Source organism: Littorina saxatilis, linkage group LG9 (genome assembly GCF_037325665.1).
Source record: "Littorina saxatilis isolate snail1 linkage group LG9, US_GU_Lsax_2.0, whole genome shotgun sequence".
Taxonomy (NCBI): domain Eukaryota; kingdom Metazoa; phylum Mollusca; class Gastropoda; order Littorinimorpha; family Littorinidae; genus Littorina; species Littorina saxatilis.
The window spans coordinates 42,148,764-42,218,690 of NC_090253.1; the positions used below are offsets into that span (position 1 = coordinate 42,148,764).

Here is a 69,927-nt window from a genome sequence, read left to right on the forward strand (position 1 = left end):
GTTCAAAACAACCTTACTTTACTGTATTTTTTTTGTATGGATTTATGCAGTATTTTTCTGATTTTGTCGCATGTTTCATTTTAGTAAAAGTTTAGTCCAGAAGCCTATTTTGCGTTAATATTTAGGGTCTGTCGGAATCGGTGAGCCAGAACGTACATTCCCCCTTTCTCTGGGGGCCTGTAATGAACGGCCACCTGATATTTGCGGTCACCTTTGCAATGACTAATGGGTGACCGGATATGGCAGGTACTACTGTATGTGTTCGTGTTGGCTGGGACACCAATTACATTATCAATAAATCAGGCTTTGATGGCAAATGCTCTTTCACAATTTCAAACAACTGTCTTCTAAATTGTACAAAGAACAGGTGTTTGTAAAACAGGAACATGCATGCAGGAAATGTGAAACATAATTTGATACATGTAGCACCATTTTCTGAAAGCTCCCTGTCTACGAAAGCTTCCTTAAGGAAAAACATCTCTTGATTTAAAATTACAATTTACATTTTACCTTACCTGAACTTACAAGTTACATGTGTAAAATACTATTATTTTTACATAACAATAAAGATATGTGCTTTTTGTTTTCAATTTCAGGAAGGCAAGACCTATCTGCCTGTGAAAAGGGTTCCTCGTCTCTGTCAGCAGTCTCTTCATCAGTGTCAATGTGATGCAGTGCAGACTTCAAATATAGTGCTGTTTGATTGCGAAGGTAGGACAGTATTCTGCAGTAATGATTTTATGACTGAAACTGAAAGACAAGAGGTTTGTAACTTTGTACATGTATATTAATATTATACATTAAACTGATTCAAGATCAAACGATAAATTGTTCCATTAAACAGGGGAACCTAGTTATCAGTTTGATTGGCATGGGTCGATTCCAGCAGTACAGATGAAGTGAGCAGAGGTGTATCATTCTACACATTCTTGACCTCAATATTAGAAACAATTTGCATCATGACTAATCCTGAGACAAGTAGGACCCGATATGTTTGTTGTTGTATCTTTGGTAATGATGGTGTTCTTGCTGTCAACGCTCGACACAGTGTCTCCTGAAAAAAAAAAAGGTTGCACAATGGCCTATTGGTATGATGCCTCCAAAGCGGAAGGTCGCGTGTTCGAATCCCGGCCGCGTCTGGTGGGTTAAGGGTAGAGATTTTTCCGATCTCCCAGGTCAACTTATGTGCAGACCTGCTAGTGGCTTATCCCCATCCGTGTGTACACACAAGCACCAGACCAAGTACGCACAAAAAAGATCCTGTAATCTATTTCAGTTCAGTAGGTTATTGAAACACAAAAATACCCTGCATGCTTCCTCCAAAAGTGGCATATGGCTGCCTAATTGGCAGGGTAAAAATGGTCATACACATGTATAATAATCCACTCAGGCAAAAACACAAGTGTGCATGGGAGTTTTAGCCCATGAACGCAAAAGAAGAAGAATGGATTGTACAAGACCGACATCAATGTGCCTCCAGACACACCAACCCCCTAGACGGCCGAGGCTGTGGCTTCTGATGTTCTTGTGTCAAACCGCCTCCTGACTCTGCATCAGATGGCTTGCGCTGGCATCTGCCCGGTCCTTAGCCCATTTCAGGTCTCCTCTAGCCGCCGGCAGCCAGCTGTATGCAAACACCCCTCCCCCCCCCCCCCCCCCCCCCCACCCACCCACCCCCGCTGCATTTTTGTTTTCCTTTTTTTTTATATATAGCCTGGTTTTTCCATCTCACATGCCCCTAATGGCTTTGCCGTGAGGGCGTAAAGCTTACATTTTCCCAAGACCCATATCATCAAGACTGTGTAATTCAAAGCATCATTTGGTGAACTTTAAATATGTTCAATGATTTTACTCTCAGGGATGTCGAGCGATGCTGTGATTGAGCACTGCCTGTGCCATCGTGAACAACTGGCTGTGACTCTTCTGCGTCATGGTTTTTGGCCTGCAAGCCCTGCCAGCCCCAAGGTGGCCTTCAGCCTACAACTGATGGAGCTCTGCGCGTGTTTGCAACTTCATGGCAGTATCTCAGTCCAAGCCATTGCCATGTCCTTGAAGGAAATGGATCCTCTCCTTGGACTGAGACCACAAGCTTCCTCAGTGCCAGATCTATACAGGAATCTGTTGGGAGCGATTAATGAATATCGTTTTCACCGCTCACAGATAAGCAGGACAGGAGCTCTGAGCAAAGCCAGCATTCATTCCTGCCCTGTATGTTCAATGGTAAGTTTTTATATGCATATTAAGAATAAGGATAAGATTTTATATAGTTCTGTGAAGTTACCTTCATGGAAATTTGGGCTGCTTTCTCACTGCGGAAAGCGAGCTGCTATACAGTATATGGCGCCATACACATTTTATTTTTCTCCCTACATGCGTGTATTCATGTTTCCAAGCCCTGAGACTTTCGCTGTGAATTTGGGTTGGTTATCATGCGCATGCGTGCACACGTGGGTGATTGGTCACCGAGGAGAGTCTGCACTAAGTTGACTCTGGGACGTCGTACGAAGAAGACTCTGGGACCTACTGTTTTACTGTAATTTAAACGCACTGGTGACAAACTATTAAAAATCACTTGATAACTGTCATAAATGTGTAGAATGAAGCATTGCATGGGGTATTTACCATCTATAAAGACTACCCTACCACAGCATTTAAGAATTAGATAATGAATATTTAAATGCTAGTTCACATAATTCTTGCCATTATTTTGTCAGGTTCCATCAAAAATGATTTACTATGAGATCACTTTATGTTTGAAGTTTCTCAAATTGACCTATTTTCATTTGCCTTTTTGTGTTACATTGATATTTTTTATTGTCTTCTTATACAGAATCCAAGCGGAGCTGTGACGTCACTAGATGGCAACTTCGGTCTTGTGCACAAAAGAAGGACAGGGGGACTGGAAAAAGCCAGACACCAAAATGAGAGGGTCTTGTTACTTGATTGACAAGCATGTGGAGATCAGACGGCAGATCAGACGGCAGTGCTGCAGAGTCGGGCTCCTCTGTGATCAAAGCATCCATCACTTCTTCTGAAAAGTAGCAAGATAACTCATGTTACCAGCCTTACCGTACATACATCCACACAATGATCACATTTGTCTCCAGCTACGATGTGTACCTAGCTATTTTCTGTTGGATATTAGACATGTCAATTTAAAGCAAGAAGTAAACCTTTTCATTCAAACATTGCTTGTTATTGTTAAACAAAACACTTTTAATACCTTTTTCTGCTCCAAAAACTTGAGAGAACTCATTCATAAAGCCATCGGTGTCATCTGCAGCAAGCGATTCGGATTCCATCCTGTAACAGAAAGATATTACATTCTTTTCAACTGATCTCAAATTTAAAAAAACAAAAACATCACACTTTTCACACACATTAATATTGAAGAAAAGAAATATTTCTTCAATATCTGACAAATTCTTGAAATCTGAGTAGCGTATTACCCTGTGGTGTTGTCAAGAGCAGCGGGTGGAGCTTGCTCATCCACAGTTGTTGGTCTGCAACAAACAAAAAAACAATGTACATTCAAAGGCAATTTGTACCACAAAAATATATAATCATATAAGTACTTGCACAAAAAACAGACACTGTCCGGATCACACTTGACTTAAAAATAATACTCACCCATGCCTATTACACACAGAAATGTAGGATGAGTAGGGTGGGAGGCACAAATGCATTTCCCAAATCGAATACTGTAAGCTACTTACACACAAAAGTGAACCTTGAAAACGCCTACCCCCCGTACAAACGTTTAAAGCACATGCTTTAAATCAACCTGGCATTTGGGTGGTGTCAATCTTGAAATCCTGGCTGTTTCAATACCTTTACCTGACCAACCAAACATTTGGGAAACAGTGGTTAAAAAACCAAACTTTTTTTGAAGCACTTAAAACAAACCAAATATATATTAGATACTTAGACTGAAGTGAGATTTCACCACCATGGGTTGTCCATAGGTGTTGGAATTAAAAATATTAATGACATCCTTCAACTCAACACCGAACAGATGAAATAACAAAAATTAAAAAGTTCTTGAAATCTGGGTAGCTTTTTACCCTGTGGTGGAGGCAGGAACAGTGAGTGGAGCTTGTTCAACCTCAGTTGTCGCTCTGCAACAAAATCAAAACAATGTACTCTGAAAAATTGTGCGTCACTACATTGGGGTGTGCACGTTAAAGATCCCACGATTGACAAAAGGGTCTTTCCTGGCAAAATTGTATTGGCATAGATAAAAATGTCCACCAAAATACCCGTGTGACTTGAAATAATAGGCCGTGAAAAGTAGGATATGCGCCAAAATGGCTGCGATCTGCTGGCCGATGTGAATGTATTGTGTTGAAAAAAATTCCATCTCACACGGCATAAATAAATCCCTGTGCCTTGAATATGTGCGCGATATAATGCATAAAAATAAAAAAATAAAAATAAATCCCTGCGCTTAGAACTGTACCCACGGAATACGTGCGATATAAATCTCATATTGATTGATTGATTGATTGAAAAATTGTTATGGAGACCAAAAAAACGTCTGATTGATAAAAAAAAAGTAGAAAATATGAGTTTTTGAATTTACAGGAACACTTCTTGTGTAATTCTACATAATACAGATGTCAATATTGTTATGGCCTAATAGGGCTTGCTAAACTAGAAAACTACAGAACTCTATTTTTCTGTATCACAAAACAAATTCAAAAGAAAGAAGAAAAAAAGAGGTGAATGGGGAAGTTTATTCAATACTCACAGTCCATGGATAACGATCTCTGCATCAAGGAGTCTCTTCAAATCACTCCGGGACATTGAGCTGACAACATACTTTTTCAGCCCTGCAGGCCAGCCGCTTATTCTGATTTTCCCAGCTTGCACTGCTTTCCAAGGAAATCCCTTGAACTTCAAGGTACACCTGCCTGAATAAAAATAAATAATAAGAAAGAAAAAAGAGAAACACATTATTTAATGTTGTCATTAATATGTAAAGCATTATGCTATACAAGAGAAGACACTTGGCATTGTTGCAGGGATGTCCTTTTCCACACCAGCATGCCCATGTCACGTATCAAGACAGGGCATGTTGAACTGCCTCATTCAGACGACTGACTGGTGTCCTCATTTGCACCACAAATCCAACCATCAATGATCAAGTATTGAGCGCTACAATTTTATTTTGTCATTTAAAAACAGTTTGCAGTAAATTTTAATTTGAAACATATGCATGAAACATGTAACTTACTTGCTACTCCGTTCATCTTAGAGCGAACATGCTCTTGCAGCTCTGCAACCGTCGCAGTTCCGTCGCGGGAGGATCCATCTGCAATGATAATATCAGCACAATGCTTGAGAATGAACACAAAGGAATAAGACAACCAGTTGTATTTTTACATCCCTATAAAATAACAACACGCATAAAAAGCAAAAATAGTTCTCACTTAAGCTCAAGTGTTATAGTTAGACTGGTGGAATAATGTATTAAAGCAACACTAAGTGGGGTCATTAATAGCCACATAGACCTTTACCTGATCCTTAACAAAAACCAGACATGTTATAGAGATGACTCTGAATGTGCTCCTTCGTAGGGGTAATATCATTTGTTTAAACCAAATCTATCCTTCTGCATAATCTTTTTCTTTGTTATATACATACATTGGTTCTTGATGCGGTCGATCACATCATCACTGTTCAAAAATATGGTTTTGACAACTCCATATCCAAGGACTTCACAGCATCTTGTTTTCTTTTCCACTAGCATCACTCCACTGTCAATGCCCAGATGACCCAGCTTCTGCAGCTAAGAAAGGCAACATAAAAATAAATATATGAGAGAAAAAAATCAAGCAAACAAAACAACCATTGCAATATAAATGGGACTTTGAAAAAAATAAAGTATGTAAACAACCCGACACTAAGTAACATACTGAACTTACTGGATAGTTACACTTCCAGCTCATGGATCCACATTTTATTTGACTGGAAAAGCCTGAATTTGATAACAGCTGAGCCGGTGTGAGATGCTCTTTGTTGTACAAACTGTGCTGGACTAAACCATGCTGTGAAACCACAATAAAACTATTATTTAAAAGGAATGTAGGGGATCAAGGCACAAAAACTATTCTCTGAATTACAGACCATACATTCAGTTACATGTAATACACAAAAAAAAAAGGTCTGCATGTACCAAGGCTGTCTGGTAAGCATTAAAACCCACCGTCTCAGGACTGAGTAAATGGAATTCATGAATCAAAAAACAAGAAAGGTAATTTATTGGAACATTTGTTATTGACAAAACAATACGTTACAATCACATTTAGTAACGTATTTTGTTAAAATACGTTTTGGATTTGTTTATGGCATACATGGTTGTTTGCCCGCTACTTTATCGTAAATAAACCTCTTGGTCAATGTTTCCACCTACAGTTGATATATATATCATAATATATACACATACCAAGTGTATCAGTGTCTTTTTTAAAGAAGCCGGGTCTGTTTCGGCTTGGAGGCGTACCTCCGCAGCCTTCGCTGCACATCTGTCCTTCTCTTCCTTTGATAAGGCATGCCAGGATGGAGCGCCTGCTGCACACTGCAACCCTTGCCCTATTTGAACAGGTGGAACATGACATAAACATTGTCAATGACACATGCAAAGCTAAAAGCAACAAACAATAGCTGCATTAGAAAAATACTGACATTACTTGTAACATGATGTTAGTCAAACCTTACTACCATGGGTGATTTCTCACAGTTGAGTGCAAATAGTACCAAAACAGAAGCGAGACTGGAAAGACTATTCATCACGGACCACTGCCCAGCTAGCCGTTGATCGTATCACTGCTGTTTGTATGTAAAAATAAACAGTCAATCATACTATCCCTGTGTCATAATTTGTGTGTTTGGTAACTGGTATGTAACAGGCAAGTGAAACTGCTTACAGGCAGTGACTTACATGTGGTTACCCGCCCAGCTGACGAAGTAAAATTCTGATATTTGGCCATCCCCAGTAAAGCATGTGATAACTGATATTTTCTGAGAACTGCTAAGACTCTGAACTAATAGTTCAACTCATGCCTCTGAAGTCTTAATCAATAAATGGTGCTTCGTGTCCCACAGGTACTTTGCCTATTAGGGGCTAGAGAATATTGTTCGATACCGTGCGTGTTTAAAAAACAACAAAAAACACACACATATACAACACAGTTCGTTTTGCGAGATATGGTGCATGTATGACATATACCTTAAAAAGTTCAATTAAATATGAAGAGTAAGACATTCATCTATGACTGGTGTTTGTGTGTGCGTTGGCACGCAACCACAAATAATTTAATTAAAAGGAAAAAATGTTTGTGCATTCAATCGCAGAAACTGCGGTAGGCCTAAGCCAAAGACAATGTATGTGTGTGTGTGCGGTGCACAGCAGCCCGCCTGCCTGGTGAGGCAAAGCCCTTCGCTCCCAGCTGTCAGTCTTGCACACACAACACGCGCAGACGGAAACGCTGACCAGCAGACGTGCATCACGCATAAAGTCTGGTGTACCGCTACCCGCCTGCAGTGTTGGACAGAAGCTGTCCTTCGCTCCCTGCTCGGCGGGCGCTGAGGTACACAGTGAGGTGGGCGTGGTACCAGTATGGTGGCGAATGATGTGTTATGGTGGTAACAAGGGAGAGGTCTCAACACAATCCCCTGGGGTGGGGTCGGCAGCAGGGTAGGTGCCACATGTACCACATGTACATAATAAGGGGAATAGGCCTCGTGGGTATGGGTATCTGAAGTCTCCTGACCTTTCTCAGCTTTTGGCTTTCAGATCTAATAATATTTTACTATTTTTAGTTGATCAATGCAAACATGCCAATACAGCCACTAGCTGAATGTTACACATTCAACTAAAATTCGGCTTACCTTTGCTTATTTCACTCATGTGAACGTGGTAACCGTTCATCTTTGGACCGGTCATTCTCCTTCCTTAGCAGCTGAGCAAAATTCTGCACACAGATAACAAAATACTAATTTAAATAGTCAAGCATTCAGAATGGCACACACACATTTGCTGGACAATCTTAACTATATGTTTATCTAACATGCACATTTTTACCAAGACAGTGGATGCAAATTCAAGCCCTTGGAGCGACTTTAGACGTGAACGAATCAGGTCTGGACGCTGCCCCGCGCGCTTTGTTCCGACCGGCTACATTATACTGATATTACTGATTTACTCATTCAACTTTTCACGCCAAAAGATCAGTCTCTTTTGCTGCAACCAAAAGACGACAGCTGTCAACAATATTTACATCACTTAATCAAATATCTAGCAGTTATTTTAACTTACCTGAGTTTGAGTTTTAGAGCTGGACTGTCGAAAGGTGCAATGTCAAAGAAGCCTCGTGCGCGAATAAAGACTCCCGCGATACTTGCTGCGTTTTCAGTTACGGTAGTTAACTCCCTTGTTCCGTCTTTTCACTGGGAAACCATTACAAAATATTGCATATTAAAATGTTTTGCCCCAGCAGAAGAAATGTATCGGTATATCCCTTTTAACAAGTATACGTATATATGTTCATGCTAAACATGTCTCACTGTTGTTTTTCAGTTTTTCTTGATTTGCCTGTAAACAAAACGAACTGGGCGGCACATTTATTTCGGCAACTTGCTGCTAGCGCACGCGCGGAGTTTGCGATCCTGTCTAATATGCAGGGGCGGACGAGGGGGGGGGGGTTCTGGGGTTTCCGGAACACCCCCCCCCCCCCCCCAGCTAAAAAAAAAAAATATTTTTGTGTTTTTTGGGGGGGTATTAATCAGTGACAAAACCTGCTGCCTGAAACTGGTAATGATCATCCTCAGAATGCACCAGATTGCACCATTTTGCATCCTTTTTTTCAAAATTGTCCGGGGGGGCATGCCCCCGGACCCCCCTAGCAAGCTAGGCGCTTCGCGCCGTCGGCTCGGCGCTTCGCACCCATACAGTATTCACAATAACCTTTTGGACCCCCCCCCCCCCCCCCATAAAATGAACTGATTCGCCCCTGATATGTATCTATGATCTGACAAAGAGTAACTTTGTTTTGCTTTTATTTTGTAGCCGGACGGACGGTGGAAAGGAGAGGGGGTGGATGAGGAGGGGGGGGATTGTCGTCAAGGGGGCGTGTCAGTTGCTCTGCAGACGCTCTCCAGTCAGTTTTGATTGGCTGCGAGTGTCGAAGGCTGTCAGCTGGACCAGAGTCCACTTTCAAAGTGCATTGTAGAGACGAGATGTGCAAGCCGGTAGGCGGATGCTCCGCAGACAGCCCGGCCAAGGTACACTTTCGAAGTATCGAAGTATACTTCCCACGGCTATTCAGCCGTGTATTTGACATACTTTCAATCCGCTATGACCGAGGTGCAATACCTCCATATACACACACACCACACACACACATATACACACACACCACACACACATACACCACACACACACACACACAACACACACCACACACACACACACACCACACACACACACACACACCACACACACACACTGACACACACACACACACACACCACACACACACACACCACACACACACACACCACACACACACACACACACACACACACCACACACACACACACACACACACACACACACGCACACACACACGCACGCACGCTCGGATGTCCGCAATAGCCCAACTGCAGACATCATGTTTATCTGCAGAAAAAGCTAATTTCACGTTGTTCAGAGACACATGACACAAAGCACAAATACTTTAGAAGTCTCTCTTTTTTTCAATCCTCAAACTGGTGCTATTAAACACACAGAATTAAAGAATTAAACAAAATCATATACAATACAAGATGCTCCCCCGTAAAACATAACTCCCCGCCACATTCCTGTGGAATTTCCTGTCAGTAAACATAGCCAGAGGAACTCCAAAGGTCAACTCATTTTATTCTTGCTATAATTGCGCTTGCGAAAAGTTTTCTGTTTTAATTGGATAAACACAGTACATGGGTAAAACGCCAGGTCCAGTCAGTCTGACCCCAGCATGTCCTGTATGTGTTATGTTTGGTGTGCTTTGTTTTGACAATCAAATCGTCTATCCCCGAGATGTTCAGACTGTGTTGACAAAAAAGTGAGACATACCCCTCCCTGCCCTTACCTATGACGGCTTACTAGCGCCAAAACCACACAATTAAAAAATTCACGTGAAAATTACAATTTTAACGAGAATATTACACATATCAGTGACAATTACTCATTTTCTTCCCCGGATAACGTTTAACTTTCAGTTTTGGCTCTAGTAACCCGTCTGGAAGTGAGCCAGAACTGAAAATTAGTATTTTTCACGTGGAAATTGTAATTATCAAGTATTCGTGTGTAGTTAAAGGGTGTTCATATTTAATTGTGGTTTTTACACAAATAAACCGAAGACAAAACTGAGAATTAGTAATTAACACTGTCAGTTAACATTTTCACTGTGAAATACACGTGTTAATTATAAATGTTCATGTGATATTTGTAAGCCCCGCTTTTGGCCCTAGTACGCCGCCATACTAACCTCCATCTCCTTTTCTCCCTCCACCCCACCCGGCCTCGCCACTGAGGTAAGTCTACTGGGAATTCCCCTGGAAGGGAGAAGTCATTATGCAGTTTGGGTATCTGCAGGTTGAAATGATGCCTGCAGGTTGTCTGTTCACGCACGGCACGCACAAACGCACGCACGCATGGACACACACCCACATACGCACACCACACACTGACACCCACACACCGGCACCCAATCCTGCATACACATACACACTCACTCCCTCTAAATCAGAATCACAATTCGAAGAGGAGTCTCTCGCAGACGCACACTGACGACACGATGTCATAGTCATGCAAAGCCCGTTCCCCTATAACATCTGGGTTTCTGTCTGTCTGTCTGTCTGTCTGTCTGTCTATCTGTCTGTCTGCCTATCTGTCTGTATTTCTGCCTGTCTGTCTGTCTCTCTCTCTCCGACCCCTCCCTCCCCCCTCTCTCTCTCTCCCTCTCCCTCCCATCTATCTCCCCCTCTCTCTGTCTCTCTCCCTCTCTCTCTCTCTCTCTCTTCCCCCTTCCCCTCTCTCTCCCTCCCCGTCTCTCTCTGCCCTCATGGATGTTACTCTGCGGACGCTTGACCTGTGGCATTATCATACAGTCCGTCAAGGTCACCCACAGACTCTTGACCTGTGGCATTATCATACACTCGGTCAGGGTCACCCACAGACTCTTCATCTCCCAGTTGACGTTCCTGCTCCTCGCGTTGTTGCTCGTCGTATGCTCGTGCGCTCACCCTGTCAGCCAATCAGAATGAAGAGAAATGTGGTTAATTTACCTTTAAAACACCTTAACAAAAATCTGGCTTCGCAACAAAAATATACACGTTTGGTTTTCTGTACGTCAGTTTTGTGCTTGTGTAATCGTTTTTTTGTTGGTCCGTTTTTTTTATTTGTTTGTTTGTTTGTTAAACATTAAAAAAAAATCAGTGCTTGTTTATGAAAAAACCCGCAATAAAAAGATATAATTAGAGTGATTTAAAATGAAAGGAACAACTCAATCCCTGAACTTTCAGACGTCTGATCCTAGCTTCATCAAGGCAGTGGCAGTGTTGAATCCAAAATTACGATCGACAGAGATGAAGACCTGGGTTTCGCCACAATTACTCCCTATCTCTTTTCACCTTTTATGACTGTTCGTTAACGCATGTGGGAACATGTAACCCCGACTTTAGATGGTTAACAAACACAAACCAAAAACACAAACAAATAAACCTCACGGTTCCCGTTACTTACCATTCTCGGTGTTTTTTTAATTCTGAAATTTTGAAACGTTAGAAGTCTATCTGTGTTTTGGATCATTGCACACTCATTTTGGCGTCATGGAAGGCACGAAATCGGCGTATGCTGCCGATCATACACGTAAAAATCCACGAGTGCAAAAACATCAGTGAACGTGGGAGTTTCAGTCCATGAACAAAGAAGAAGAAGAAGAAGAAGAAGAAGAAGAAGAAGAAGAAGAAGAAGAAGAAGAAGAAGAAGAAGAAGAAGAAGAAGAAGAAGAAGGAGATCATTGCACGCTCACTTTGGTGTTATGGAAGGCACGAAACCGGCGTATTCTGCCTGATTGGCCGGGTAAAAACGGTCATAAACGTGCGAAAACATGAGTGAACGTGGGAGTTTCAGCCCATGAACAAAGAAGAAGAAGAAGAAGAAGAAGAAGATGATGATTGCACACTCACTTTGGCGTCATGGAAGGCACGACGTTGTTGAACCTGGTGAAGTCACAGCACCAAGTCTCGTGAATCTCGTCATACTCCTCCAGCCTGACGAATCGGTGGCCCCAGATGATGTCACGTGACGCGTAGCCCGTGCGCGCCTGGCACAGCTCTCCCGTGGACTCGATGGTGCCTTCCAGGAAGATGAGGATGTCGAACTTCTCCTTCAGCACGTCTTTGGGCGACAGGTTGTAGAGGGGAGAGTCTGGGGTGATGCGGTGAGACAGAACCAAGGGGCAGATCAGGTACACCTGTGGAGAGAAAACAGACGGACTTTGTATGTGAGGTGGCGTGTTCGTTCGTTTGTTTGTTTGTTTGTTCGTTCATGGGCTGAAACTCCCACGGCTTTTACGTGTATGACCGTTTTTACCCCGCCATTTAGGCAGCCATACGCCGCTTTCGGAGGAAGCATGCTGGGTATTTTCGTGTTTCTATAACCCACCGAACTCTGACATGGATTACAGGATCTTTTTCGTGCGCACTTGGTCTTGTGCTTGCGTGTACACACGGGGGTGTTCGGACACCGAGGACAGTCTGCACAAAAAGTTGACTCTGAGAAATAAATCTCTCGCCGAACGGCGTGGGGACGAACTCACGCTGACAGCGGCCAACTGGATACAAATCCAGCGCGCTACCGACTGAGCTACATCCCCGCCCGTCGGCGTGTTCGTTAAGGCTCGCATTAATTTCAAAACTAGTTACCAAAAGTGTGTTCAAAACTGCTAACAAAAAGTGTGTTCAAAACTGCTTTCAAAAAATGCGTTCAAAACAGCTCACAAAAAGTGTGTTCAAAAGTTGAACACTTCAGTTTATAGTGTTACGTTCACCTTGTTGCCCATGCCATGAGCCTCAAAGTTGATCCTGTGTTGGAAAAGCGGGTAGACGTGTTTCTCGGCCATCACCCGTCTCTTGACCAGCACCCCGTGTACCGTGCAGTCCACCAGGTGGGTACGCCGCATGTCGCCCACCCGGATCTGGAAGTTGAGGTGACCGTTCTCCAGGCACAGGCACGCGTTGCGAGAAAATACCAATGTGTGGCGTCTGTGTTTTGGTCTTGCGATCTGAATGGGAAAATGAGAATGGAGTGAAAACTCACAATGTGTGTCTTTCTTTCTTTATTTGGTGTTTAACGTCGTTTTCAACCACGAAGGTTATATCGCGACGAGACAATGTGTGTGGTTTTTATCAAACATAAATCATTCAGAAATGATTGAACACAAATTAAAATGTCAAACAAATTCTAATGACAAACGCCTTCTTCTCCTTCACATACACAGCACACTCAGAAACATAAGCACACAGGAAGTGATCAGAAGTCACAAGTCACGTGACTGCTGAGAACTAAAGGGAACAACTTAAATCCTTTCTTTCTTTTTTTAAATTCTATTTTTTAAATTTAGTCGATTTTAAAGAAGGTTACTTCTCTAAGTCACGGTATGGTTCGCAAAATGTGCCAAATGTTTTTTTGGTTTTTTTAGAAATGAAAAAAAAGTGTTAGGGTCGGCGGGAAAAAATAGGGTCGGTCTAAACCAACTTTTTTTTTGTTGCCTTACTATTCGTACTTTTCAGACAGACAGACAGATAAACAGACAGAAAGGCAGCTAAATATTAAATGACAGAAAAAAACCAGACTCACGCACGCTTGCATCGCAAACATCATTATTTAAGAAAATGTCCACGTTAGTGTGATGAGGACATTCAACGCAAAGTTTTTCACCATCGCAAAAAAATTACGTTGCATATAATATTACGTAGACAGTTTAGTGGTTTCATGCCTTCATCCTTCGCCATCGGTCGCAACTCTTTACAAGGAAACAATGCACAAGTGGGCAGAAAAGGGCGATAAAGGTGAAGGTAGTCCCATAACCATCTTTGGTCGTAGGAGCGCGAGATGTCAGAGATTTTAACTTCCCTTCCGGCCAGCTTGATGAGGGCGGTGCCCTCTCCTCTCCCTCGCTGCCTTTGTCTTCCCCGGCCCTGAATAGGGTCAGGTACCCATTTTCAGCTGGGTGGACTGGAAAGCGCTCGAAAAATTCGGGTATGTGTATTCCCGGGGTGAGGATTGAACCCACGACCTCCAGCGACGGTGAGAGGCAAGCGCGCTAACCACTGTGCCACTCCGGCACACACAGAAAAAGGCTATACAGGTCCACAAACATACCTTAACGTAGAGAAATCCTAGGACGAAGGTTTCAAGCATGAAGCCGATGGTGATCTGGAAGTACACGAGTGGCGTCACACCGGGACATTCGGCGTTGGGATGGAGGGCTCCAAACCCGATTGTACCTGTAGGAGAACAAGGAATCGTCATCACCGCATTACGTGCAGTAAACTGTCTTGATATTTACTCGGACAAACATTGGAAGGGCCGATCACTAGCGAGGGATGTGTCGGACACACGCTGTAGGGGCCGATCACTAGCGAGGGGTGTGTCGGACACACGCTGTAGGGGCCAATCACTAGCGAGGGGTGTGTCGGACACACGCTGTAGGGGCCAATCACTAGCGAGGGGTGTGTCGGACACACGCTGTCGGGGCCAATCACTAGCGAGGGGTGTGTCGGAAACACGTGAGGGGCCAATCACTAGCGAGGGGTGTGTCGGAAACACGTGGACAGGAGCACGTGTGACGTTATTTCTCAGGGAGAAGCAAGGGCATTCACTCTTTCACAACCCATAGGAGTTATTAGCAAAAATAGTCTATTGTTGAGGTGTTTTTTATCTATTGTTTTTTTTGGGGGGGGGGGTGGGGGGGGGGGAGTGGGTGCGAGAACGAAATTTCCCTATTAAATACAATAATCCGCACACCAATCCAGTTACCTCAGTAACTATTAATGCAAAACGATTCTTACTCTGAGTCTCCATGGAGAAGAGGAAAGCCTCAGAGAAGGTGTCGAGGTTTTCAATGCAGGGTTTGAACCCCGGCTCGTTGAGGTGGCTGAACTGCCCAGACATGTAGCAGACGAGCCAGTAGAGGACGGCGAAGACCAGGTAGCACATGAAGATCGCACCGAACAGAACCAGCATCACCCACCGCCATTGCATGTCCACCAGTGTTGTGTACATGTCCTGAAATATCACAGGTAAAATAAAACTGATAACTGTTCATTGATCATACACGCATCATCTCACAAGGAACATCGTTTTCATTTAAACCAAAATCTAAATGACAATTACCGGCCACCATGTTGTGTACTTGTCCTGAAATATCACAGGTAAAATACAAATGATAATCCTTCATTGACCACACTCGCACCATCTCACACAAAAAAATCGTTTGATTTTTTTGTTCAAATATTCAAAGTAAGCCGAAAAGATGCTGTTCTTTAGCATTTTGCAAAGTAAGAAGCCGCTCTTGTCCACAGATAAAATGAGCTCATCGACCATACCAGCATAACCTCACAATAAATTTTGCTTGAACTTGTTACCTTTCATTGCAAGCAGCAGACACTGCGTGAAAGCGAAAACTTAATATGAAAGACACAAATACCGTTTAAGGAGCATGTACACCAACAGAGATTTGTTAAGGATTTAATGTGGAGTGAGAGTATCTATTCACTTGGACACATAAACCGAAAATCTACAGACTTCTTTCTGTGCACAGTGCTATTTTCTTGGGTAAACTTAAAAAAAAAAAGATACTGCATGAGAAACCCACTTTGAGGTATTTGCTCGACATTGCTGTTGCCCTCCTTCTGTGGTAGCGTTCACAGTGCACATTGGTATTTTTACGGGTAAACGTTAAAGAAAATCAACTGCATGAGAAACCTACCTTGAGGTATTTGAGAGGTTTCCTCTCGATACGCCTGTAACAGACATTGCTGTTGCCCTCCGTTTGTAGCAGCGTTCACAGTGCACAGTAGTATTTTCTTGGGTAAACTTTAAAGAAAAAACAACTACACGAGAAATCTACCTTGAGGTATTTGAGAGGTTTCCTCTCGATACCCCTGTAGCAGACATTGCTGTTGCCCTCCGTTTGTAGCAGCGTTCACAGTGCACAGTGGTATTTCTACGGGTAAGCTTCAAAGAAAAACAATAGTGCATGAGAAACCCACCTTGAGGTATTTGAGAGGTTTCCTCTCGATACCCCTGTAGCTGACATTGCTGTTGCCTTCCTTTTGTAGCAGCGTTCTTCGGGGTGCGCCTCTGGGGGTGTTCGGGGTCCAAGCTGTCTGTGGGGTCAGTTCCTCCACTTTATATCCCTTGTCCGCACTCGCCATCTGAAGAGTATACAGAGTACCTGATTCAGACAAATTGTACAGACAGACTATCTTCTTGTTCGTTCATGGACCGAAACTGCCACGGTTTTTACGTGCATGACCGTTTTTAACCCGCCATTTAGGCAGCCATACGCCGCTTTCGGGGCAGAGACAGAATGTTACTTGCAAGGACTTGAGAATCGAGCTCCCTTCAAGCATTAAGTGTATGACATTCAATTATGGCTTTGTATTTATGCAACTGAATAAAAAAAAACTGTTTAAACCAAGCATTAAGTGTCAAAACCTAATCCTTATCTTCATTTTTACCAGAAAATAAAATTCACGAGTATTATTTAATTATGAACCGATTGGAAAAGGGTGTGCTTTGAGCTTTGCTAATCAGCACACAGTTAATTTACCATCAAACGGTTTTAACACCACAAACTTCCAGTTTACCGTTCACGTAATTTGCTAAAAGTCGATTCCCAATGGGTTTTTTCCGGTGACCTGAAAGTCAATAATTTGTCAAAACTGCACGTTTCTTCTTCTTCTGATGAACAAAAGAGAGTGAGGAGGGAAAAAAAGTGAGGGAGGTATACATGAGGTTTGTCTTGTAAACTGTCTCTTATTCTCGCCAGTCACTCTCCCCAAGAATAAAACAGAAAGAAAAAGGAAGAAAATAGCAAAGAGGGGAGAAGAAAGCAAAGGATATAACAGAAGACATATAATTATTAGAAGATAACGAAGGAAATAAAAAAGACGAAAATATGGAACGAGCAAAAGTCCGACACCATCCGCAGTTATTTGTGACAGTACATTAAAATGTCCACAAAATACAACATACCTTACTATTTGCTTGATTCCTCGTGGAATTGTGTGCTTTCGTCTAAAATGCACACTGAAAGTCAGGTTGGACTGAGAGCAGACGACACTATGACGTCATGGCCTAAAATCAGCAAGTAAAGCTAGGAGGAATTCTGCTTCGAATTTCTCTTTCCGTGTTCAGCATAGGTCTCTGACTCCACACTCGACAAAACTCTTCTTTCACCCAGAAGAAAAACTGATAACATAGGCAGCTACGACCAAATCCGAAGGGTGCAGGGAGACTGACAAGGGGGGGGGGGGGGGGGGGGGGTTGATGACGGTAGCAGACGATAAGCTTGAAATCCGTAACTAACGGTACATAACTGTAGGTGGGATCAGCAAAGCGTGAGAAAGTCATCTGTCTTATGGAGACGGGTCATTTGTCTCAACGAGAGAGGCATCATGACGATACGTCAGCCTGAGGCGACAGTGACGTTCCCTCGGCATAGCCTCCAATAGTGCCCTATCATCATTACGCTGACTGGGGTAAAGCGACTGCATGTTCTTATTTTGTTTTTCTTCTTCAAGCTTTAATTTTAAATTCATGTTCAAATTTTAAAAGTGACTTTGTTTGATTGAAATCTGTCAACCGAAACGGAAGAAAAAAAAGCACAGAAAAATTAAAACAACACAACTGAAAATACCAATGCCCCGTTTTAATCAGTAAACTTAGTGAGAACACCTACCGACAGATGTAAAAAGTAAGGTCTTGTTTGATGGTACAGCGTTGAACGCTGAAGCAGAAGAAGACGGTTCCATGTAACAGGTCCTTGAAGTATAGGCAGCATTGTCTATATTTACCAGAAAATAAGAAGAGATACGTGACAGAACAAGAAGTAAGAGGTACAGAAACCTTTCGAAGAAAATAAGAAGAGATACGTGACAGAACAAGAAGTAAGAGGTACAGAAACCTTTCGAAGAAAACAAGAAAGGCAAAAATTGATAAGAAAAAAAAAAGATTATTTTTTTTATTATTTCTTTTACAGAAGAACCAGAAGTAAAACAAAACGAAAAAAACATGTTTTGGAACAAAAAAATCCTTTGTTCTCATTTTCGAAGTCTTTCTGTCTACGGTTGCATTTGAGAAGGCAGCGACACCTTTGTCGAGGCTGTCACGCTGACCAGCACAGCGTCACACTACACGCCAGACGAACGGAACACTTGACTACGACAGTACCCCGCGCGGGTTAGGTCCCATATTGGTTGGGACGAGAAAGAATTTACCCGATGCTCCCCAGCATGTCGTAAGAGGCGACTAACGGATTCTGTTTCTCCTTTTACCCTTGTTAAGTGTTTCTTGTATAAAATATAGTCAATTTTTGTAAAGATTTTAGTCAAGCAGTATGTAAGAAATGTTAAGTCCTTTGTACTGGAAACTTGCATTCTCCCAGTAAGGTAATATATTGTACTACGTTGCAAGCCCCTGGAGCAACAATTGACAGATGGCTCTATCCCATCTCCCCCCCCCCCCCCCCCCCCCCCTTCTCCCGTCGCGATATAACCTTCGTGGTTGAAAACGACGTTAAACACCAAATAAAGAAAGAAAGAAAGACTACGACAGTTGACAGTACCATGATCAAAGATCCACAATTGCAAATTATGTAAGTAAACAGTTTCTAGCCTGTGCCGATAGGGATGTACACAGTAGATTACAAAAAATATGTCGATTATTTTTTTTTTCCACAAAGGGGGCGGAACATTTTGTGCAGGCTTAGGCTTACATCACAAAAATGAACATGGAATTGAACGCAGCGATTTATACATTTAGATACCTTTCAAGCTCGATTTTATTTGCTTGTTTGATTATTTATTTTGTTCAGAAGAGCTTTTTTAAAAAAAAATTTTAATTACATTTTTGTACCAGGAATCGGAGTCATACAAAACCACAGATATATTATCTAATTGTAGTTATCGTGTGCTTGTGACGAAACTACATAAACATCACCAGCACAGCACAATATCTCGATAATCTTGAATGATAGACTACCTCTCCCATGAAGCAAGCACTTGTGTTTCGTTGTGTGTGTGTGTGTGTGTGTGTGTGTGTGTGTGTGTGTTTTAGTTAATGGAGTTGTTCAGAACGTTTTGTGTGTGTATGTGTGTGTGTGTGTGTGTGTGTGTATGTGTTTTAGTTAATGGAGTTGTTCAGAACGTTTTGTGTGTGTGTGTGTGTGTGTGTGTGTGTTATAGTTAATGGAGTTGTTCAGAACGTTTTGTGTGTGTGTGTGTGTGTGTGTGTGTGTGTGTGTTTTAGTTAATGGAGTTGTTCATTTAAGGAAAAGTTTGTCTCCAGCTCATTTCCTGGTACGTCTGAACTATGGACTTTAATGTTGCTGAACTAAGGGCAGATGAATGATTATTGTATAGTACTCCTTTGGGTTCGGCATTTTTGTGTGTGTGTGTGTGTGTGTGTGTATGTGTGTGTGTGTGTGTGTGTGTGTGTGTGTGTGTGTGTGTGCGAGAATACGTTACGGCGTGCGTGCGTGCGTGCGTCCATGTGTGTGCGCGCGTTTAGCGTGCGTTTGTGCGTACGTGTTTTGTGCGTGAGTGTGTTTGTGTGTGTGTGTGTGTGTGTATGTGTATGTGTGTGTGTGTGTATGTGTGTGTGTGTCAGTGTGTGTATGTGTGTGTGTGTGTGTGCGTGCATGTGTGCGTGCACGTTTGTGCGTGCAGGTGTGAGTGTGTACGTGCATGCATGCGTGTGCGAATGCATGCCTTTGTGTGTGTGTATGTGTGTGTACGCGCGCGCAGTCAGACAGACTAACAGACACAGAGAAAACATAGACAGATGGGGATGAGGGTAACGGGGGAGCACATTGGGATGGACTGTCAGCAGATATAACAAGAAATTCCTCCGAGGTAGGAAAAACACCCCCGTCCTTACCATTCTCACTGCCACCAACTGAGAAGGTTATTTCCCTTTGACCATTAATATGTCCCTCTATAAGTCCTTGTATAATTTTAATCCACCAATAACTCCCTAACCGTGTGTTTGACTGGTCCCAATTTTTGTAAGGACCGTCTCAGGAATGTATAGAACCTGTTCACCAAGTTTGGTGACGATCGGTCCGTTCATTCTTGAGATCTATATGCGAACACAAACAAACAAACAAACACATCGACCGAATCCTATACACACCCCTATACCGGGGGTGTAAATATGCCTTCAAAATAATTCCTCGTTATTTGTATCACACTAAAAAGGTGTGGGACAGAAACCACAAAAGAAAGCAAACCTGTCAGTCTTCCTCCGACTGTGACGCAGAAGGAATCGTCAATACTCACCGCTCACACTTGACAGGAGGGCTTGTGCATGTCAGATTACCCCCAAAACGAGAGAAAACTTGAGACTGAATGAGAGCCGCGGGGTGCACAAGGGAGGGGGGGGGATATTGAGACTGTAAGAGAAGACCATAGATGGAGCACGCACGCACAAACGGATCTATTTGCAAAATGTTATATAGATATGGGTGTGGTGGACAATGGCCTTGTTTCGATGACAAATTGACGTATTGAGACGGGAGGGTAAGTGATGGAGAGGATGATCACACGAGACGGGGGGGGGGGGGGGGGGGGAGTATTAAGACTGTAAGAGAGGAACATAGATGGAGCACGCACGCACAAACGCATCTATTGGCAAAATGTTACATAGATATGGGTGTGGACAATGACTTGTTCCGATGACAAATAGATGTATTGAGAAGGGAGGGCAAGTGATGGAGAGGATGATCACACGGGAGTGGGGCTGGAGGGGGGGGGGGGTGGTTGAGGAGGGGTGAGGGGGGGGGGGGTAGTGATTATGAAGCAGAGGAGAGTGGGGAAGAGGGGCACGGCAAGGAGGATGGGAAATTTGCTGTCACGTGTAACATTGTGTTCTCTGTGGAAGAACTGACAAGCAAGCAACTGGAGAAAGAAGCGGCCGGCCAGAGGTTGCTGTTCGAACGATCTTGTCCACTGCCATCCATATTTCTGACAAGAAATCCACAAGTAAGTGTTGAATTTTTTTCTGACATTTGTTTGGATGTGTATTATATTTGTCTGCTTTACATTTTGTAAGTGCAAAGTCTGTTACGTGAAACAAAAGAAACTACTATTGACTATAAGTTTGCAGGTGATACCCGCTGAAACTATTCATCATTGGTACTATTCACCAAGCTTGCGGTATCCGAAAAGAAAACTGCTTTTTTTTGTTCCTTCAAAGAGCTTGATATTTCAAGTTGTTTTATCTCGAGAGCAGCCCCTCGTCTTATCTCTAAGGGCTCGATATTTATCATTTGTAAACTTGATTAGGCCTACATTTTGGTTCGATAAAGTGTTTCATTTCTTTTATAGTGCACAACTTCTTGTGATTTTTGTTGTTGGTCATCTGTGTTTTGTTTACCAACACTGGAATTCTCTTTCCTATTGCTGTTTACAAAACCAGAAAGGGCTTACAAAGTGGACAATTATTATCAGTATAAATATTACAATAGAAAACGTTACAATTTACTAATCAAAATGTGCCATTTCCTAGTCAATATGTTTGCTGTATAGCAGATTCGAACAAAAGTGGACAAATTGTTACTACATTAAGGCGATGTGACGCACTAAAATCACCAAAATTAAACTTGGAGAATACATGGAATAATTTGTTTTCTGGGTAGTTATTGAAGTGACTTATGAAAAGAAATGAAAAATATGTGAATACTACAGGACATAGACGGCTGTTGCTATAGAAACTGGCTTAAACAGCGCCATACTGGATTTCTAGGAAACGGTTTTACAGCAACATCATACATCAGAAATGCTTAGTATTTGGCACAATGATACACATGACTTTTATCTACAATCATATAGAACGATTTTTTGAGAAAAGACTACAGTTGAATTTATATTATTTTTTTGAAATAAGGATTAATCAATATGCGGTTAGAAATTCATTAATCCTTATTACAAACATTAATATAAATTCAACTGTAGTCTTTAGTAAAAATATCGTTCTATATGATTGTAGATAAAAGTCATGTGTATCTTTGTGCCAAATATCATGCATTTCTGATGTATGATGTTGCTGTAAAACCGTTTCCTAGAAATCCAATATGGCGGCTGTTTCCATAGCAACGGCGATCTGTGTCCATTAATATTTACAAATGTTTCATTCATTGTTATAAGTCACTTCAATAACTACCAAGAAAACTAGGTTGTTCCATGTATTCTCCAAGTTTAATTTTAGTGCCACACATCGCCTTAAACTTGCTATGTTAAGAACAAAAAGAAATGGTCAGAGTAAATGGACATTTTAGCAGAAATAGTTAGTAGTGTATGTATCACAGTGCCAAACTATGTATTACCTTTTAACAAAAATGCCAAAAGAAAACGATCTCAAATTTACATCTTCCATTTTCATTAGTTTATTATCCCCCATTGCTGGGAAATTTGGGTCACTGCAAAGTTGGTGTTATTCTCTTCGTGGCAATGTTTATTTCAACTATTGTTCATGACCACAAAGCTTCTGTAACACCGACACTGAGGAAAAACCCCACTGTAATATTGAGGTTTCATGGAGAGAATTCAAGACACAAATTAATCAAGATGGCGGCGGATAGAGAGAAAGTAGGTCACACGTTGTTCGTGCTTGCTGACCCAAATACTTCTGCAACACTAAACACATTAATACACAGAACAACGTTCTAACAAAATGTGTTGCACGTTCACACATAACAAAAATGAAGCAAAACAAAATCTCGGACTTATTGAAGATTACGCCAAAAAAGTACCCAAATAATTCCGAGTCTGCAACGGTTTTACAATTCACCTTTACATAGTGACCACCTGTCTATAACGACCACTTTTAGTCGGTCCCTTGCGTGGTCGTCATGGACAAGTTCCACTGTAATTGCACAGAATAAAACTCTTACATCGCTCGTTGTTTCACTTTCAGAAATTCAGACAGACTCAAGATGGCGGCACAGGGAGAGGAAGTTGGTCAGACGCTGTTCATGTTTGCCGAGCAAGAACCTCGAGCCAAGAAAAGCCGGTGGCGCCGCATGGTGGCGTATGTTAAAAACAAAACGAGTTGTGAAAAAGATGATCCAGAACTGAGAAGAAAGGTGAGGCTACCGTCTGATTTATACTTTGGGGGGTAAAACGATGATAGTCATGGCAGGCCACGGAAGAGGTGATAAGAATAGGTTTTGCATTAGGAAGATCTGAATAACAAAATGACTGTGGTGAGATGAACAAAGTTGAAATTTGTCCTTGTATCGGTGAGTACAGAATTCTTTTGTTTTTCAACATTTTTAGCAAGATGTTTTATTAAAAGACCGATAGGCCAGTGCCTAATTATGAACCACCACTGACCAGTTTCACGTGCACCACGCTGTAACAACACCACGTTGTACTACCTGGTACTTATGAAAAGTAAAACTTACTGACAGTCAATTCCACAAACTGTATGCGTGTTAAGACCTCTGCTCTCTTTCTATCTATCTATCTATCTATCTATCTATCTATCTATCTATCTATCTATCTATCTATCTATCTATCTATCTATCTATCTATCTACCTATCTATCTATCTATATAATCATCTATCTCTCTATCTATCTCTCTATCTATCTACCTATCTATATATCTACCTACCTACCTACCTACCTATCTTTCTACCTACCTACCTACCTACATACCTATCTATCTATCTACCTACATACCTACCTACCTATCTACCAATATAGCTATCGATCTATCTGTCTACCTACCTACCTACCTATTTATCTACCTACCTACCTATTTATCTACCTACATACCTACCAATGTATCTACCTATCTATCTTCCTACCTACCAATGTATCAATTTATCTACCAACTAGATGATTACCCGCTTCGCCGGGTACCGGCTTCGCCGGGAAGAAGTAGAGCCGAATCTCCCTTCCTTCGTGTGGCGTCATTCGCGTACGGTGCGCCACTCACCCGTCTTAGCCGGGTACCCGGCTTCGCTGGGTGAGTGGCGCACCGTACGCCGGCTTCGCCGGGTGAGTGGCGCACCGTACGCGATTGACGCCACACGAAGGAAGGGAGATAAACGCGCAAAACACTGGAGGAGATAAGGAAGAGTTACTGGGAATGGATGTACAGAAAAACCATAAAACCAAAATCGGTTCAGCGCTGCGCGCTGAGAGCACGTGTTAAAAATTTTCATCGACCAGATTGTGTCCGGGGTCTACCTGAATATGCCCACCAAATTTGAAGCAGATCCATCGAGAACTTTGGCCGTGCATCGCAAACACACAGGCAGACAGACACACACAAGCCGTATATAGATATAGATACCTACCTACCAATGTACCTACCTACCTACCTACCTACCTACCTACCTACCTACCTACCTACCTACCTACCTACCTACCAATGTACCTACCTACCTACCTACCTACCTATCTACCTACCCACCTACCTACTAATCTATCTATATATCTATCTATCTATCTACCTACCAATGTACCTACCTACCTACCTACATGTCCCTATAACTCTATCATTATAATGATGTTGTCCGCAGGCCTTGGTGACGAAGACTGGCTATTATCGAGTGCACACAACGGGGCTGTCGGAACACAAACGTCGCTTCCTGGCCGACATCTACATCTCGCTCATCGACATGCCCTGGCGCTATGCCATCGCCATTCTCTTCAACGCTTTCCTCTTCACCTTCCTCTTCTTCGCGGTTCTCTGGTGGCTCATAGGGCACACCAACGGCGACTTCGAGAACTACGGCAACGCCAATCACACGGCTTGTCTGATGGGCATTCAGGGATTTGCGGGCTCCATTTTGTTCTCCATTGAAACGCAGACGACCATTGGTTACGGGTTTGCCTACCCCAATGCTAACTGCGCGGGTACTTTGCCGCTCGTTTATTTGCAGGTATGTATTGATGAACAAGCAGACGTACTGACACATGCAGTGTGATGTGTACATACATATAGTATGCATACAGACAGACAGACAGACAGGCACTCAGAAACACAGACACTCACACAGGCAGACGGGCGTACACGCAACGGTTCTCACAGTCACGCTCGCACACACACAAACGCCCGCACGTATTCACTTTGTGCAGTACAATATAAGAAAATTGTATTAACTCATATTGGGCTTAAAATTTTAGTGAGAGTACATTCGGTTTGTAACGAAGCTGATCCTTTGACTAAGTCACATCACTGCCATGCAGTAAGACCAAGAGCATAAGCTTCACTGTGTTTTACTAAAACCTATGTCTGCCAAGCCAAAGAAATAAACTTTGAGAACAGCAGTAGAGGGTACTTATGGTTTTAAGTATAGCAGTCACTGTGTTGAAAGCGTCGATTCTCATTCGTTGTGAACAACTCTTTGTCTTTTTTCAGGTGGTGATTGGTTTCTTCTTGGAAACACTGATGCTGGGCTTCATCTTTGTCAAAGTGGCGCGACCCAAGTACAGAGCCCAGACACTGCTCTTCTCCAGACACGCTGTGGTCTGTCTGGAAAACGGTGAGCCTTGCTTACAGGTAAGGCTTCGTTAGTAACTGTTATTCCCAAGAAATACAATACTCATTTTAGCATACAAAGAGCTAGTTTCCACTCTAAGTCATGGCAAGAACTACAAAGTTGTCAGCTACAAATGTTCATTGTTTTACCGTTTCACGTCAGGGCAATTTCGTGTGTCTAGCAGGTACTTGTCAATGTTCAACTGGCCTGGCCTGTTCAAATTCAGCGATTAACAATGACTTGCCAATATATAACACGCTCCGAGTGTGTGATAATGAATCAAATCAGCGCATTTTGACATACATTTGGAGGGCCTTGTTCGAGCCTCAATTCGTTATTGTTGTGTTACTAGGATTAGAAGTAGTCTTTACGTTGTATCCGCCCCAAATCCTAAGTAGACTTAATATAAAGTGTTCAAACGTTTTAAAACAGTTTATTGATGGAAACGCTCCTTTTAAAGCTGTATGTGTCTGGCCTAGCATTAGTTGACTATACACCCCGTGGAGGTTGTGCATCATGGCACAGCAACAAGAAGTTCTCTGAGTGAGTTCAGATGCGTGTAACCACCAAAACTTCAGAAATGTATGGGCAACAAGACAAAATCCAACATGCGTTGTGAAATGTTAACTTCAGAAATGTATGGGCAACAAGACAAAATCCAACATCCGTTGTGAAATGTTAACTTCAGAAATGTATGGGCAACAAGACAAAATCCAACATCCGTTGTGAAATGTTAACTTCAGAAATGTATGGGCAACAAGACAAAATCCAACATCCGTTGTGAAATGTTAACTTCAGAAATGTATGGGCAACAAGACAAAATCCAACATCCGTTGTGAAATGTTAACTTCAGAAATGTATGGGCAACAAGACAAAATCCAACATCCGTTGTGAAATGTTAACTTCAGAAATGTATGGGCAACAAGACAAAATCCAACATCCGTTGTGAAATGTTAACTTCAGAAATGTATGGGCAACAAGACAAAATCCAACATCCGTTGTGAAATGTTAACTTCAGAAATGTATGGGCAACAAGACAAAATCCAACATCCGTTGTGAAATGTTAACTTCAGAAATGTATGAGCGACAAGACAAAATCCAACATCCGTTGTGAAATGTTAACTTCAGAAATATATGGGCAACAAGACAAAATCCAACATCCGTTGTGAAATGTTAACTTCAGAAATGTATGGGCAACAAGACAAAATCCAACATCCGTTGTGAAATGTTGATGGAATGGTGTTTCAGGTGCGTGTGGGCGACCTAAGGAAGTCTCACCTTCTTGATGCCTCCATCACCGCCATGGTGATCAGAAGACACTCCACACCAGAGGGCGCTTACTACCCGCTCTGGCAGACTGAGGTCTGTATTGATAGTACTCTAGCTGATGTAGTTTCCATTCTGCTGTGTGTGTGTGTGTGTGTGTGTGTGTGTGTGTTTGTTTGTATGCGTGTGTGTGTGTGTTTGTTTATGTGTGTGTGTGTGTGTGTGTGTGTGTGAGTGTGTGTGTGTGTATGTTATGCAGAGAATTGAAAAGAATTGAATTGAGCTGAATTGAATTGAATTGAATTGAATTAAACTTTATTTTACAAGGTTAAGATTTCTAGGCCTTTTCTTACAATCTGTCCTTGAGAGAGAGAGAGAGAGAGAGAGAGAGAGAGAGAGAGAGAGAGAGAGAGAGAGAGAGAGACAGGGAGACAGAGAGACAGAGAGAGAGAGAGAGAAATAGAGAGAGAGAGATAGAAAAACAGAGAGAGCGAGAGACAGAGAGAGAGCGAGAGACAGAGACAGAGAGAGACACACACAGAGAAACAGAGAGACACACACACACACACACACACACACACACACACACACACACACACACACACACACACACAGCCACAAGAACAACAGTCGTTGTTGACACCCTCGCATCATGACTACAGGTGGAGTTTGAAGCGAACGGAATGGGGGACAAGCTCATTCTGATGTGGCCTGTCATCCTGACTCACCGTATCACCCCCGACTCCCCGCTCTACGACATGAGGCCCGCTGACCTGTCCGCACAGAAGTTGGAGATCATCCTCTTCCTCACCGGCACAGTGGAGTCCACTGGAGAGGTCAGTTTTTGTTTGGGCTTGTCTGATTTAAAGGCCCACTCATACCTGTCAAGCTCTTGTGGACTCTCACCATAAGATTTTGCTCACAAAACCATAAGTTTGGACCAAAAAGCATAAGACAACGTGCAAAACTGCAGAAGTCGTTAGATTAATCACCACAAGAACTAAATAGTTACATGCACACATACACACACAAAAACAAGAAATCAGCCTTATTTCACACATAATAAAAAACAACTTTTCTCAATACTGAACTGCACTGTTTTATGTAATTTTGAAATGCAAAGGATGTTTAAATGTAAATTGTACCGAGAATCACCTAAATTGTACAAAGACGGCACACGTCCAACCAGTCACACACCCCTGACAAAAATTTTACCAGCATGCACAAAAACACCACATGATAGTAAAGGCACAAGACAAGTGTGTTTTAACAACATTCATTCATTGAGCACAGTGATTCAATCATGAATGGAAACCCCCATCACAATGTGCAAAAGAGAACATTGATCAGTTACCGCGAGATTTTGTAGCTGTTTCTTTGTTCTCGGACGAACCTTTGCGATCTTTTTTTTATTTGACCAAATTGTTTTGTAAAAACCGTAAGATCTTCGGCTTACGCCGTAAGACTTGAAAAACATCAAAATTCCGTAAGAATTGCGCGAAAAACGTAAGACTTGACAGGTATGCCCACTCCACCTCAGTTCGCCTCACTGTCCCAGTTCTGGTTAGGCTTTTACATGGGATAAGACCATCCCTCCACTTGGTCACATACCAAAATTCAACACCGTGACTGCTTGATGTGGTGAGTTTAAATTTGTTGATGAATTAATTTCCGAAAAAGGTGTCTTTTACGAAATTGTTTCTTACAAATAAATACCACTGTGCGCAAAGAGCCCCCAGGCTGTTCATTTTTGCCAAGGTCAAAGGCATTCTACTACTTCTGCTGAGGTCAAGGTTATGATATGACATCTGAAGTGATCTCTCTCTGTCAATGTCTCTTCCTCTGACTGTCTGTCTGTCTGTCTCTTATTCTCTCTGTCTCTCCCGATAGCAGTGTCAAACTACACCTCAGGCATGGAGCAGCAATTCTAAAGCCATGGTCAAGGTCATTTCATGACCTCAACGGTAACATTTCCTTTCTTTTTCTTTCGACCTACAGGTGTGCCAAGCCCGTACGTCATACGTGCCCCGTGAGATCCTGTGGGGTCACCGCTTTGAGCGAATCGAGGAGTACGATCTCTCTCACGGCCGTTGGCACGTGGACTTCACCAGCTTCGATGACGTCGTCTACTGTCAGAACCTGCGTCACAGCGCGCGCGAGCTCGCCAAGTTCAAGGCCGAAGGAGGCAGCAAGGACGACGGGAAAGGTGACGAGGAGGACAGAAGTGACAAGGTCAAGGGTGCGACCGGAGGGGCGAAGGTGAAGATCGAGAAAACGATCACGGATAACGAGTACTATCAGAGAGCGATGAGGTTGTTCAAAGATAAGAAATGAACTGACTGAAAAGTGTTTTGTAAGACATAAAGATTAGGTTTTTGAGTCTAGATGTAACATCTCTTCAAGGGAATAGGATGTGATGGTATTTCATCAATATCAACTGTTTTTTAATGCTGAATTTCTGATATGAAATGGGGGTCGGTCGGATACGGAAGTACATAATGAGGATGCATGTCTGTGGTGGAGTGGGGTGGGGGTTACTATATAGAATTGGTCACGTACACCGTGCTAATTTAGGACAGTTCATTTCAAATCACATTTCTTGTAGGTAATGGCATGTTTGGTTCTTAAACTTATTTATTTCATTTTTGCTTATAATGGAACTCATCGAGAATTCGTCGTACACTTTCATTTGAAATCTGTCTGTGCGATTTCTGAGCTAATGAAAATGTACTTTCTGTGTAACTGTTATAAATTCTTGTCGACGTATTTTCACGGTTGCATCTGGAAAAATGTGCTTATCTTGTCAGTCAGACTGAAAACTAATTTTACGAAAGAAAGAGAGAGAGAGAGAGAGAGAGAGAGAGAGAGAGAGAGAGAGAGAGAGAGAGAGAGAGAGTGTGTGTTTCGGGTGTGAGTGATGTACAGATCGTCACTGACTGTCTAATATGACTTTTTTTCTTTCTATTTTCTTTTCCAATTTGAATGGGGGGGGGGGGGGGGGTGGTAGGCGGGGGGATTAGGGTGAGAGGGAAGTGTCTGGAATGTATTAGGGTCAGAATGACAGATTTTTCCTCTTCTTGGTTTTGTAGTTGTGCATGACACGGCTTTTGCAAAGTTGTACAAGTTTGTGAAAATTGGTGTGAGTTTCCGATGTGTGCTGATGCTGTTGTGAAAATAAAATCGTCTGTCCTTACGAAGAGTGATGTGTTCTTCAAGTTTAGTTCATTTATAAGGTAGGAACACAAACACACACGCTCGCACGCACACACACACACACACGCACGCAAGCACGCACACATACACACACACTCACGCACACACACACACACACACACACACACACACACACACACACATAATACACACACGCACGTTATTATTATATCCGTTTCATTGCACAGCTCTTTAAAGTTTCTCACAAACAAATCAGAACAGATGAAAAGTTTGTTTTATTTAGTTCTTCTTATGTAAACGTTTACAAACCTGGGATTTAGCACCATTAGCTTAGATAGCGTTTTTAGACTTGCAAAATGGTGCATTTGCATTTTAGAATAGGTGTAACAAAAACAACAGACATCGAGTCCATTCGAGATATGTTACTGTCTGGCCAAAACGAAAGCTTGCAAGAGCGCTGCGCGGCTTAACAGGTCAGTAAAAAGTTTAAAATGTATCTGCAGTGCTAAAACCTACAATCTCTGACACACTGTGCAAATTTAAGCGCACAGCTCATAAGTACCTGGGGCAAAGTAGAATCTTGTGTCTTCAATAGCATTTCGTAAATTTAAAGTGCCTGACAGTTACAAGTGAGAAAACAGTTTTGAAAGCATTTTAACTGCAAGATACCTGGGGCAAACAGAGTCTCGTGTCTTCCGCAATAGCATCTCGCGTCTTTAGAGTGCCTGACAAGTTACAAGTGAAAAAACAGTTTTGAAAGCATCTTAACTGCAAGGTACAATATATAACTGCACACAACCCAGTTGTGCCAAATCTATGCTGTCACGGTAAAACAAAATAAATTCACACACACATGATATGAACGCACCAACAATTGTCATGCACAGATTGCTAATACGACGAAGTAGGACAGTCTTACTGTTTGTTCACCAGTTCAAGCAGAAACATGAAATTTACAACAAACATTGATGGCGCAGATAAGTAAAGGAGAATGGAGAAATGAGAAGTGTTTTTTTGGTGGAAGGGAGGGGTGTCAATGGAGAGAGGGGAGGGGGGGGGGGAGAGAAGGGACAAACAGACACATAATCATGTAAACTACTTCCAAAAGATCGAAAATGGAAGGAATTTTACAGATTGCATAAATTTACATAAATTTGCATATTTCCTCTAATAATAGTCCTCGAAGGGCATGTTGCCATGGCGATTGTGTTGATGATTCAGGCCGTACACCTCCTTCCTCAGCATAGGACCGTAGACAGAATACACAGGTCTGCGATAGGAAGAGGTCATCATGTTGGAGTAGGGGTAGAGGTTCTGGTCACGGTACCACAGACGCTGGATGGCGCGGGCACGGGTTGTTTCTGTGTGTGGACGCCCCGTTGTCATGAACTTGTCATGGTCCACTGGCCAGTCTTTGCCCTGGGATGAGAGAAATACAATGGAACCCCCCGTTTAAGACCCCCCGTTTAAGACCCCCCCGTTTAAGACCCCCCTATTTAGGACTCCCTCCCTTTTAATTAAGATCTAGATTTCTCAGACTTTCTGTCCAGAACCTCTGTCTTCTTCTTCTTTTCGATCGCCGATCACACTTGGAGTCCAGATCTTGAGATATAATTAGTGGTCCTCTGCAGCGCAGCCACTGGCCCGTACAGCTTGTTGTGCAGGGACTCCGGCAATGGCCAGATTTCCTCTCTCAGCACCTGGTGGTTCCTGCAGTCTCGTAGGATGTGGGCCGTGTTCTGCTCTGCTTCTCCACAAGAACACATGGGGGAGGGCACAACATGCAGCTTCTTGTGGAGATGCTGGTTAAGTCTGTTCTTCTTCTTCTTCTTCTTCTTCTGCGTTCGTGGGCTGAAACTCCCACGTACACTCGTGGTTTTTTTTGCACGAGTGGAATTTTACGTGTATGACCGTTTTTTACCCCGCCATTTAGGCAGCCATACGCCGTTTTCGGAGGAAGCATGCTGGGTATTTTCGTGTTTCTATAACCCACCGAACTCTGACATGGATTACAGGATCTTTTTCGTTGCGCACTTGGTCTTGTGCTTGCGTGTACACACGGGGGGGTGTTCGGACACCGAGTCTGCACACAAAGTTGACTCTGAGAAAAATAAATCTCTCGCCGAACGTGGGGACGAACTCACGCTGACAGCGGTCAACTGGATACATCCCCGCCCCGTTAAGTCTGTTCAGAAGAACCTCTGTAAATTTAACCCCATTTCAAGACACGCTCAGATATTTGGAGGTCTTAAAAGGGGGGTTCCACTGTGGCTCCAAATTTGCTTATTAGAATTTGATGAACAGCGAGACATGTTGAAACTAATCAGCGGGTTCACTGAGCGGCACATGTGTTTCAAAGCCTTACGGTTTCAAATATTCTTTGTAGGATTTGCGCCATATAAGTATTGTCATTATTGTATTATTTGTAAGACATTGTCTTTACTGCAGATTTTGTTTTGTTTTGTTTTGTTTCACAGACACCTCCATTCTTAGACACTCCAACAACGTAAACTATTTCGGAGTTGTTAGAACAGAAGCTCAAGCTGTAATACTGACACGCTTCTGTTTCAAAATTTGCTTCACTTCAAATATCTTATTTGAGCTACAGACACTAAACGCGAATTTCAACCAGATTTTTACACACACAAGATCTGAAATATGTTCACATCATCAGGGCTATCTTTTTATTTTACCTCTTTGGTCCTTTAACTTCAAATATCGTATTTGAGCTAGAGACTAAACTCGAATTTCAACCAGACTTTTACACACATCATCAGGGCTATCTTTTTATTTTACCTCTTTGGTCCTTTAACTTCAAATATCGTATTTGAGCTGGAGACTAAACTCGAATTTCAACCAGACTTTTACACACACAAAATCTAAAATATCATGTTCAAATCACCAAGACTATTTTTTACCTCTTTGGTCCCTTAACTTCAAATATCGAATTTCAACCAGACTTTTACACACACAAAATCTGAAATATGTTCAAATCATCAAGGCTATTTTTGGGGGGCCTCTGGTCCCTTAACTTCAAATATCGAATTTCAACCAAACTTTTACACACACAAAATCTGAAATATGTTCAAGTCATCAAGACTATTGTTTACCTCTTTGGTCCACTTGGGGTGGGCAGAAGTACCAGGCCGGAACATCCAAGGTCTGGAGCAGGGCTCACGTCTGTCAGCTATTTTGGGGAGCTCCTCCTCCTTTCTGATTGGTGGAGCCCAGTCGTACCACTTGTCTGTCCAGTTCTGTCAGTGCACGTGACAAATGTTGTGATTGTAAGTCAAACCAGACCAAATAAACAACACCGAAGTAAGAGGCATGAGTTCTGGCAAAAAGTATGAATGTTCATCGTTTCCTGTATGGCCTTAATCGAAAGTTGAATTACTGTTATCACCCCTTCAGTGTCACACAAAACTGCATGGGTCTGTACTGTATATAAGTCGGCTGTTAACATTAAGTTCCTTGTACTCAACGGCCAATGAAATAATCTGTCAAAAATTATCCTGAGATTTTATGTTCGCTTTGTATAAATACTTACAAAGTTGCACAACTGCACTTGTTTGTACAGTGGAACCCCCCTTTTAAGACCTCCAAATATCTGAGAAAATCAGGTCTTCAAACACGAGGGAGTCTTAAAAGGGGGGTTCCACTGTACTGAAGCCCGGGTTTTTTTTCAAAGAGAAGTAAACTCAAACATGTGTACATGTGTCCACATATAAACATGTATGTGTATTCTATATATCACTCTCTCGCTTTAGAAAACAGCCTACAGGAAGACGGACAGACAGACACACGTGCTCATACCTGGTAGGTATCCCGACCAAATGGTTTCATTGGCTGTGTGTAATGCTCTGGTTCCTGCCGCCTGTCAGAATTCGTAAAAAAAAGTATGTTATTGGTCAGCATGTCAGCACACACACACACACCACACACACACACACACACGTGCGCGCGCGCACACACACACACAAACACACACACACACACGCGCACACACGCGCACACACACACGCACACACACACACACACACACACACACACACAACAACACACACACACACACACACACATGCGCACATACACATGCGCGCAACCACAACCACACACACACACACACGCGCGCGCACTCACGCGGCGTATGTCCGGCTCACCAAAAAAAAAGAGAGAGAGAGAGAGAGAGAGAGAGAGAGAGAGAGACAGACAGAGAGAGACAGAGAGAGACAGACAGACAGACAGACACGGCTGAGACAGACAGAGACACAGAGACAGACATTCAGACAGACAGACAGAGACAAAGACAGAGAGAGACAGAGGCAGAGAGGGGCAGAGACAGAGCGGACTGAGGGACGGAGAGAGAATATCCACTCACCTGAACATAGTTTGAGAGGCGGGATATGTCGGCACTGTGGGAGGATAATTTGTCCAGTATGGGTACATGGTCTGAGACCGTTTGGAAAACAAAGTATCGGCCATGATGATGTTTTCTGAGCTGAAACCCTTCCCGGATCAATCTCAGAAAAGTAAACACAACAGAGAAACAGTCACACACCAACACTTGGCTCCCCCTTCTCCAGACTAGTCAGTGTGAGTTACTCCCCTTGTTGTCGTCTGCTACGGACTTTTTGGTTGAATTTCTCCCTTATTCATCATTAGACAGGCTAACAACTGCTTGAATACAAAGTCATGCTGTTTATTTATAATAAAAGAAACAACTGTAGAATTTATAAGGATGTGCATAGCTGTGTTTGAGTGAAAATAGTTGAGTGAAATCATGTACGCGATCCAGATTTTTGTCGAACCCGCTAACGACAGTCGTCATGGCGAAGTAAACAATATGCAAAGCCACCCATATCAATGAAAATAAATGATGCAAAACACAAAGGAAATACTTTGCAGAATATCTTCATTAATTTTCATTAAACAAAAGAAAATGCACAATATGATAAATTTGTCACGAATGGCGTTTCTGCTTTATTCTTCGTGCGTATTAGACACATAAGCGGCCCTTCTTCGGGTGCAGTGGTACAGACGAGGAACTGTTAGTGTGCAGATTGTAACTTTGGGGGGAGAATAGTGCTTTCTACTGGTGAATTATTTGCCGTCAAGAGAAATAATCAGACCTTAAGTATGGCAGCTGCTCAGCAGTTCTTGTCTACGCCAGCAAAGTTGCCCAAATTATGGTGAGTTTGAAGTGTTTAATCGTGATGATTGTTTTCTTCTTCATCTGATGTATGTTTACCTTTCGTATCACCACCACAGTTAAACGATTAGATATGGTAAAACTACCAACAGAGCAATGATATCTTGTGTACACATGCTTTTAATTCGGGACAGTGTGTGATTTAATCATGTACAGTGTATCGGGTTAATTTGAGGTGTTTTATCTTGTGGGCAGATCTGCTTCTATAGGTCAGTGTGTGGGTGTTTTCTTGTAACATCCACCATCACCTTTTTGATGTTTCTGATGTTTAACTAGCCTCATATTCATTTAAATGTTTCATTGTCACAGTGTGTATGTACAGAAATTGTATTTACATGTAGTTGTGACCTGATAATAGCGGGCTATATTTTCAGTTTTTATATTTTATAGTTTTAGTTATTGTTGTTGTTATCATTATTATTTCATGCACAGTGGAACTATATTTTAAGACCTAAAAACAAAATCTGAGACTATCAGGTCTTAAAATGGAGGGAGTCTTAAAATGGAGGGGGTCTTAAAATGGAGGGATCTTCAAATGGAGGGGTCTTCAAAAGGAGGGGTCTTCAAAAGGAGGGAGTCTTAAAATGGAGGGGGTCTTAAAATGGAGGGGGTGGGGTCTTCAAATGGAGGGGGGTCTTCAAATGGAGGGGGTCTTCAAATGGAGGGGGGTCTTCAAATGGAAGGGGGGGTCTTCAAATGGAGGGGGGATCTTCAAATGGAGGGGGTCTTCAAATGGAGGGGGTCTTCAAATGGAGGGGGTCTTCAAATGGAGGGGGTCTTCAAATGGAGGAGGTCTTCAAATGGAGGGGGTCTTCAAATGGAGGGGGTCTTCAAATGGAGGAGGTCTTCAAATGGAGGGGGTCTTCAAATGGAGGGGGTCTTCAAATGGAGGAGGTCTTCAAATGGAGGGGGTCTTCAAATGGAGGGGGTCTTCAAATGGAGGAGGTCTTCAAATGGAGGGGGTCTTCAAATGGAGGGGGTCTTCAAATGGATTCAAATGGAGGGGGTCTTCAAATGGAGGGGGTCTTAAAATGGAGGGGGTCTTAAAATGCCAGTAAAAATGAACAGAGTTTATTAACAGAAAATCTTTAAAAGTAACATCTTAAAAGGGCAGAAAGTCTTAAATTGGGAGATCTTAAAAGGGGGGTTCCACGGTACTATAATTATTAGAGTGTGGATGAGTAAATACTTTTGTCGTTGTTTTCACTTGCAGGCAGCCGAAGCTTCACGAGTGGAAGACCTACCACTGCAGTTCCCCTGATGTTGCTCGTGTGAGTTGGTCATAGCTTTCCTAATGTCAAGATTGTTTGAAAGCATCTGTTTGAATGCAAATTAACTTGCTTTCTGATGCACATGAATCATTCTATGTAAAAGACAGGTGAATGGCTTGCTTCCTCATTGTGTGCGTGTGCGTATGTGCCTGCATGTGTGTGTGTTTGTTTTGTAAGCAGAAATTTATGAACATACTAGCATGCTCACTCCGCAATATGTGTCTACAGTAAGTCCTTCCCTTGAAAGTTCTAATTTTTTAAGATTGTTCGCTTCTTCCTCACTTTCAAACAGCTCAGTCAAACCCTGAGTTCAACTTTTGATATGAGAATGCCAGCTTTTTGATGCCCTTTTCACACAAATCATGCAGGAGGGCTGGAGGAAGTGGAGCTCCGAGCACCCTGACTGGTATGCATGGCGTGGCACTTCCAGGCATCCGGACTGGCACAACCGTCGGGTGGATACCATCAGAAGAGGTCAGAAACCTCTGTGTGTTTTTTTTTTGGGGGGGAGGGGTGTGTGTTTGTTTGTGTGTTTTGTGTGTGTGTTTGTGTGTTTTTGTGTGTGTGTTTGTGTGTGTGTTGGGGAGGTGGGGGGATTGTACAAGAAAATGAATTGGTGCTTCACTGATATACCATCTAAAGGTGCTAGAAAATGTCTTTGAGGCTTCAGCAGACATAAAGTAAAAGAGTGATTGCGTTCACTCTCTTTTCGGCCCGTTTAGCCTCAAATTATTTGGGCAAAGTCGATTTTGCAAAGTCTACTTCATGGGGCTGGCTGCTGGAAGCTTTGGCACTATAACACAGCCATTCAAATGTGAAGTGAGGAATTTTGTAAGTGATGCTGTCTCAAGCAGCTTGTGTCTGGTACAGTGATACCCCCCCCCCCCCCCCCCCCCGTTTAATACCTAAACAAATCTGAGAAAATGAAGTCTTAAAAAGGAGGGAGTCTTAGAATGGGGGTAAATTTACAGAGGTTATGAACAGGAAGTCTGAAAACACAAGGTCTTAAATTGGGGGGAGTATTACATTTGGGGGTCTTAAAAGGGGGGTTCCACTGTATCACATGTTCCAAATAGCTTCACTCTTAGGCTCGAGTGAGTGATCTCTCTTTTATAGCATCTCTGGTCTTACACTGCATTTGCTTGACCACTTTCACCCATCCACAGACTTAAAAAGTAAACAAAACTTTAGAGATACACACGTCTTTTCTCGGGGCATCCGTTCATTTGTGAACACAAGAGAGCCTTCAATGTTTTCTCTGTGGACTGTTTTGCAGTGGACTACAAGAACATCAACTGGCACTACGAGCAGCCGTCCAAACCGACCAGCCGAACGCACGACGCGTTCACTCCGTACCAGAACGACGTCATCATGAAAGAAACGCTGCCAGCAATGTCACACAACAAAGGCTACAAGGGGAGCTTCAGTTACCCCAAACCCTTTCCCCAGGAGGTCCTCACGCCCAAATGGGGACTGTACAACCCACCGCACTACCAGGAACCCCTCCGCGTTGACCACTACCCCCCGGTCAAGTACAACGGGTATGGGGATGATAAGGGTTTCGCTGGTCAGCCTAGGTACTGCTTCTGAGGGAAATGGATGTTGGGTGTTTTAGTTTAGGTCATCTGTATGTAGTTTTAGTCAGTGAAAATGGAATACTGTGCTATGTCAATACATGTATAATTCTGACAGAAACTGTTAATGATAATGAAGAATAAGAATATTTTGTCCTGCAGGCAATATAAGGCCTCTTAAGGACAGGTGATAATAATAATGAGGATATTTATATGGCGGAAATCCTAACAGTTCTATTTGCGCCTCACAAGAACATACATAAATATATTATTCTGTACTCAATCCTTTTGGTCTGTTGCTTTTCTTTCACCGACTGTGCAATTCTATGTGACAATGTTGAAGGGAACACATATGTACTGGAAAATTGGTGAACATTGCGATTGTTCAAAAAACTTTTCGATTTTTTCTGGAGACAAAATTCTGACAGAATTTTATTCACTGTTCACCAAGAAGGTCTACTTTATGAAAATATGTACTGGAGCATTGAAATTTACTATAAAAATTTTTTTTTTAAAAACCTGTCAAAAGAGAAACCATAACTTTACACAAAGGCACAGGTCTTTGGAGGCTTCAATAATTAAGTCATGTGGAACATAGAATTTGGAACTGATTTATATTTATGAATTCTTTTTTTTCTCTCTCATATTCTCTTTTTTAAAATTTATTTTTGTTTTGTTTGCAAAACATTTTCCTTCTCTTGCTTATAAGTGAGTTTAAAGAAGTGCGGTTGACAATTTGTGCCAAACCACAGCAGAGTATGTACATCACTTCTGTCATTTTGTTATTGACATCATCTTCATTTCAACAGGACAGCATTATGCATCTGACTCAAAAGCACAGTGCAAAGGATTTACTATAATTATTGTACTTGCCTTTTTTTCATGTTCATAGCACCTTTGCTTTAACTAAGAGCCTTCTTGTACTGGATGCTCTTAAGTTCCATTTCATTTGATATACATTAATTTTGCTTAGTTACAATGTTGTGAGAATTCCTGAAGTTGATTGTATTTCTCTGTCTTGTACAGCAACATGATTTACTGTATCCATGTACAACAGTTATAAATGAAAACTACAAATTGATTTGATGGAATTATTATACTGTCGCCTTCCCGTATGGAGGCCTCTTTCCCAACTCTTATCTCTGATTTGTTAGAAGAAAAACATCATTTGAGCTGTGACTGTGATATCTACACATTCAAGTCATTGTACCAATTGATTGTATACCATCAATTATTAAATTTTCTTTTTCTTGATTATTGGTGTATAGACAATAATGTACATAAACTGATTTGCCATCAAAGGCAAAATCTGAAGAATAAAAGCTGATGCTGCTTTCTTGCGGTATATCATGAAAATGTCTTCACGTTGTTCATAGTTTTTTTTATGAGATTATTTTGTGCTCTGATTACACGTGATAAAAATAGGACACCTATAATTGTTCTATTTTGCTCTTGTTGCTTTTGTCCACCTACATCTGTGTAAATTAATTCTTTCTTTCTTTATTTGGTGTTTAACGTCGTTTTCAACCACGAAGGTTATATCGCGACGGGGAAAGGGGGGAGATGGGATAGAGCCACTTGTCAATTGTTTCTTGTTCACAAAAGCACTAATCAAAAATTTGCTCCAGGGGCTTGCAACGTAGTACAATGTATTACCTTACTGGGAGAATGCAAGTTTCCAGTACAAAGGACTTAACATTTCTTACATACTGCTTGACTAAAATCTTCACAAAAATTGACTATATTCTATACAAAAAACACTTAACAAGGGTAAAAAGAGAAACAGAATCCGTTAGTCGCCTCTTACGACATGCTGGGGAGCATCGGGTAAATTCTTCCCCCTAACCCGCGGGGGGTATCTGTGTAAATTACAAACCACATTGTAATACAAGTACATGTAGTATTATCAGAACACACACACACATAATTATACACACACACACACACACTCTCACACACCCAATATTGCATACACACACACACACACACACACACACACACACACACAGGAGAAATTAAAAAGTCTTCATGCAATTTCACATTTTTAATTCCCAAAGATCTGCGTAGCAAAGTGAAAAAGAGGGCAGGCTTGTTCCAGTCAGGGCAACCATTAAAATTAATGATCAAACATCTGACCATTTTATAAGGGACACAGAAGAAGTGATGACAGTCAGTATAGGCTGTTAGGCATGGCTCATTTCAAGCAAAGCACAGCTGTTAGTTGTACCACATGCATAAAGATTCTGCCAAGACAGTAGGTTAACACAGCAGTGGCCTGTTAAAATTCCGCCATTTGCAATGACTTACCACTGTCAAATGACTGTTTCAACAACCACCGTAACACCCCAAAAGACTAGTGTTAGTGTCACAAAGCCTGATTACAGCTACACTGGAATGAACCTAATATGAACTCGGTTATTGTGACATTTCAGTTATAGTCGTACATGTATTTCTCTCACAGGGAAGAAACCATCAATTCCAAATTTACCCTACATTGTACTTGCTTACTGTGACAGTCTGCCTACAGTCTAAATTGAACAATTTCCCCTATGTCCGTGTGGCAAGAATCAGACAGCAGAGCACATCCTGCAGGCTTGTCCATACCACAGTGCTCTGAGGGACACCACCTGGTCAGAGGAGACAGCGCTACAAAAGAAGCTATACGGCCCCAAAGAGGACTTGGAGAGGACAGCACGTTTCGCCCTGCAGTCCGGACTGACTGTCACGATCGGGTGACAGAGACCAAGAAAGTGTCACTCAGTGGAGTGCCTGTTCTTGGTCGTGTATGATAGAAAGCGCCTGTGCGTGATATTGGGTTACAGCAGAGTTTGCTGACGGTGCTCAACGAGCACGGATGTTTTGTATCGCACGAGTTTTACAGTGGAGGTTTCTGCTGTCATAGCTAGGGCTGACGGTTTTTCGCTGACAGCGCACACGGGATTTTCACGGATTGAGTTTCTCGTGTCTTTTTCTGCTTGGGAGGCAGAATTGTGTATAGCTGGACTGGTTTTGTGACAAGGTCAGTCACGTGTATTTGGCTAGGTGGTCTGGCAGAGACTCAAGGACGGCACACTTGACACCCAGCGGCAGAAGGGGAAGGATCGTATACACAGTTTCTAGAGTATGATGGTTTTTCACCGAGTATTATATTCGGCACTCTAGGGGAACTTCCACGAGTTATTTCTTCTCTCTGCCACGTATTTTGCTGAGGACAAGTCGTCAACTTTCCTTCGTCGGCGATGGCTTTCGCATAAGGATTCGACAAGGGGTTCTGGAGGTTTTTGGTCACTGTTGACGAACAGAGACTGTTCCAGGGAGGAAGCGGACTTTGCTTCCATTGAGAGTACAATCATAGGCTTTTGAGGTAATAAATCATTATTTAACGCTGTTGATGAGTCTGTGTTGTGGAATGAAATACTCTCTGTTGTTCTTTCCAGGTTAGCGCATAATTTACTCTCTGTGACGCTAAAATACTAATCTGTATATGGTTTTTGCAGATAGGGAGAGAAGGACGGAAAATGACTGTTTTGTTGTTGTAAAAAGTCCATTTTGTGCAGGCCCACGTGCTCGATGAGATATTTAAAGATGACATGTTTTAAGGTGGTGGGTGAGGGGTAGCTGACATGTTTAGTGCACCGATGCTTTCTGTTTGCAGCCTTCGCTTCGTTTCGTTCGCCTCGCTTCGTTACATTCCTGTAACATCTGCACGGCTGACTCTGGTGGGAACTGTTGAAGCTGCGCTAACCAGCGGACCGGCTAACCAGCGAACCGGCTAACCAGCGGACCGGCTAACCAGCGAACCGACTAACCAGCATACCGGCTAAGCAGCAGCAGCAGAGATAAAGCTAAGTGCACCATGTCGTACGCACCCCGTTGACCACCGTTGTCTTTTCGTATCTATGATTTCATTGGAGTAGTGACAACGTGGGGTGTGTGACACCTGCACGAACTAGAGCTTTTCGAACAGAACATTCTCATTTGACTGTATTTACACGGGTTCAGCGTGTTACTATAATTTTCTACATACTACTGGCATTTTGTCAGTGAACACTGGTTTTTTACGTGTTGAGAACGTAAAAGGAACATATTTTGAGTGAAGGCTCGAGGGAGGTGGAGAGTTTATACATAAACAGGCGTCTGAGACTTATACTTTTGTTGACTCTATTTAATTGTATGACTGCGAGAGTGGATCGTGGTGTGGTTAGTTAATTAGTAGTAATTAACCGGTTCATAATCGCCTTTAGTGATATATTGAAACGTGACACATGGGGGCCAAGCCGGGATTTACTCAGTTAATTTCCAACTGATAAAGACCCACCAATTAAGGATAACTAAGAGCAGATAATCTCGTCAGTGCTCGACTTATTTTCTGCTTGGTGCTACCCTTTTTTGTATAGTTTTGATCATATACCACACCTTAAGCGATTCACATCTTGCAGGAAATGTAAATTGTAATTTGTGAGTTATTGTATGCGCTAACTGTGATTACTACCCTTTCCTTTGTTTGTGAATCTTTGTTGTTGTACGTTCAGAGTTTTCCGTTGCAGAGAGCTGAGCGGGGTTAGCGGATTTGTTATTCGTTTTACTCAGTTTTCTCTACATTGTTGTTTCGCATTCTGTAACAGGTTACATTTCTACCGTCTTGTTTTACTTGGATTTTTCTCCATATTTTGACTTTGTTGGAATTTTGGGGGGGAAGGGTCCGAGGACTTCTGTCCTAACCAAGGCTGTGGGAAACGCTTTGTTTCACCGCAAAAAGCAGCCGATAAAGTAGGCCACGGCTGTGGGAAACACTTTGTTTCACCGCAAAAAGCAGCCATAAAGTAGGCTACGCGTTTTGTTCTACACCGTTTGGATTTTTCTTCTGCATTTTCCGGTTGCTGGATTTTTGTATCCACCGCTTTCGTCACCGCGTATTCTAGCTAGAGCTGCGTTAGACTTACTTTGGTAATAAAGCTTTGCTAAAACTAACCATGGCTACAGGGGGATCTCCTACGAAGAGATTAACTTTTGAGACTCCTGGTAGCGAGGAACAGACAGAGCGAGACGCACGCGTTAGAGCGCGTAGTTTGCTTAAGCGCAAGGAGTTAGAACGTAAGGAAGACATAGAGCGACAGACGAGAAAAGAAGAGCTTGACAGACAAGAGCGACAGGCCGAACGCGAGAGACAGGAACGACAAGACGAACGTGACAGACAAGAACGGAAAGAGAAAGATGAACGAGACAGACAAGAAAAAGAACGACAGGCCGAACGACAGGCCGAACGTGACAGACAGGATAAGAAAGACGAGCTTGACAGACAAGAACGACAGGCCGAACGAGACAGACAAGAACGGAAAGAGAAAGAACAGGCTGAACTTGAGAGACAAGAACGACAGGCCGAACGAGACAGACAAGAACGGAAAGAGAAAGAACAGGCTGAACTTGAGAGACAGGAACGACAGGCCGAACGTGACAGACAGGACAAACAGGCGGATCGCGAACACCAGCTAGAACTAGCTAGGCTACAGGCCGAGAAGGGTACGCTTACTCAGGCTAGCGCGCCGACGTTTGTTGCCGACCGTACGAGACTGCCGACGTTCGACGATGACAAGGACGAGCTCGACGACTTTTTACGCCGGTTTGAGCGCATTGCATCGGACCAGAAGTGGGAAGAGGCCACGTGGGCTAGCCGCCTTAGCACCTGCTTGAAAGGACGCGCATTGCAGCTCTACAACGCTTTGGAGGACGACGAGGCGAGAGACTATCAGGCACTAAAGAAGGCGTTACTCCAGCGCTTCAACCTGACTGCTGAAGCCTACAGACGACGTCTGCGTAACAGCAAGAGACTGAGCGGCGAGCTGAGTCATCAGTTTGTGGCACGCCTTAATCTCTACCTGCGGCGCTGGGTGGAGATGGCCGAGAAGAACTGGACCGTCGACGACCTTGCCGACCTCATTGTCATGGAACAACTGATGTCCAGCCTGCGACCTGAGGTGGTGACCTTCGTGCAGGAGCACCAGCCAAAGACTACTCAGGAGGCAGCCGACTGGATCAGAGTACACGAGGACGCCCAGGCGATCTCCGGCAAATCTTCAGGCTCACGGCCGGGAAAATCGGGAAATTCAGGTTCTTCAGGACCCAAGGACGGGAAGGACGATCAGGGACACAAGGGATCAAGTTCCAGATCTGACATCCAGTGTTACTACTGCAACAAGCGGGGCCACGTGAAGAAGGACTGCCACAGGAGACAGGCTGACCAGAAGGGCGTACACTTTGTTGGCAGTGAGGAGTTAAGGGACGTCACGAGCTCATGCACCATTCCACAACTCTGCGTTCCGTGCTCCAGGAAACATTTCCAGCCCCACTGCAACGTCTACGTTAACGGAGTGAAGGGCGAAGGTCTGCGGGACACAGGGGCAGACATGATAGTGGTTCGGGCGAGTCTGGTTCCAGCTATGGCCTACACAGGAGACAGCATCAGGGTGAGAATGGCCGAGGCATCTCACGCTTACGATTTGAACACGGCAGTGATCAAGGTCGTAACACCGTTGTTCACGGGAACCATTGTGGCCGTCGTCATGGACGATCCTCCATGCGACTTGCTCATTGGGAACCGGGTTCAGTTTGTGGACGGCGTCACCAGGGAGGTTCCCGTTTATCGGTCTCCCGACGTCATTTCAGTGCTCACGCGGGCACAGGCGGAGCGAGAGGACAAACCTCTCAAACCCCTACCTGCTGCACGAGCTGCCCTGGGGAACGTGACCCCCGCGCTTCTCGCGAAGGCTCAGGATTCTGACCCGACCTTAGCTACTCCTCGGGAGCACGCGAAGTCGGGGAAGGTGAAGCTGAGCGGGAAGCATGGGAGGTCAAGGTTCCTCAGGGACAAGAAGTTGCTCTACCGTGAGTTCAGCAACAAGGAGGGTACATTCAAACAGGTTGTCGTGCCTCGCGAGTTTCGCGAGGGTGTCATGGCAACGGCACACGACTCGATTCTGGGAGGTCATCTTGGTACCAAGAAGACCACGGATCGTGTCTGGCGCCACTTTTACTGGCCAGGCATCTGCACGGATGTCCGACGTTTCTGTGCGTCCTGCGATAAGTGCCAGAAGGTGGTTGCCAAAGGAAGGGTGAGGAAGGTCCCCTTAGAGAAGATGCCGCTCATCGACGAACCCTTTCGTCGGGTGGCAGTGGACATCATCGGGCCCATCTTGCCTGCGTCTGAGGACGGAAACAGATACATTTTGACCATGGTGGACTACGCTACTCGATACCCAGAGGCGATCCCTCTGAAATCGATTGAAGCCACGCGAGTAGCTGAGGCTCTGGTTACTATGTGGTCCCGGCTGGGAATTCCATCAGAGGTACTCACCGACAGAGGCACGCAGTTCACGGGAGGAGTGATGGCGGAGGCAGCACGACTGCTATCACTGGAGCAGCACTTCACCACTCCTTACCATGCTCAGTGCAACGGACTGGTGGAGAGGTTCAATGGCACCTTGAAGACCATGCTGAGGAAACTAGCTCAGGAGAAACCACGCACGTGGGACAGGTACATCCCAGCATTGCTTTTCGCATACCGCGAGGTTCCTCAGGAGAGCTTGGGCTTTTCCCCATTTGAGTTGTTGTACGGCAGACAGGTACGCGGTCCCATGGCTATCCTGCGTCAGGCTTGGACGGACGAAGAAGCTGACGAGGAGGTGCAGACGACAGCGACCTACATAGTAGAACTCAGGAACAGGATTGAAGAGACCTGCAAACTGGCTCAAGAGAACCTGGGAAGAGCAGCACAGCGTTACGCGCGAGGATTCGACCGCAAGGCACGGCCGCGCAGCTTCAAGATTGGAGAACGGGTGTTGCTACTTCTACCTGTCAAACACAACAAGCTACAACTGCAGTGGCAAGGACCTTTTGAGGTGACAGCGAGGGTGGGCCAGAACGACTACAGGATCATGATGCACGGGAAAGCACGCCTGTATCACGCCAACCTGCTGCGCGCCTACATAGAGAGGACTGCCTACGGGGAAAAGGACAAAGTGACAGAAGCAGTTGCTGTCGTGATGGACGAGACAACGGGAGAACAGGGAGGAGGACGTGTACCAGTTTGTCCGCTGGAGGCTAGTGAGGATCACACAGACGTGCACATCTCACCTGATCTTGGGGACGACCAGCAGGCGGACTTGCAAGAGATCCTGAAGGATGCAGCACGGGTCCTTACAGACATACCACTTCAGACGCATCTAGAGGAGTTTACCTTCGACTTGCTGGAGAAGCAGCCAGTGAGGACGAAGCAGTATCCCATGCCTCATGCCCAGAAGGAGGTGGTCAGGAAGGAAATCGCCGACATGACGAAGTTGGGCGTCATCGAGCCAGCGAACTCTCCCTACAGTTCACCAATTGTGCTTGTGAAGAAGAAGGATGGACGCGTCAGGTTCTGTGTCGACTACCGGAAGCTGAACAAGATTACGGCGTTTGACGCGGAACCCATGCCTGATGTGGACTACCTCTTCAGTCACTTGGCCAAGGCCAAGTACTTTTCCAAACTGGACCTCACCAAGGGGTACTGGCAAATCCCAGTTGCCGAGGAAGATCGCCCAAAGACTGCATTTACCACTCCATTCGGCCAGTTCCAGTGGACAGTCATGCCTTTTGGTCTACAGAATGCAGGTGCCGTCTTCACTCGCATGATGAGGAAACTTTTGGAACCTTTGAAGCGCGAGGACATCAGCAGTTTCATCGACGATGTGCTGATCGCGACAGAGACATGGACTGAACATCTCGACGCCCTGCGCGACGTGTTCGGAAGGTTGAAGGACGGAAATCTGGGAGCTAAACCGTCCAAGTGCTACTTGGGATTTCGGGAATTGTCTTTCCTGGGTCATGTTGTCGGCGAGGGATTGCTCGTTCCAGAGGACGACAAGATCCAGAAGATTCGGGAGGCGGAGCCACCGCGCACGAAGAAAGAAGTCAGGTCTTTCCTGGGCCTAGCCAGCTTCTACAGACGCTTCATCCCGCACTTTGCCGAAATCGCACTACCACTGACCAACCTTACCAAGAAACTACAACCGACCGTTGTAGTGTGGACTGAGGAATGCAGCTCCGCATTCAACACCCTGAAGAGGCGACTCACCAGTCAGCCTATTCTCCGACTACCAGACCTGAACAAGGACTTCGTGCTGAGGACAGACGCTTCAGGGAAGGGACTTGGGGCAGTGTTGCTTCAGGAGACAGAGGGGTTTTTGCACCCTGTTTGCTTCGCCAGCCGTAAGCTGACCTCGGCCGAGGCAGCGTATGCAACGGTTGAACGCGAGTGTCTCGCCATTGTCTGGGGCATCCAGAAGTTCGAAGCATACCTGTACGGACGACCTTTCTGTCTGGAGACGGACCATCAACCTCTGCAATATCTTCAGGTTGCAAGGTTGGCAAACGCCAGACTTATGCGCTGGGCGTTGATTCTCCAACCGTACCAATTCACGGTACGCGTCATTCCAGGCGCCAACAATGTTGGAGCTGACTTTCTCTCTCGGGCTGTAGAGGAGAACATGACTGTGAGCGAAACCGAGGTTTCGTCTTGAAGAGGGGAGGTGTGTCACGATCGGGTGACAGAGACCAAGAAAGTGTCACTCAGTGGAGTGCCTGTTCTTGGTCGTGTATGATAGAAAGCGCCTGTGCGTGATATTGGGTTACAGCAGAGTTTGCTGACGGTGCTCAACGAGCACGGATGTTTTGTATCGCACGAGTTTTACAGTGGAGGTTTCTGCTGTCATAGCTAGGGCTGACGGTTTTTCGCTGACAGCGCACACGGGATTTTCACGGATTGAGTTTCTCGTGTCTTTTTCTGCTTGGGAGGCAGAATTGTGTATAGCTGGACTGGTTTTGTGACAAGGTCAGTCACGTGTATTTGGCTAGGTGGTCTGGCAGAGACTCAAGGACGGCACACTTGACACCCAGCGGCAGAAGGGGAAGGATCGTATACACAGTTTCTAGAGTATGATGGTTTTTCACCGAGTATTATATTCGGCACTCTAGGGGAACTTCCACGAGTTATTTCTTCTCTCTGCCACGTATTTTGCTGAGGACAAGTCGTCAACTTTCCTTCGTCGGCGATGGCTTTCGCATAAGGATTCGACAAGGGGTTCTGGAGGTTTTTGGTCACTGTTGACGAACAGAGACTGTTCCAGGGAGGAAGCGGACTTTGCTTCCATTGAGAGTACAATCATAGGCTTTTGAGGTAATAAATCATTATTTAACGCTGTTGATGAGTCTGTGTTGTGGAATGAAATACTCTCTGTTGTTCTTTCCAGGTTAGCGCATAATTTACTCTCTGTGACGCTAAAATACTAATCTGTATATGGTTTTTGCAGATAGGGAGAGAAGGACGGAAAATGACTGTTTTGTTGTTGTAAAAAGTCCATTTTGTGCAGGCCCACGTGCTCGATGAGATATTTAAAGATGACATGTTTTAAGGTGGTGGGTGAGGGGTAGCTGACATGTTTAGTGCACCGATGCTTTCTGTTTGCAGCCTTCGCTTCGTTTCGTTCGCCTCGCTTCGTTACATTCCTGTAACATCTGCACGGCTGACTCTGGTGGGAACTGTTGAAGCTGCGCTAACCAGCGGACCGGCTAACCAGCGAACCGGCTAACCAGCGGACCGGCTAACCAGCGAACCGACTAACCAGCATACCGGCTAAGCAGCAGCAGCAGAGATAAAGCTAAGTGCACCATGTCGTACGCACCCCGTTGACCACCGTTGTCTTTTCGTATCTATGATTTCATTGGAGTAGTGACAACGTGGGGTGTGTGACACCTGCACGAACTAGAGCTTTTCGAACAGAACATTCTCATTTGACTGTATTTACACGGGTTCAGCGTGTTACTATAATTTTCTACATACTACTGGCATTTTGTCAGTGAACACTGGTTTTTTACGTGTTGAGAACGTAAAAGGAACATATTTTGAGTGAAGGCTCGAGGGAGGTGGAGAGTTTATACATAAACAGGCGTCTGAGACTTATACTTTTGTTGACTCTATTTAATTGTATGACTGCGAGAGTGGATCGTGGTGTGGTTAGTTAATTAGTAGTAATTAACCGGTTCATAATCGCCTTTAGTGATATATTGAAACGTGACACTGACGATCTAACAGCGAACGACAAGAAGAAGAAGAACTATTTCCGAAAATTATGACTTTTTCTTTTTTCTGATTTTTGTGCCTGAGGAACCCACAGTGGTCGAAACGTGCTTTGTTGTTCGTATCGCCTTCGTTAAACACGCGAGCGAGTACAGTATTTTTTGGTATTTTTATTTCCGAACAAGTTCACACTACGTGACTTCACCTGTATATCAGACTAACACAGTCTACAGTGTAGACTAATTATTTATTCTAAGCTGGAGTTCTGAATAACAAGCATTAGTCAGTACATGGTACAAACAGTTCATCATACATCATGTTAACTCATACAGGACTCGGATATCAATTACCTGTGCTAAGTGACTCTTAAGATATTTCCAGCACAACCATTCACACCTCGTTAACCCTTGCTGTTGTCACATCTGTTTGAACTCTGGCAGACGTCGAATGGAAATCTTGCAAAGTAATTCTTGCATCACACTGAAGTTTTAAAAACAATGAAACATTGGATAGCAATTATCTTACAATATTAATCAAGCATCTAAAACTCATTGCAAATGTGACCCTCCACCATGGAATGAGTTGGATGTCACCTCGCGGGGTTTTGCGCTAGGCTTAATATACGTCCGGGGGGTGTCAGGTATCAGTGTGAGGATCACCTTAGTCACAGGCTTATAACTCGAACTTGAACTGATAAGTTTTCGCTCTTTTCTAAAACGGTTTTTACCCCTGGATAGAGCATAAACAATTCTTTAAGATAATGTAAAAATATAACAAGAAGGGCAAAGCCCATACGACTCACATGCTTGACCTTCTGCTTTACACATTTTTCCTACCAAAATACATGTGACCTTGACCCAAGGTCAAGGTCATCCAAGGTCATGCAACACAAAGCTGTTAATTCAAGACATAGGAAGTACAATGGTGCTTATTGGCTCTTTCAGTTTCTACCATGAGATATGGTCACTTTTAGTGGTTCACTACCTTATTTTGGTCACATTTCATAAGGGTCAAAGTGACCTTGACCTTGATCATATGTGACCAAATGTGTCTCATAATGAAAGCATAACATGTGCCCCACATAATTTTTAAGTTTAAAACAGTTATCTTCCATAGTTCAGGGTCAAGGTCACTTCAAAATATGTATACAATCCAACTTTCAAGAGCTCCTGTGACCTTGACCTTGAAGCAAGGTAAACCAAACTGGTATCAAAAGATGGGGCTTACTTTGCCCTATATATCATATATAGGTGAGGTATTCAATCTCAAAAACTTCAGAGAAAATGGGAAAAATGTGAAAAATAGCTGTTTTTTAGACAACATTTATGGCCCCTGCGACCTTGACCTTGAAGCAAGGTCAAGATGCTATGTATGTTTTTTGGGGCCTTGTCGTCATACACCATCTTGCCAAATTTGGTACTGATAGACTGAATAGTGTCCAAGAAATATCCAACGTTAAAGTTTTCCGGACGGCCGGCCGGCCGGCCGGCCGGCCGGACGGACGGACGGACGGACGGACGGACGACTCGGGTGAGTACATAGACTCACTTTTGCTTCGCATGTGAGTCAAAAATCATGCAAAGGTGACATGCGACTCATTCCGTGGTGGAGGGCCACAAATGACCTGCACAACCTCAAGTTCTTGTGAGCAGATCAAGCCAATGCGAATTTAAAAAAATAGAATTACAACTAAAAACAAATAAATGCATGACCCTTATCACTTCAATCTAACATTACCATTGTTCTTCCTTCTTTGATTCACTTGAAAAGCAAGACCCTTCTGCATCCTTACCAATAAGTTAATCTGGTCTATAAGTGATCAGCCCTTGCACTCCAATTACAATCGCCAAAATTTGTGATGATGCCGAGTGTTATGGGGTAATGATGTGGAGTATTTGCAGAAAGTGTAGCTGATTTTCTTTAACACTGTCATCGTGACACATGGGTCTGTTACTGCTGTAAATTCTATATCTGAAACTCAAATACTGGCTCAGACGTAGACGTTCTCCCTTCACACTTAAATTGTTCACAACTAGAAGTGAATAACACCACTGCGCAGACACCTGTGTTTGATACAGTCAGCTATAATCATCTGACTTAAAATGTTAAAGCTGTTTCATGCTGATTTCACACAAACGTGGCAACGCTTCTCTTTCACAAATTATTGAAACGTTCATTGTCACAGTAAGATTACCGGCACGGTTGGCCTAGTGGTAAGGCGTCCGCCCCGTGATCGGGAGGTCGTGGGTTCGAACCCCGGCCGGGTCATACCTAAGACTTTAAAATTGGCAATCTAGTGGCTGCTCCGCCTGGCGTCTGGCATTATGGGGTTAGTGCTAGGACTGGTTGGTCCGGTGTCAGAATAATGTGACTGGGTGAGACATGAAGCCTGTGCTGCGACTTCTGTCTTGTGTGTGGCGCATGTTATATGTCAAAGCAGCACCGCCCTGATATGGCCCTTCGTGGTCGGCTGGGCGTTAAGCAAACAAACAAACAAACAAACAGTAAGATTACCGTCACGTAGCGTATATCAATGGGCTCTGCACACACCTCACTACATAACCCACTGGCTTTTATTCACATGTCAAGCTGTGAAAAAAATCCAATGACCAGAACAATATTTCCCTCCAACTTTGAAACCGAAAATATCCCTTGATCTGAATACATCCAGTGTACCAATGAACACCTCATGGACACAATACACACACAAATTGTTCAACTCTTTAGTATACACATTGCTTAATCATAAAAATTAAGATACAGAGACCAAATCAGGGTACTTGGTATACGCCAATTCTACATAGTATTGACCAGGTTTAGCCTTTAAATGCGTACCCGCACTTATGGTTCAGTGCTCTAAAAATGTCAGTCTTCTTTGATGTACACACATGCACGCACGAACATATGTACGCACTCACACACAGAGTAAATAGGAACCTACAGTCCTGGGAACCCCTGTTTTGCACTTGGAGCATTCTCAAAGAAACTTGGCATATTTTCAGAAAAATGAGTGTACTCCACACAGCATTCGAACATCCAAAATACTGGATCGGCTTCAAGATGCGCTTGTGAAGAAAAGTAGTCGAGGAATTTTTCTCGTCGTATTTTTTTCCACTGATTGTATTCTAGACAATCAAGCGTACAAAATCCAGTGAAATCGTATGGGTTCCCAGGTCTGAACCTACCATCCCCTTGTCACACATGCATAGGATACAATGATGTGAATACACACGCACTAAGAAGACTCATGTCAATTAACTTACACACACGCTTCTCTATGTTCTGTACTACATTATGCAACGTAGGTTTAGCAGTATTTCGTTCAGCACAGCGCATCTCATTCACATTTCCATTCTCTCAAGGAAAAAAAACTAGCAAACAAGCATTACATAACATAAACCTTTTCAATTGCACTAGCACGTCTACAAATCTTGCAAAAGCACATGCATAAGTTTGTCAAATCAGTGTGTTTACTGTTTGCTCTGAAATGATCGAAACACTGCGGATGTGATTTGCCCACAGACACAAACACTCTTGAACACAGACACACACACAAACCAACACACACACACACAAACCAACACACATGCACTAACACACACACTCATACCCGCATACATACATGTATGCACACACTCGCGCACACACACACTGACACATATGTACTTTCTCTCACATACAGTCTCACACAGGAATAGTAAGAAACACATATTTCATTAACACAAAACTTTTGTTCAAGCAAAAAATAAACCCTTTTTTTTCCCTACCCCCACCCCCTAAAAACAAAAAGGAAGAAGAAATATAAAAAGATTGTATTTAGTTGTGACATTAACACTCTCAGCAGTCCTGTTACGTTAAAAAAGAAATTCTTAAAACTTGAGATGAGTAATTACACGCAAGATAGAAAGATTGGATCTGGAAGCGTATTCATCATCACCAGAAAAAGTCCACAGAAAAATCATTCAACACAAACAATGAAACAACTGCCTTGTCTAATACATTATTTATCAAAAGTTCTTTCAGAAAGGGTAAAAATAAGTAAATTTCAATAATATAGGTAACAGACGTTGTTCGGAAATGACTTTGTTGGGTTTGTATGGGGTGTGAAATCTTACCACGTGTGGAGACACGCCTCTCGCTAGTGATTGGCCTATAATGTCATGTGGGAAAGTTTGCCTCAATGTTTCAATGAGAAACAACTCTTTCACAACCCACACAAACCTGACAGAGTTATTTCTGGAATTCGTCTATTGCGAAGGGCAAAAGGAGTAGAGAAGAGATCAATCTCAATCTGTTTTCTTCACCGATATTACACACACTCTTTCTCCATCCCAGTATCACAAAAAAGTACTTCAAAGTTTCTTCATCTTTTTTTTGTTCACAACCCTGATGGAGCGTCTTGCATGACCGACTCCTGATTCTCACCATGACCCTCTTTCTCAGCAGAGCGCTGCTCAACCGTGTCCATTTTTTCTTCCCCTCTCTCGGCAGCCATTCCTTGTTCACCCATAATATCCACATCGATGTGAGTCGGTGAAGCGTCAGATACTGTGATCACCGGTGAACTCTCTGCGGTGAATGGTTGTGGTTTGAGCGGTGATGGGAGTGTGGGTGGTAACGGTGACGAACCCTCGGGATCTCTCAAAGGAGCGGAAGACGGATCGACAACATTAGGGGCAGTAGTGTCTGCATTCATAGCCACAGAAACAGCAGTACCAGTGGCGACTCCGCCACATGGGAGAGGTTGAAGAGGAGAGGGAAGGTTGGCCTCGCAAGAGTCGCTGACCTCTGCGTCCAGGTCGACCTTGACCTTGCGAGGTCGTATGGTGAGGGGCGTGCGCTGGAGGACATCTGCGATCTCTTTGTTGAAGTTCTGGCTGAAGTCCTTCATGTCCTGCTGAAGTTGTAGAGCCTCTGCCATCACACGTTCCTGCATGCAACAAGTCAAACTATCATCAACATTCCTTCCTTTTAACTTACTAGTTGTAGGGATGATTGGATTGGATTGGATTGGATTGGATAAGATTTACAATCCAGTGAGGTTACCCTCATGGAAATTCGGGCTGCTTTCTCCCCGGGGAAAGCGAGCTGCCATACATACGGCGCTACCCATATTTTTTTTTTTTCCCTGCATGCGTGTATTCATGTTTCCTGAGACTTAATGCCGTGTGAGATGGAATTTTTTTTTAACTTTATTCCAAGTCCCACGGGTATTTGATGGACATTTTTATCTATGCCTATACAATTTTGCCAGGAAAGACCCTTTTGTCAATCGTGGGATCTTTAACCTGCACACCCCAATGTAGTGTACACGAAGGGACCTCGGTTTTTCGTCTCATCCGAAAGACTAGCACTTGAACCCACCACCTAGGTTAGGAAAGGGGGGAGAAAATTGCGGCCTGACCCAGGCCTGAACACGCAACCTCTCGCTTCCGAGCGCAAGTGCGTTACCACTCGGCCACCCAGGCCCTGAGGGTAGTTGACCAGCTTCTTCTTTTCAATACAGAGGACCCCCAATATAAGACTCCCTCCCTTTTAAAACCATGTTTTCTCTGACTTTTTGTTCATAATCTCTGTAAATTTAACCCCATTTTAAGACTTCCTCCTTTTTACATTTTGTCAAGTTTTGACTTAATGTTTTAACATAGAGGGGGAATCGAGACGAGGGTCGTGGTGTATGTGTGTGTGTGTGTGTTGAGCGATTCAGAGTAAACTACTGGACCAATCTTTATGACATTTTTCATGAGAGTTCCTGGGTATGATATCCCCAGACGTTTTTTTCATTTTTTGGATAAATGTCTTTGATGACGTCATATCCGGAATTTTGTAAAAAGTTGAGGCGGCACTGTCTCACCCTCATTTTTCAATAAAATTGATTGAAATTTTGGCCAAGCAATCTTCGACGAAGGCCGGACTTTGGTATTGCATTTCAGCTTGGAGGCTTAAAAATTAATTAATGACTTTGGTCATTAAAAATCTGAAAATTGTAATTAAAATTACTTTTCTATAAAACGATTCAAAATTACGTTTATCTAATTCTTCATCATTTTCTGATTCCAAAAACATATAAATATGTTATATTCGGATTAAAAACAAGCTCTGAAAATTAAAAATATAAAAATTATGATTAAAATTAAATTTCCGAAATCCATTTAAAAACAATTTCATCTTATTCCTTGTCCGTTCCTGATTCCAAAAACATATAGATATGATATGTTTGGATTAAAAACACGTTCAGAAAGTTTAAAAGAATAGAGATATAGAAAAGCATGCTATCCTCCTCAGCGCAACCGCTACCGCGCTTTTTTGGACTGTTAATTTCACTGCCTTTGCCACGAGCGGTGGACAGACAATGCTACGAGTGTACAGTCTTGTGGAAAAAATGCAATGCGTTCAGTTTCATTCTGTGAGTTCGACTGAGCTTGACTAAATGTTGTATTTTTGTCTTTCGCAACTTTTTAAGACCTAATTTTCTCCGATTTTTAGGTCTTAAGATGGGGGTTTCTCTGTAGTTGTAGGGATGAGGGTAGTTGACAGGATCTTTTCCATGCGCACTTGGTCTTGTGCTTGCGTGTACACACGAAGGGGGTTAAGTCACTAGCAGGTCTGCATAAGTTGACCTGGGAGATAGGAAAAATCTCCACTCTTAACCCACCAGGCGGCAGCGACCGGGATTCGAACTCATGACCTCCCGATCAGGAGGCCGACATCTTACCACCCGGCCACTGCGCCCGTCAGCCGTTAATCACTAACACGTGAACATCAAACATCCTTTTTACCTGGCGTTGCTTCAGATCTGTCAGTGAATTCAAGTTGTGCTGCATCAGACGCAGTCCTTCGCAGATGTGTTCGCCGCTGCTACCTGGCGGAGTAGCCTCCCCAGACATGTAGCGGTCGTACTCTGCCACCGAGAGGCTGAGGGACTCAGCGTTGATGTTTTCGATGAAAGCCACTGCACAGCACTGCAGGAAAAAACATCATGACAGGTTAGTGTTGCCAATATCATGGAACGTGAAATCTATTAAGGCCAAAAAAAATAATAGTCTGTTTACGGTAACCCGACCGACCCTATTTTTTTCGCGCGACCCTAGACTTTTTTTTGGCATTTGGGAAAGAAAGAAAAAAATCTTTTGTTTTTTTTGAAAAATAACGTAAAAATATGGTTTTTTGGAAAGAAAAAAAAAGAAAGAAAAAAAAAATCCCGACCTACCGACCCTATTTTTTTGGCCTATGTTACCGTAAACAGACCTATTTTTTTTTTGGCCTAATGTTAAACGGACACGTTGCAGACATCATAGAAATGAAAGTTGCTTGTATATATCAATGCTTGTTATTCTCTCGGGTGCCAGGAGAATGGTTCCGAATAAGTCTTACTGACTCTATTACACATGCCGTATGCATTTTACAGCGCTTACTTCCCTTTATTTATCAGATCTCTACACAGCGCTCTGCCTCATTAGATTTTGGCTTTACTCTTGTTTTCAAGCATGAAGCTAAAGCTCATAACTCACCAGATTTGTGAAGTAGTAGCCAGCCTCTCCACTCATGAGACGACTAGGGTTGGCGAAGCGTGTGATGTACTGGATGTTGGACTGTAGCAATGGCGGGTTCGCCTTCAGCACCACGAAGATGAGTGCGGGCAGAAACTCGTCGGCACTGGCCGGGGCGCCTTTGGACTCCTTCAGGATGTGGAAGATGCGTTTGCTGCAGTTGACGATGCACGCCAGCTTGTCCTGAGTGGCTCGCTTGCTGTCCATCTCTATGATGTCTGCAACAGGGAACAGCAAGAGGTTGGTTTTTTTTCCAGTTGGTATTTTTTTAATTTAATCTTTATTTTATCTTAAAAGTTAGTGTTTTACAGGAAACAGCACAAAGTGACACAGTTACTAAATAGAGTGGCTCTCCTGCTGTCCATCTCTATGATGTCTGCAACAGGAAACAGATTTTGTTTTTTTTAAAGTTTTGTTTGTTTTGTTTTTTTGGTCTTTAAATTTGTGCGTGTGTTAAGAGTTAGTGTTTTGCAGGAAACAGCACTAAGTGTACACAGTTACTAAATACCATGATACATGTTGTGCAAGACCCCTACCATGAACAGAAGACACTGAATGTAAGATCCTTTGTGTTTTCCATCAGCCCATAAATTGACATTGTATGTGTGCGTGTGTTCCAATTCTTCTCTCTCTCTGCTTGGTGACAAACAACCTCAGAAAGGCACCATTTGTGCGTATACACGTATGTGTTTTAATTATTTCTTCTCTCTGCTTTCTGAAAAACAGCCACAGAAAGACACCATTATTTTTGCGCATACGTGTGTGTGTTCTAATTCTTCTTTCTCTCTGCTTTCTGAAAAACAGCCAGAGAAAGGCGCCATTATTTTTGCGCATACGTGTGTGTGTTCTAATTCTTCTTTCTCTCTGCTTTCTGAAAAACAGCCAGAGAAAGGCGCCATTATTTTTGTGCATACGTGTGTGTGTGTGTTCTAATTCTTCTCTCTCTCTCTCTCTTGTTGCTGACCTGTGATAGCTGTGTCCAGCTCCTGCCTGATGACCGGGTCAGTGTCGTTGATGACCAGGTCCAGTTGCTGTGCGGTGATCCAGTGCAGGCCGCGGATACGGTTCTGGACGGCCAGGTCTTTCTCCTCGTCCGCTGTGGTCATGGGGCAGAAAAGGCAGCGGTACAGCCGCGTCAGCACATAGCGCTCCGCGTAGTCCAGTATTTTGTCCTGCACCTCTTGGCTTAAACCTGGACATTCATTTGTATTCCAGTTTATTGTGATGAGCTTTGTAACTACAGAACGTCTATCAGGATTGAAGCAGTTATCAGGGATGGCCAAATCGTCCGCCCGATCGCCAGGGGCGAGTCAAAATTCCCCTGGGCTAGTTGAAACCGCCTGCCAACTGGCCAGGATGGCCAGTGAAATTTCTGGTCAAATGCAACACTTTGGGTTGTAATATTGAGTTTCAAAGCCATATAAACACTGCTGATGCCGCAACTGTGTGTTTTTTTTTTTTAAATATATTACTTGGGGCCCATCTACTTTTTGATATTTTGTTGTGTCTTTCGTTCTCGTTTTGTATTTGTTTTCGTTTTTGGTATTGACACAGATTGTGTTCGATAATTCAAACTAAGTTTTCCTTGTTGTTTTTCTCCTTTTTTTTTTCCTTTTTCTTTTTTCTTCAAAAAATGTGTCGCATTGATCATATTCCGCCATGAAATTTCAGGCATGTTTATATGAGCACTTATCATAAGTTTTAAACTTGTTGTGCTCCTTCTTAATGATGTTGTTATATTATCATGTGTCTGTTTACGAATAAAATACTGTTTAAACAAACTGTGGTTTGTACCGGGCCAGCGAAATTTCTGGCAGGCTAGTAACTTTCTTGAAGTTACTCGCCCGGTTTGCGAGTTACAATTTTGAGATTTGGCCATCCCTGGTTATGCATCTGCCATCATCAACTTGCTTCTGACTAGGATCATGAGGGTAGGTAACAAATCCATATACAGCGGACCCCCCCCCCCTTTTCATCCCTCCCAAAATCTGAGAAAATCAGGTCTTAAAGGTGGTCGTCTACATTTTTGCTTTTTTTCAATAATCTTATGGTTAGATTTCGCTAAAAAGTTATATGTCAGATGATGAATGTACCATGGGGAAAAAAGTTATAGAAAAACAAATATATGTAAAAAAAAAGATTTTATTTTTGGGTAGCGTGACTCACGCTTCCAATATTGTGTTTTCTGTTTGCTGAGAACATGTGCTTTGCCTAAAAATACTGACCAATCAAATTCATGTCAGTTATGCTTATAGCCACGCCCAAACAAGTGCAGCAACAGTTTGACACTGGAGCGCTGTCCACGCTTTTTTTTTAAACGCACGAAATGCACGGGATTTGAGAAGAGTTTTGCGCTTGGCATTTTCCAAATAAGGATATCCTACTATGAGTACTACGCTGGAATACTACAATGAATTTTCAAACGGCTACACTGGCTTCGTCTTTCCTGATCGAAAGGGGGTGTATTGTTGATATTTGTAGATAATAGACTCTGCATTTTAATGGTCAAATGGCGATTTCGGTATAAAAATGTAGAAAAGGACCTTTAAAAAGGAGGGAGTCTTAAAAGGGGGGTTCCACTGTAGTCATTCACCTTCAGAGAAGGTCTAACAACTGTCAACACAGTAACATACATCAGAGCATTATTTTTGAAGTTTTGCTACAAGGTTTATTTGCTCAATAGGACACAGGAAAAGTACACACAGAAAGTCAGTTTAAATTTAAATCCCCTTGCCCGATCCCTCCGTTATCAGTAAATGTAACAGAAAGTTAATCACAACTATTTTAGGTATGTTATGTACTGAAATATTCTGACAACTTTAGCTTTAACCTGTAAATGCAAGACACAAAGCCAGCACACCAATGTTAGGTGTTACCTTGTTTTGAAAGAAGTCGTAACTTACTCAAAATACTGAAAATTACTGTGACAAGTACTGGAGAGCATTGTGCGGACAGCCTCCAAAATCGCGGGCTGTGACTTCCCTTCCGTTGCCTCTATCTTTGAGTTGCGCTCAGGTCGAAAAGCAGGAAAGATTGTTCGCGACCCCTCCCACCCGGCAAACCACTTCTTCGAGCCTCTTCCATCTGGTAGGCGCTACAGAGCTTTGAAAGCCAGAACTAGTCGCTTTCGCTCTAGCTTCATCCCCCATGCTGTACTGACAACTCCTGTAGTGAAGACGTTGTAATATACTGTAGTTATAGGATTGGGGGGGGGGGGTTCTTTTGTTACTTAGTCCTTTCACTGCATTCCATTACTGTTCTCATAACTTGTGATAGTGGAAATATGTGCAATGTGGAATGGTCCTTATTTTTTTAGGTGCTGGAGTAGTTCTGTGATGGTAGTAGTTTTGTGCAATGCGACTCTAAGTTCAGGTGCTTGAGTAGATCTGTGATAGTCTGTTAATACTGTTGTTTTAAACTGTCTAGATCATGATTATATAATTTTATGTGATGATCTGACTAAATGATAATAATTACATGTACTACTTACTTTTAAATGGATTATAAATTTTAGGTATTGTTCTAGTATTCACTAATGTTGTATTGATATTACTGGCACCCCTTTTAAACTGATATGGTTTTTACGTTTACAAGGCGACGATGTGAATTTGTGATGTAGATATGTGGCTGGTTATGTGTGAGAATGTAAATAATTGTGTGTGTGTGTGTGTGTGTGTGTGTGTGTGTGTGTGTGTGTGTGTGTGTGTGTGTGTGTGTGTGTGTGTGTGTGTGTGTGTGTGTGTGTGTGTGTGTGTGTGTGTGTGTGTGTGTGTGTGAGTTGTGTCTGTGTGTGCATGACAGTGTAATGTACGTATGTATGCATGCATGGTGATGTGTGTCTGCATATGTGTCTGGTTGGTTTATTTTTTATTTTTACCGTGCCGTGCCAAGATGAAATCCTTTTGCAAAATTGGTGAATAAATATCTTGTATCTTGTATCTTGTATCTTGTATGAGCACAAAACTTCCACCCATGCCTCTATTTACCTTTGAACACTGTCTGGGTGGCCATTTTGTCGCCTAAGTTCTGGTAAAAGTCCTGCACCATCTCGGACAGCTCATCGACAGGAATGTCCACGTTGTGCTGAATGCGCTCGACGAACGCTCGCACCACCTTCGACACTTCCAGCGCCGGAGGTTTGCGTAGCGTCTTCAGGAACTCTGCAAATTCCCCGCCCACTTTCTGGCTCTCTAGACTGGAGCGCCGTGATTCTTTTGGTGCCGAAGGGGAAGAGGAGCTGGCAGAGTCTGAAAATCAACATTTTCATTTCATTTTCATAACTTCATTGTCCCTTTGCTGGGAAATTCAGGTCGTTTCCTCACAGCGGAAAGCTAGCAGCAACAGAGTCTCACTACCCAGGTGTGTGCGTGTTAAGATGTAATCAACCACCTGCATTAACGGCAGAATGACCGACCTCTTTAACGTGCCACTGTGGTGACACGGGGGTGGAACCAGGATACCGTTTCTCTGAGTCTGCACATAAAGTTGACCCGTGTCTGTCCCGGCCCAGATTCGAACCTGCAATCCTAGGATCACAAGTCCAGTGCTCTGCCAGCTGAGCTACCCGGGCCTTTGTCAGTATATTTTTCCCCAGAAGATTAACTCAGATCCACTTTGCACTTCTTTGTACGCACATAATTCACAAAATCTATCCTGCTTTTGACTACTGTATGACCGTATTTTGAGCTCCACCAAGTTACAACCTAGAGTTGACAGATACAAGTCTGAAGAGGAACACTGTTTGAATCACCTTTCAATTCTAATAATTTCTTGACTTGTTTGTACATCATGTACATCTGTTTTCATAGCCCCCTGGTTTTACTGAGGCCTGCTAAGCATGCAGCAAGTTGTGTGCTTGAAGATTTTGAATGGCAGACTTACTGACTAGTTATGCGCTTACAGAATATGATGCAGAGATCACTACAATATCAAGCAGCTTTCCAAAATACACATTTGACTTTCACTACAGATACTGAAATGAACATACCAGTGATGCCTGGTGTCAATCTAGTGTCAAATGTTATTTTATGTTCTGACTTACAGTAGATATTGGATTCTGATATATCTTCCTTTTTACCGATAATACTATAGAGAGCAAACCTGTGTTTTTACCTACTTTTTGGTTCTGATTTTGACTGACAAAATCCCTTCAGTTCAGCCTTATAAATTAACAGAAAAGAGTAAATGTACAGAAAAGAGTAAATGTACAGAAAAGAGTAAATGTACAGAAAAGAGTAAATGTACAGAAAAATGTTATGTCTGGACATGAAAAGCAGCTACTGTAAAACCCGTGTTATCTTGATGGCCAACCACTTTCGTAGGTGTTTTCTTGAAGATGGACTTAAAAATTGTAAAATTCACATTACAAAATCTCATGTTGAACATATGAAGAGCAGTCCCTAATAGGGACCACCCTGTGGGACAAGAACAAATATCTTCTCATGAAGAGCAGCTACTACAAAATCCGTGTTACCTCGACTGCCAACCACCTTTTGTGGGTGTTTTTCCGAAGATGGACTGAACAAAAAATTTTAAAATCTCATGTCGGACATATGAACAGCAGGTACTACTGCTAAACCTTTATGATCTTGATGGCCAACCACCTTTTGTGGACGTCTTCCTGAGATGGACAACAACAAAAAAAGTACAAAATCTCATGTCAGACATGTATATATATATTATATGAAGAGCAGCTACTGCAAAACCTGTGTTATCTTCATGGCCAACCACCTTCTGTAAGTGTTTTCCTGAAGACGGACTAACAAAAAAAAAAGTACAAAATCTTATGTCGGACATATATATGAAGAGCAGCTACTGCTAAACCTGTATGATCTTGATGGGCAATCACCTTTAGTGGGCGTCTTCCTGAAGATGGACTTGACTGTGTTGGCTCGCTTGTTGGCCTGCTGCGTCTTCTTCACCTCGAACTTGGAGAAGGACGGTTTGCTGTCACCTGGCTTGTCCGCGGGCTCCAGCCTGTCAAGAAACAAACACAGTGATCAGTACAGTGGAATGTCCCCTTTCTTCTTCTTCTTCTGCGTTCGTGGGCTGAAACTCCCATGTACACTCGTGTTTTTTGCACGAGTGGAATTTTTTCCTTGTATGACCGTTTTTACCCCGCCATTAAGGCAGCCATACGCCGCTTTCGGAGGAAGCATGCTGGATATTTTCGTGTTTCTATAACCCACCGAACTCTGACATGGATTACAGGATCTTTTCCGTGCGCACTTGGTCTTGTGCTTGCGTGTACACACGAAGGGGGATAAGGCACCAACAGGTCTGCACATACGTTGACCTGGGAGATCGGAAAAATCTCCACCCTTAACCCACCAGGCGGCCGCGACCGGGATTCGAACCCTCGACCTTCCGATTAAGAGGCCGACGTCTTACCACCCCGCCACAGCGCCCGTCAGAACGTCCCCTTTAAGACCCCCAATGTAACTTTGTAAGTCTTCCTCCCTGTTAACCCTTTCTACCCCACCTATGTTGACCAAGTTTATTTTTAGCCGAGACCAGCTGTGCTGCAGCAGGTCACTCAGAATTGTAGTAACCGCGTAGAAACTGTGTATGAACACGCTGGAATGCAGGCGTTAGATCGACGTTACAGGAAGCGACTGTGTGTACGGATATATCCGTCCTAAGTCAGATAGAGCCATATGAGTGGGTACGGATATATATACGTACATGGGAGACAATGAGTTAAGACGTTGGGTTTTCACATTCTGTTTTTATCCCCTGTAAATTTACCTCTATTTTAAGGCCTGATTTTCTCAGTTTTTTTGTTTAGGTCTCTAGAAGGGGGGTTCAATTGTATTCTTGATATGCAGTCGGCAGATAGGTCATTTATATATTTGAACTAGTGATGTGAAAGACAATGGCTGAAAAGTTATGAAAATTTTTTTGCGGGAGGATAAAACACAGATAAAACGAAAGACAGATGGAACAATGAAAGAGCGACATGAGAAATAATTGCGAGCATTTAGGATGATAGGAGAACGGATGAGACTGAGAGAGTATGAGCAGTATGCTTTTAATTGGAGAGATAGAGAGAGTAAAGTTGCATTTCTAATTGTGAAATGCAAGCAAGAGAAAGACATTTCTTGGCCACCGCCGATTGGATTTTCTCTCACACACACACACACATCCTCACACTAGTCACTGCAACATGAACATCAAAGAAACATAAGCCACAATTGCAAACAGCGGAAACACTTAATACAGACAAACAGAAACACTAACACAATAGTTTTTACATTAGATAACTACTTGAAATCTTACTTTGCTTGAGTGCGCCCAGTTAATAACATCAACATCCTGTGGTTGCCAGTCTTCTCACTTCCTAACACTAAAGCAGTACTCACGATTATAAATCCAAGTTAGCTGGTAGAAAGTTGTACATGCACATTAGTATTTCAACACTGAAGTATTGAGAAACTTGGCCAAGCTTTCTTATTTGCAAGCTAACAGTAACGAAACAAGGACTTCCCTTGTGAGAAATTCCACAAAACTACACACACAGATGTTATAATCCAGCAGTTTTGGGAACAGTTTAAGCTCAAAAGTGATTGACAGTGGTTGTAAATCCGTTACACAAAGATAGCTTCACAACCAGTTGAGTCAATACCCTTTGACAGGTAATGTACAAAGCGGAGAAATGCTGGTCTCAGCACATGCAACGTCCCATCAGTGGCGACACCAGGACACCATGACATAACCAATGTGGAATGACCATGTAGATTACAATCAGCAAGTTTTAAAGGCACAGCTGCTGTAAGTGTGAAATTATATTGTAAATTTATCTAAGGCCAAAAAAAAAAAAAGGTCTGTTTACGGTAACATAGGGTGAAAAAATAGGGTCGGTAGGTCGGCTTTTTATATATTTTTTTTCCATTTAAAATTTTTTTTTTCCCCCCTCTCTGATGTTTTACAGTTCATTTCTTCTCATCAATCCCTGTTTTTGCCGAACATAACTATAAACACTACTTTGAGCTTACCTCCCTTCTGTCGTCTGCTGTTTGAGCGCAAACAGCTCTATTTTGGATGCGTTTTTTTTTTTTTAGACGATCCAAAAAAAAAGATTAGGGTCGGGCCTAAAAACTAGGGTCGGTCGGGTTACCGTAAACAGACCTATTTTTTTTGTGGCCTAACTACACTGCAAAGGAAATGCCAGTGTAGGTTCATCAGTGGCCGCATCATTTTCACGGGCACCAATACAGTGGAACCCCCCTTTTAAGACCTCCACAAATCAGACAAAATCAGGTCTTAACTCAAAATCAGGTCTTAACTCAAAATCAGGTCTTAACTCAAAATCAGGTCTTAACTCAAAATCAGGAAGAGAAGACACAAAAAGATTCAAAGAAGTTCCTGACTTCAATTTTTTAAATAATTAAAGTAAGTATGATTTCAGACAGACAACAAATACGTAGAGCGACCTGCAAAGAGAAGAACAAGAGTTCGGAAGGTGGTGGAGACAGGAAATAAATTTCTCCAAGTACAAAATCAACACACAAAACAATGACAACAACAACAAATAAACCAACAACTATTAACATGTAATTCAGGTGCAACTGAAATTATAGGAATGTGATTGAGAATTTTATTAAACGTAATTCAGGTGCAACTGAAATTATAGGAATGTGATTGAGAATTTTATTAAACGTAATTCAGGTGCAACTGAAATTATAGGAATGTGATTGCGAGAATTATCACATTTCACACATGTATAACACATGTACTTTAATGGATTTTCACCCATTCTTCGCCATGCTAGCATGTTTAATTTGTAGCCAAGGGATAAATCAATAACTTATGTCGGCTTTTGTATTGACAGCCACCACAGGGTGTCTAACATGCAAGCTGTCACCTGAGCCAGGGGAAGGCCACCTCAGACAAGTCAATAAAGTTTACAGCTAGGGGCTATACATAATGTATACAAACTGAAGGCAGACTAGAGACTTCTTTGCTCACAAGCAGGTCTAAGATGGTTGGAAACAAACCCAAAAGAAGTATTTAAATTTATGGTAATGTTCAACTCAAACAAATACTGAAAAAGTGTCCCCACTCATTTTTATGTGTACAATATGTTTTATCATTCGTACATGTATCTGATTTTTTTATTTTTACATACTAGTACTACCAACCACATATATATGTAAAACAAGAACAACAAAAACAAACTATAAAACACACACAAACAAACAAGCCTAGAAAATCTGAACAATGAACAAACCGAACATCCACACCACCAAAAACCCTGTCAGTTAGCAATGTTCTCTCTCACATCAAACTCACTTTTTGGCTTCCTGCAAGGCATCTGATTTTAGTATTTTTACATACTACCAACCACATGACCACACAAACAAAAGAAAAAACACACACAAACAATAATAGAATAATTATAGAACAAACAGAACACCCAAAAAACTGTCAGTCATTCCGAATATTCGTGTTCTCTCTCACATCAAACTCACTTTTTGGCTTCCTGCAAGGCGTCGTGCTGCAACTGAGCCTGCCTGGCTGGCTGGTACACCTCACGGTAACACTTGGAACAGAAGTTCTGCCAGGCCGGGTTGCCATAGAAACCACAGCCATTCTTGCACAGCAGGTCGTTCTCCTCGATGTGAAACTTGTTCTTCTTGCCCGCTGTCGCTACGTTGGCCGTCATGACTGATACTGAACTGTCTAGTGTCTGCTTATTTATTTTTTATTTTTGTGAAATCCGTCACAATGAGAAAGAATGGTGTTGGAAAGAAACTGACAGAAGTAGTCATGAAACTGAGCCTTTTGCAAATCACCCGTTCTTCAAACACTGCTTTCTGGGTCTCTTTCGAGCAGCTGTCTGTGTAGGACTGCAGTCTGACTAAGGGTCGAAGTTCTTCTGCAGTGTGGTTTTCATCACATGATCACAATGCCATGGTTGTTTTCATTGTATCCACCTGTACTCAGGTTCAGAATTAACGTCCATTCATCACCTGTAACAAAATCCATAACCAAAAAAGTGGATTACAACATTGATCATGCTTTTGAACAAACGATGCCAGTATAACTATAAGATTTGACTAAAATCACCCATTTTAAAAATGCCACAATTCTGCTGTTTGTTTGTAAACGTTTTAGACTCAGAGAGTATGCTCAAAGTCAAACAATATGCTGAAATTTCATTTATACATTTTCGCTAAAAAAGTAAAATAGAGTAAAATTATTCACAAAACCGGTGATGACGATCCATAGTCCAAGTGTTTGAGTCACAGTCATGGGACATTCTGTTTCAATGATTAATTTCATTGCCTGCAGGTCAACAATGTTACTAACGGAATCAAGAACTGAGTACAGTAAGCAATACCCTCTATAATAACAGAAATTGTAAAATACTAATTATTACTGTTAAGACTTGTAGTTGTGTAATTGATTGAATGCCATTGCCAAGCATGCATGCATGGCCCCTGGTCATTGATGTGCTGTACGTGTCCTTCTACGTGAAGTTCACCGTACACAAGCGTTATCAAACAGGTATCACTCACATCATACCAGAATAGATGTGGGACTATCGTACCGCGGCTTGCTCAAGGGTTTGTTGCTCCCATTCCCAACACAAGTCAAGTGTTCAGTTGGCCTTCTTCAGAACGATTCCCACTTTGTTTACAAATTATAGTTTTATACAATCTCCACAAAACCCTTTTCCCTCGATGAAGGGCTCTTAGTCTCACAACCTTATTCATCAAGTATCCTGGAAAATATATAACAGTGCTGACTTAGCATAGAAAGAAGTTTATTGACGTACGAATCTATGATGGGAGAAACAACTTTCACATCAGTCGAAAAAAATCGAAATCTCATTCCCCAGACAATCACAATGGCAAGAAATATTGTAACTCATGCCACACCCAAGGAACAAACGGTGCACACAAAGTAGCCGTGGAAAGAAGATCAGAGATCGAAGGACTAAAGTAAACAGGATTAAAAAATGTCAAATTATACCTGGAGTCAGCTGCAGATCAAAATTCTTCCTTGTCACACGACCATTGGGTCATGAGATTCAGAAATGAGGTCAGCCATTATGAAAAGTAGTTTTCTTAGTTTAGAATTTTGAACTATTTCCTGCATTTTATTTCTAACTGTACCACAAGAAATGAGACATAAATTAGTAATATCCTTTTCTGATAACTGTAAGAGGTATTTAATCAAAGTGTTGAAAATAACTTGCCTTTTCCGAAACAAAAAGAAACAGCTTTATGTGTGAAAGCGTCTGCTACAGTCAGATAGCAGCGGGCGTGTTCTACTGTTTGTGTTACTGCTGCGATCTGGATTGCATGTCATCCTCAGCCGATAACTCCTTTTGATTAAGATATTGTATCACTTTGTTCATTCATCACTTGACACATATAGACAGACCGCAAGGCTGTCATAACTTGACAGAACCAGAAAGTAGCATGGAAAGGAGGAAAGCAAATATGTCGTCTGGAGAAAAGGAAGAAAGTTCTCCTCTCACAGGTAAAAAGCGGTCAAATTGTTCACGTCTGATACGCAATTAACTGATAATTAATTCTTGCGGAAGGATAGTCTTTGTGTGTGTGTGTGTGTGTTTAATTGCTGTTTATATTGATGTTTTTCAATGTTAGTATGTGTTTATTCAGCCACAATGTCTCTCCTTTGAGATAATAAAGCATTATTGTATTGTATTAAGTTGATAGGACTGGTGTCAGTGACATCTACAAGACAGTTTGGGCTTGTAGCAGTAATTAAGAATCAAAGGGAAAACCTCAGAATGTGGTAGGCAGATCATCCGTTTGTGTCACTTGTTTTGATGTTAATAAATAAGTAGATAAATGGACAAATTTATGAATAAATATATACAGTTACAGTGTATGCGATGATCATGACGAAAAATTAGGTTATGAATGTTTGAAAAACCGAACGGACACTTAAAAACATGTAGAAAAATATTTATTTATTGCCAACAGAAAAACCCAGGGATCCAAATGAGATCAAAGCCACACAGTGCAGTCGCATACAGGCCCCGGTACAGTGTTGTCTGCGTCCCGCTATGTGGGTGCCAGGCCTCAACCAACTGCATAGCCACAGGGAGAAGTGAGCAGTTTGTATAAAGTCTCTGTCTCTGCCTTTCTCTGTGTGTGTGTGTGTGTGCGTGTTTGTGTGCGTGTGTGTGTGTCTCTCTCTGTCTCTCTCTCTAACCCCCCCCCCTCCCTCCATCTCTCTGTTGGTCTATCACCGAATCAATCATTTTGTTGGTCCGTCTGTCTGTTATTGTCTTAATTGTCCGTTGCCTTGTCTGTCCTCTCCCTCCCCCCCCCCCCCCCCTCCGTCTCTCTCTCTTTCTCTTCATATTTGATGAAAATATGAGAATTGGATAAATACATACGATCAATGTTTTACTACATTAAAATGACTGTACTGTATTTACATTAATATTCTGTCTTTTTTTCTGTTTTTTGGGTGTTTTTCTTGGCTTACGTGTGTGTGTGTGTGTGTGTGTGTGTGTGTGTGTGTGTGTGTGTGTGTGTGTTATCCATAACTTGTTTGTTAAAATTTTTCATCTGTTTATGTTTCTGTGTTTCCATCAGTCTGTAAACTTGATTTAAACTATATATTAAACTTATTTACGTGTCGGATAAATGTGTCTGATGAAAGATATACATGTACTCTCTGTGATATTTAACAATTGTCTGTTTGCTTGTTTGTTTGCTTGTTTGTTTGTTTGTTTGTAGTTTAGATGGTAGAAACAGTCGTGTGTTGTGTCTGTTACAGATGGAAAACTGAAGGTTCTACTTCACAGATAAATCTGGATAGTGTTCGAGAAGCTCTCCCCAGAGTGATACAGGCTGATAAGACTAACTCAGATTTTATTGTGAGCAAGGTAAGCTTTGCAATACAATACAACTGCTGTGCTTTGCAACTTACAAGGCAGCATTGAGCATTAGCCATA

General features: G+C 42.8%; 7 protein-coding genes across 8 annotated transcripts in view; 3 read left to right on the forward strand and 4 right to left on the reverse strand.

The window, feature by feature from the left end:
* Nucleotides 1-2,822: 2,822 nt before the first annotated feature.
* Nucleotides 2,823-8,626, reverse strand: LOC138976916 (uncharacterized). The gene is made up of 9 exons (XM_070349811.1): nt 7,894-8,626; nt 6,449-6,594; nt 5,647-5,791; nt 5,237-5,314; nt 4,751-4,913; nt 4,065-4,118; nt 3,450-3,503; nt 3,224-3,303; nt 2,823-3,031 (listed from the first exon to the last, which is right to left on the reverse strand). The coding sequence occupies exons 1-9, from the start codon at nt 7,946-7,948 to the stop codon at nt 2,823-2,825; spliced, it is 984 nt and encodes a 327-aa protein (XP_070205912.1). The 5' UTR covers nt 7,949-8,626.
* A 2,473-nt stretch (nt 8,627-11,099) lies between these two features.
* LOC138977425 (ATP-sensitive inward rectifier potassium channel 11-like) lies at nt 11,100-17,449 on the reverse strand. The gene is made up of 7 exons (XM_070350309.1): nt 17,312-17,449; nt 16,324-16,488; nt 15,121-15,337; nt 14,432-14,556; nt 13,098-13,331; nt 12,235-12,521; nt 11,100-11,290 (listed from the first exon to the last, which is right to left on the reverse strand). Exons 2-7 carry the CDS (start codon nt 16,486-16,488, stop codon nt 11,116-11,118), a joined length of 1,203 nt encoding a protein of 400 aa, XP_070206410.1. The 5' UTR covers nt 17,312-17,449; the 3' UTR covers nt 11,100-11,115.
* A 3,764-nt stretch (nt 17,450-21,213) lies between these two features.
* Nucleotides 21,214-30,062, forward strand: LOC138977426 (G protein-activated inward rectifier potassium channel 3-like). Of its 2 annotated transcripts, none has more exons than XM_070350310.1 (7): nt 21,214-21,318; nt 23,252-23,420; nt 24,868-25,230; nt 25,710-25,850; nt 27,079-27,192; nt 27,759-27,932; nt 29,095-30,062. In XM_070350310.1, exons 2-7 carry the CDS (start codon nt 23,271-23,273, stop codon nt 29,428-29,430), a joined length of 1,278 nt encoding a protein of 425 aa, XP_070206411.1. In that variant the 5' UTR covers nt 21,214-21,318; nt 23,252-23,270; the 3' UTR covers nt 29,431-30,062. The 2 variants fall into 2 exon arrangements, with proteins under 2 accessions (XP_070206411.1, XP_070206412.1); XM_070350311.1 differs by having other exon boundaries at nt 21,241-21,318; nt 23,260-23,420.
* A 464-nt stretch (nt 30,063-30,526) lies between these two features.
* LOC138976140 (uncharacterized) lies at nt 30,527-34,875 on the reverse strand. The gene is made up of 4 exons (XM_070348966.1): nt 34,649-34,875; nt 34,084-34,144; nt 33,381-33,524; nt 30,527-31,689 (listed from the first exon to the last, which is right to left on the reverse strand). Exons 1-4 carry the CDS (start codon nt 34,750-34,752, stop codon nt 31,438-31,440), a joined length of 561 nt encoding a protein of 186 aa, XP_070205067.1. The 5' UTR covers nt 34,753-34,875; the 3' UTR covers nt 30,527-31,437.
* A 400-nt stretch (nt 34,876-35,275) lies between these two features.
* Nucleotides 35,276-39,684, forward strand: LOC138976142 (uncharacterized). Its single transcript, XM_070348970.1, has 4 exons — nt 35,276-35,459; nt 36,693-36,750; nt 37,119-37,224; nt 38,027-39,684. Exons 1-4 carry the CDS (start codon nt 35,407-35,409, stop codon nt 38,338-38,340), a joined length of 531 nt encoding a protein of 176 aa, XP_070205071.1. The 5' UTR covers nt 35,276-35,406; the 3' UTR covers nt 38,341-39,684.
* Nucleotides 39,685-49,589: 9,905 nt separating this feature from the next.
* LOC138976135 (rab5 GDP/GTP exchange factor-like) lies at nt 49,590-68,037 on the reverse strand. Its single transcript, XM_070348960.1, has 8 exons — nt 67,962-68,037; nt 66,455-66,955; nt 62,833-62,960; nt 60,971-61,231; nt 57,949-58,176; nt 56,946-57,202; nt 56,214-56,396; nt 49,590-54,364 (listed from the first exon to the last, which is right to left on the reverse strand). Exons 2-8 carry the CDS (start codon nt 66,646-66,648, stop codon nt 53,813-53,815), a joined length of 1,803 nt encoding a protein of 600 aa, XP_070205061.1. The 5' UTR covers nt 66,649-66,955; nt 67,962-68,037; the 3' UTR covers nt 49,590-53,812.
* A 200-nt stretch (nt 68,038-68,237) lies between these two features.
* LOC138976139 (uncharacterized) overlaps nt 68,238-69,927 on the forward strand; it is a 6,622-nt gene continuing 4,932 nt past the window's right edge. Inside the window, exons 1-3 of the mRNA XM_070348965.1 lie at nt 68,238-68,474; nt 68,945-69,071; nt 69,750-69,858. Coding sequence (XP_070205066.1) covers nt 68,414-68,474; nt 68,945-69,071; nt 69,750-69,858 — 297 coding nt within the window. The 5' untranslated portion in view covers nt 68,238-68,413. The remainder of the gene's footprint in view (nt 68,475-68,944; nt 69,072-69,749; nt 69,859-69,927) is intronic.

Excerpts from the sequence above, each read along its gene's own strand:
- LOC138976135 (XM_070348960.1), bottom strand. The coding sequence starts at position 66,648 with ATGACGGCCAACGTAGCGACAGCGGGCAAGAAGAACAAGTTTCACATC. Across the intron at positions 57,203-57,948 it reads GCTGGACACAGCTATCACAG|ACATCATAGAGATGGACAGC; the intron begins GTCAGCAACAAG and ends TCCCTGTTGCAG. Across the intron at positions 56,397-56,945 it reads GCTACTACTTCACAAATCTG|TGCTGTGCAGTGGCTTTCAT; the intron begins GTGAGTTATGAG and ends TTTTTCCTGCAG.
- LOC138977426 (XM_070350310.1), top strand. The coding sequence starts at position 23,271 with ATGGCGGCACAGGGAGAGGAAGTTGGTCAGACGCTGTTCATGTTTGCC. Across the intron at positions 23,421-24,867 it reads ATCCAGAACTGAGAAGAAAG|GCCTTGGTGACGAAGACTGG; the intron begins GTGAGGCTACCG and ends TGTTGTCCGCAG. Across the intron at positions 25,851-27,078 it reads ACGGTGAGCCTTGCTTACAG|GTGCGTGTGGGCGACCTAAG; the intron begins GTAAGGCTTCGT and ends ATGGTGTTTCAG.
- LOC138976142 (XM_070348970.1), top strand. The coding sequence starts at position 35,407 with ATGGCAGCTGCTCAGCAGTTCTTGTCTACGCCAGCAAAGTTGCCCAAA. Across the intron at positions 35,460-36,692 it reads GCAAAGTTGCCCAAATTATG|GCAGCCGAAGCTTCACGAGT; the intron begins GTGAGTTTGAAG and ends TTTCACTTGCAG. Across the intron at positions 37,225-38,026 it reads GGTGGATACCATCAGAAGAG|TGGACTACAAGAACATCAAC; the intron begins GTCAGAAACCTC and ends ACTGTTTTGCAG.
- LOC138976916 (XM_070349811.1), bottom strand. The coding sequence starts at position 7,948 with ATGACCGGTCCAAAGATGAACGGTTACCACGTTCACATGAGTGAAATA. Across the intron at positions 5,315-5,646 it reads CGACCGCATCAAGAACCAAT|ATGGATCCTCCCGCGACGGA; the intron begins GTATGTATATAA and ends TTATCATTGCAG. Across the intron at positions 4,914-5,236 it reads TAAGATGAACGGAGTAGCAA|GCAGGTGTACCTTGAAGTTC; the intron begins GTAAGTTACATG and ends ATTTTTATTCAG.
- LOC138977425 (XM_070350309.1), bottom strand. The coding sequence starts at position 16,488 with ATGGCGAGTGCGGACAAGGGATATAAAGTGGAGGAACTGACCCCACAG. Across the intron at positions 15,338-16,323 it reads AACCTCTCAAATACCTCAAG|GACATGTACACAACACTGGT; the intron begins GTGGGTTTCTCA and ends GTGATATTTCAG. Across the intron at positions 14,557-15,120 it reads CTTCTCCATGGAGACTCAGA|GTACAATCGGGTTTGGAGCC; the intron begins GTAAGAATCGTT and ends GTTCTCCTACAG.
- LOC138976140 (XM_070348966.1), bottom strand. The coding sequence starts at position 34,752 with ATGGCCGATACTTTGTTTTCCAAACGGTCTCAGACCATGTACCCATAC. Across the intron at positions 33,525-34,083 it reads TTGGTCGGGATACCTACCAG|AACTGGACAGACAAGTGGTA; the intron begins GTATGAGCACGT and ends GTGCACTGACAG. Across the intron at positions 31,690-33,380 it reads ACCCCAAGTGGACCAAAGAG|GGCAAAGACTGGCCAGTGGA; the intron begins GTAAACAATAGT and ends CTCTCATCCCAG.